General features: G+C 40.8%; 2 protein-coding genes across 2 annotated transcripts; both read left to right on the top strand.

Annotated features, from left to right (window-relative positions):
- Positions 1 to 42323: 42323 nt before the first annotated feature.
- Positions 42324 to 53336, top strand: LOC129842378 (zinc finger protein 436-like). The gene is made up of 2 exons (XM_055910921.1): positions 42324 to 43235; positions 50733 to 53336. Exons 1-2 carry the CDS (start codon positions 42920 to 42922, stop codon positions 51617 to 51619), a joined length of 1203 nt encoding a protein of 400 aa, XP_055766896.1. The 5' UTR covers positions 42324 to 42919; the 3' UTR covers positions 51620 to 53336.
- A 227-nt stretch (positions 53337 to 53563) lies between these two features.
- Positions 53564 to 66345, top strand: LOC129842365 (zinc finger protein 84-like). The gene is made up of 4 exons (XM_055910903.1): positions 53564 to 53625; positions 56675 to 56706; positions 56958 to 57209; positions 64302 to 66345. Exons 1-4 carry the CDS (start codon positions 53564 to 53566, stop codon positions 64766 to 64768), a joined length of 813 nt encoding a protein of 270 aa, XP_055766878.1. The 3' UTR covers positions 64769 to 66345.
- Positions 66346 to 72089: the final 5744 nt, after the last annotated feature.

The following is a 72089-nucleotide window of genomic DNA, read 5'->3' as shown; positions in this document are numbered from 1 at the left end:
GACTAGTCCTACTTCTATATGTCTAACCAGGTGGACTAGTCCTACCTCTATATGTGTTGTCGGGTAGACCAGTCCTACTTCTATATGTGTAACCAGGTAGACTAGTCCTACTTCTATATGTGTAACCAGGTAGACTAGTCCTACTTCTATATGTGTAACCAGGTAGACTAGTCCTACTTCTATATGTGTAACCAGGTAGACTAGTCCTACTTCTATATGTGAAACCAGGTAGACTAGTCCTACCTCTATGTCTAACCAGGTAGACTAGTCCTACCTCTATGTGTACCCAGGTAGACTAGTCCTACCTCTATATATGTAACCGGGTAGACTAGTCCTACTTCTATATGTGTAACCAGGTAGACTAGTCCTACTTCTATATGTGTAACCAGGTAGACTAGTCCTACTTCTATATGTGTAACCAGGTAGACTAGTCCTACTTCTATATGTGAAACCAGGTAGACTAGTCCTACCTCTATGTCTAACCAGGTAGACTAGTCCTACCTCTATGTGTACCCAGGTAGACTAGTCCTACCTCTATATATGTAACCGGGTAGACTAGTTCTACTTCTATATGTGTTGTCGGGTAGACTAGTTCTACTTCTATATGTGTAAGCAGGTAGACTAGTCTTACTTCTATATGTTTAAGCATGTAGACTAGTCCTACTTTTATATGTGTAACCAGGTAGACTAGTCCTACTTCTATATGTGTAACCAGGTAGACTAGTCCTACTTCTATATGTGTCACAAGGTAGACTAGTCCTACTTCTATATTTGTCACAAGGTAGACTAGTCCTACTTCTATATTTGTCACAAGGTAGACTAGTCCTACTTCTATATGTGTCACAAGGTAGACTAGTCCTACTTCTATATGTGTCACCAGGTAGACTAGTCCTACTTCAATATGTGTAACCAGGTAGACTAGTCCTACTTCTATATGTGTAACCAGGTAGACTAGTCCTACCTCTATGTCTAACCAGGTAGACTAGTAATACCTCTATGTCTAACCAGGTAGACTAGTCCTACCTCTATATATGTAACCGGGTAGACTAGTTCTACTTCTATATGTGTTGTCGGGTAGACTAGTTCTACTTCTATATGTGTAAGCAGGTAGACTAGTCCTACTTCTATATGTGTAACCAGGTAGACTAGCCCTACTTCTATATGTGTAACTAGGTAGACTAGTCCTACTTCTATATGTGTAACCAGGTAGACTAGTTCTATTTCTATATGTTTAACCAGGTAGACTAGTCCTACTTCTATATGTGTTGTCGGGTAGCCTAGTTCTACTTCTATATGTGTAACCAGGTAGAACAGTCCTACTTCTTAATGTGTAACCAGGTAGACCAGTCCTACTTCTTAATGTGTAACCAGGTAGACTAGTCCTACTTCTATATGTGTAACCAGGTAGACTAGTCCTACTTCTATATGTGTAACCAGGTAGACTAGTCCTACTTCTATATGTGTAACCAGGTAGACTAGTCCTACTTCTATATGTGTAACCAGGTAGACTAGTCCTACTTCTATATGTGTAACCAGGTAGACTAGTCCTACTTCTATATGTGTAACCAGGTAGACTAGTCCTACTTCTATATGTGTTGTCGGGTAGACTAGTTCTACTTCTATATGTGTTGTCGGGTAGACTAGTTCTACTTCTATATGTGTAAGCAGGTAGACTAGTCTTACTTCTATATGTGTAACCAGGTAGACTAGTCCTACTTCTATATGTGTAACTAGGTAGACTAGCCCTACTTCTATATGTGTGTAACCAGGTAGACTAGTCCTACTTCTATATGTGTAACCAGGTAGACTAGTCCTACTTCTATATGTGTAACCAGGTAGACTAGTCCTACCTCTATATGTGTTGTCGGGTAGACTAGTTCTACTTCTATATGTGTAACCAGGTAGACTAGTCCTACTTCTATATGTGTAACCAGGTAGACTAGTCCTACTTCTATATGTGTAGTCAGGTAGACTAGTCCTACCTCTATATGTGTAGTCAGGTAGACTAGTCCTACCTCTATATGTGTAGTCAGGTAGACTAGTCCTACCTCTATATGTGTAACCAGGTAGACTAGTCCTACTTCTATATGTGTAGTCAGGTAGACTAGTCCTACCTCTATATGTGTTTACGGGTAGACTAGTTCTACTTCTATATGTGTAACCAGGTAGACTAGTCCTACTTCTATATGTGTAACCAGGTAGACTAGTCCTACTTCTATATGTGTAACCAGGTAGACTAGTCCTACTTCTATATGTGTAGTCAGGTAGACTAGTCCTACCTCTATGTGTAGTCAGGTAGACTAGTCCTACCTCTATATGTGTAGTCAGGTAGACTAGTCCTACCTCTATATGTGTAACCAGGTAGACTAGTCCTACTTCTATATGTGTAGTCAGGTAGACTAGTCCTACCTCTATATGTGTTGTCGGGTAGACTAGTTCTACTTCTATATGTGTAACCAGGTAGACTAGTACTACTTCTATATGTGTAACCAGGTAGACTAGACCTACCTCTATATGTGTAACCAGGTAGACTAGTCCTACCTCTATATGTGTTGTCGGGTAGACTAGTTCTTCTTCTATATGTGTAACCAGGTAGACTAGTCCTACTTCTATATGTGTAACCAGGTAGACCAGTCCTACTTCTCTATGTGTAACCAGGTAGACTAGTCCTACTTCTCTATGTGTAACCAGGTAGACTAGTCCTACTTCTATATGTGTAACCAGGTAGACTAGTCCTACTTCTATATGTGTAACCAGGTAGACTAGTCCTACTTCTATATATGTAACCAGGTAGACTAGTCCTACTTCTATATTTTTTGTTATTTAGACTAGGTCTACTTCTATATGTGTGACCAGGTAGACTAGTCCTACTTCTATATGTCTAACCAGGTAGACTAGTCCTACCTCTATGTCTAACCAGGTAGACTGGTCCTACCTCTATGTGTAACCAGGTAGACTAGTCCTACCTCTATATGTGTAACCAGGTAGACTAGTCTTACTTCTATATGTGTAAGCATGTAGACTAGTCCTACTTCTATATGTGTAACCAGGTAGACTAGTCCTACTTCTATATGTGTTGTCGGGTAGCCTAGTTCTACTTCTATATGTGTAACCAGGTAGACCAGTCCTACTTCTTAATGTGTAACCAGGTAGACCAGTCCTACTTCTTAATGTGTAACCAGGTAGACCAGTTCTACTTCTTAATGTGTAACCAGGTAGACTAGTCCTACTTCTATATGTGTAATCAGGTAGACTAGTCCTACTTCTATATGTGTAATCAGGTAGACTAGTCCTACTTCTATATGTGTAATCAGGTAGACTAGTCCTACTTCTATATGTGTAACCAGGTAGACTAGTCCTACTTCTATATGTGTAACCAGGTAGACTAGTCCTACTTCTATATGTGTAACCAGGTAGACTAGTCCTACTTCTATATGTGTAACCAGGTAGACTAGTCCTACTTCTTAATGTGTAACCAGGTAGACTAGTCCTACTTCTATATGTGTAACCAGGTAGACTAGTCCTACATCTATATGTGTAACCAGGTAGACTAGTCCTACTTCTATATGTGTAACCAGGTAGACTAGTCCTACTTCTATATGTGTAACCAGGTAGACTAGTCCTACTTCTATATTTTTTGTTATTTAGACTAGTTCTACTTCTATATGTGTGACCAGGTAGACTAGTCCTACTTCTATATGTCTAACCAGGTAGACTAGTCCTACCTCTATGTCTAACCAGGTAGACTAGTCCTACCTCTATGTGTAACCAGGTAGACTAGTCCTACCTCTATATGTGTAACCAGGTAGACTAGTCTTACTTCTATATGTGTAAGCATGTAGACTAGTCCTACCTCTATATGTGTAACCAGGTAGACTAGCCCTACTTCTATATGTGTGTAACCAGGTAGACTAGTCCTACTTCTATATGTGTAACCAGGTAGACTAGTCCTACTTCTATATGTCTAACCAGGTGGACTAGTCCTACCTCTATATGTGTTGTCGGGTAGACCAGTCCTACTTCTATATGTGTAACCAGGTAGACTAGTCCTACTTCTATATGTGTAACCAGGTAGACTAGTCCTACTTCTATATGTGTAACCAGGTAGACTAGTCCTACTTCTATATGTGTAACCAGGTAGACTAGTCCTACTTCTATATGTGAAACCAGGTAGACTAGTCCTACCTCTATGTCTAACCAGGTAGACTAGTCCTACCTCTATGTCTAACCAGGTAGACTAGTCCTACCTCTATGTGTACCCAGGTAGACTAGTCCTACCTCTATATATGTAACCGGGTAGACTAGTTCTACTTCTATATGTGTTGTCGGGTAGACTAGTTCTACTTCTATATGTGTAAGCAGGTAGACTAGTCTTACTTCTATATGTTTAAGCATGTAGACTAGTCCTACTTCTATATGTGTAACCAGGTAGACTAGTCCTACTTCTATATGTGTAACCAGGTAGACTAGTCCTACTTCTATATGTGTCACAAGGTAGACTAGTCCTACTTCTATATTTGTCACAAGGTAGACTAGTCCTACTTCTATATTTGTCACAAGGTAGACTAGTCCTACTTCTATATTTGTCACAAGGTAGACTAGTCCTACTTCTATATGTGTCACCATGTAGACTAGTCCTACTTCAATATGTGTAACCAGATAGACTAGTCCTACTTCTATATGTGTAACCAGGTAGACTAGTCCTACCTCTATGTCTAACCAGGTAGACTAGTAATACCTCTATGTCTAACCAGGTAGACTAGTCCTACCTCTATGTGTACCCAGGTAGACTAGTCCTACCTCTATATATGTAACCGGGTAGACTAGTTCTACTTCTATATGTGTTGTCGGGTAGACTAGTTCTACTTCTATATGTGTAAGCAGGTAGACTAGTCCTACTTCTATATGTGTAACCAGGTAGACTAGCCCTACTTCTATATGTGTAACTAGGTAGACTAGTCCTACTTCTATATGTGTAACCAGGTAGACTAGTTCTATTTCTATATGTTTAACCAGGTAGACTAGTCCTACTTCTATATGTGTTGTTGGGTAGCCTAGTTCTACTTCTATATGTGTAACCAGGTAGACCAGTCCTACTTCTCAATGTGTAACCAGGTAGAACAGTCCTACTTCTATATGTGTAACTAGGTAGACTAGCCCTACTTCTATATGTGTGTAACCAGGTAGACTAGTCCTACTTCTATATGTGTAACCAGGTAGACTAGTCCTACTTCTATATGTGTAACCAGGTAGACTAGTCCTACCTCTATATGTGTTGTCGGGTAGACTAGTTCTACTTCTATATGTGTAACCAGGTAGACTAGTCCTACTTCTATATGTGTAACCAGGTAGACTAGTCCTACTTCTATATATGTAACCAGGTAGACTAGTCCTACTTCTATATTTTTGTTATTTAGACTAGTTCTACTTCTATATGTGTGACCAGGTAGACTAGTCCTACTTCTATATGTCTAACCAGGTAGACTAGTCCTACTTCTATATGTGTAACCAGGTAGACTAGTCCTACTTCTATATGTGTAACCAGGTAGACTAGTCCTACTTCTATATGTGTAACCAGGTAGACTAGTCCTACTTCTATATGTCTAACCAGGTAGACTAGTCCTACCTCTATGTGTAACCAGGTAGACTAGTCCTACCTCTATATGTGTAACCAGGTAGACTAGTCTTACCTCTATATGTGTAAGAATGTGACTAGCCCTACTTCTATATGTGTAACCAGGTAGACTAGTCCTACTTCTATATGTGTTGTCGGGTAGCCTAGTTCTACTTCTATATGTGTAACCAGGTAGACCAGTCCTACTTCTATATGTGTAACCAGGTAGACCAGTCCTACTTCTATATGTGTAACCAGGTAGACCAGTCCTACTTCTATATGTGTAACCAGGTAGACCAGTCCTACTTCTATATGTGTAACCAGGTAGACCAGTCCTACTTCTATATGTGTAACCAGGTAGACCAGTCCTACTTCTATATGTGTAACCAGGTAGACCAGTCCTACTTCTATATGTGTAACCAGGTAGACCAGTCATACTTCTTAATGTGTAACCAGGTAGACCAGTCCTACTTCTTAATGTGTAACCAGGTAGACCAGTCCTACTTCTTAATGTGTAACCAGGTAGACTAGTCCTACTTCTATATGTGTAACCAGGTAGACTAGTCCTACTTCTATATGTGTAACCAGGTAGACTAGTCCTACTTCTATATTTGTAACCAGGTAGACTAGTCCTACTTCTATATGTGTAACCAGGTAGACTAGTCCTACTTCTATATTTTTTGTTATTTAGACTAGTCCTACTTCTATATTTTTTGTTATTTAGACTAGTTCTACTTCTATATGTGTGACCAGGTAGACTAGTCCTACTTCTATATGTGTAACCAGGTAGACTAGTCCTACTTCTATATGTGTAACCAGGTAGACTAGTCCTACTTCTATATATGTAACCAGGTAGACTAGTCCTACTTCTATATTTTTTGTTATTTAGACTAGTTCTACTTCTATATGTGTGACCAGGTAGACTAGTCCTACTTCTATATGTCTAACCAGGTAGACTAGTCCTACCTCTATGTCTAACCAGGTAGACTAGTCCTACCTCTATGTGTAACCAGGTAGACTAGTCCTACCTCTATATGTGTAACCAGGTAGACTAGTCTTACTTCTATATGTGTAAGCATGTAGACTAGTCCTACCTCTATATGTGTAACCAGGTAGACTAGCCCTACTTCTATATGTGTGTAACCAGGTAGACTAGTCCTACTTCTATATGTGTAACCAGGTAGACTAGTCCTACTTCTATATGTGTAACCAGGTGGACTAGTCCTACCTCTATATGTGTTGTCGGGTAGACCAGTCCTACTTCTATATGTGTAACCAGGTAGACTAGTCCTACTTCTATATGTGTAACCAGGTAGACTAGTCCTACTTCTATATGTGTAACCAGGTAGACTAGTCCTACTTCTATATGTGTAACCAGGTAGACTAGTCCTACCTCTATGTCTAACCAGGTAGACTAGTCCTACCTCTATGTCTAACCAGGTAGACTAGTCCTACCTCTATGTGTACCCAGGTAGACTAGTCCTACCTCTATATATGTAACCGGGTAGACTAGTTCTACTTCTATATGTGTTGTCGGGTAGACTAGTTCTACTTCTATATGTGTAAGCGGGTAGACTAGTCTTACTTCTATATGTTTAAGCATGTAGACTAGTTCTACCTCTATATGTGTAACCAGGTAGACTAGTCCTACTTCTATATGTGTCACAAGGTAGACTAGTCCTACTTCTATATTTGTCACAAGGTAGACTAGTCCTACTTCTATATTTGTCACAAGGTAGACTAGTCCTACTTCTATATGTGTCACCAGGTAGACTAGTCCTACTTCAATATGTGTCACCAGGTAGACTAGTCCTACTTCTATATGTGTAACCAGGTAGACTAGTCCTACCTCTATGTCTAACCAGGTAGACTAGTCCTACTTCTATATGTGTAACCAGGTAGACTAGTCCTACTTCTATATGTCTAACCAGGTAGACTAGTCCTACTTCTATATGTGTAACCAGGTAGACTAGTCCTACTTCTATATGTGTAACCAGGTAGACTAGTCCTACTTCTATATATGTAACCAGGTAGACTAGTCCTACTTCTATGTTTTTTGTTATTTAGACTAGTTCTACTTCTATATGTGTGACCAGGTAGACTAGTCCTACTTCTATATGTGTAACCAGGTAGACTAGTCCTACTTCTATATGTGTAACCAGGTAGACTAGTCCTACTTCTATATGTGTAACCAGGTAGACTAGTCCTACCTCTATGTCTAACCAGGTAGACTAGTCCTACTTCTATATGTGTAACCAGGTAGACTAGTCCTACTTCTATATGTCTAACCAGGTAGACTAGTCCTACTTCTATATGTGTAACCAGGTAGACTAGTCCTACCTCTATATGTGTAACCAGGTAGACTAGTCTTACTTCTATATGTGTAAGCATGTAGACTAGTCCTACTTCTATATGTGTAACCAGGTAGACTAGTCCTACTTCTATATGTGTTGTCGGGTAGCCTAGTTCTACTTCTATATGTGTAACCAGGTAGACCAGTCCTACTTCTTAATGTGTAACCAGGTAGACCAGTCCTACTTCTTAATGTGTAACCAGGTAGACCAGTTCTACTTCTTAATGTGTAACCAGGTAGACTAGTCCTACTTCTATATGTGTAATCAGGTAGACTAGTCCTACTTCTATATGTGTAATCAGGTAGACTAGTCCTACTTCTATATGTGTAATCAGGTAGACTAGTCCTACTTCTATATGTGTAACCAGGTAGACTAGTCCTACTTCTATATGTGTAACCAGGTAGACTAGTCCTTCTTCTATAAGTGTAACCAGGTAGACTAGTCCTACTTCTTAATGTGTAACCAGGTAGACTAGCCCTACTTCTATATGTGTGTAACCAGGTAGACTAGTCCTACTTCTATATGTGTAACCAGGTAGACTAGTCCTACTTCTATATGTCTAACCAGGTGGACTAGTCCTACCTCTATATGTGTTGTCGGGTAGACCAGTCCTACTTCTATATGTGTAACCAGGTAGACTAGTCCTACTTCTATATGTGTAACCAGGTAGACTAGTCCTACTTCTATATGTGTAACCAGGTAGACTAGTCCTACTTCTATATGTGTAACCAGGTAGACTAGTCCTACTTCTATATGTGTAACCAGGTAGACTAGTCCTACTTCTATATGTGAAACCAGGTAGACTAGTCCTACCTCTATGTCTAACCAGGTAGACTAGTCCTACCTCTATGTGTACCCAGGTAGACTAGTCCTACCTCTATATATGTAACCGGGTAGACTAGTTCTACTTCTATATGTGTTGTCGGGTAGACTAGTTCTACTTCTATATGTGTAAGCAGGTAGACTAGTCTTACTTCTATATGTTTAAGCATGTAGACTAGTCCTACTTCTATATGTGTAACCAGGTAGACTAGTCCTACTTCTATATGTGTAACCAGGTAGACTAGTCCTACTTCTATATGTGTCACAAGGTAGACTAGTCCTACTTCTATATTTGTCACAAGGTAGACTAGTCCTACTTCTATATTTGTCACAAGGTAGACTAGTCCTACTTCTATATTTGTCACAAGGTAGACTAGTCCTACTTCTATATGTGTCACCAGGTAGACTAGTCCTACTTCAATATGTGTAACCAGGTAGCCTAGTCCTACTTCTATATGTGTAACCAGGTAGACTAGTCCTACCTCTATGTCTAACCAGGTAGACTAGTAATACCTCTATGTCTAACCAGGTAGACTAGTCCTACCTCTATGTGTACCCAGGTAGACTAGTCCTACCTCTATATATGTAACCGGGTAGACTAGTTCTACTTCTATATGTGTTGTCGGGTAGACTAGTTCTACTTCTATATGTGTAAGCAGGTAGACTAGTCCTACTTCTATATGTGTAACCAGGTAGACTAGCCCTACTTCTATATGTGTAACTAGGTAGACTAGTCCTACTTCAATATGTGTAACCAGGTAGACTAGTTCTATTTCTATATGTTTAACCAGGTAGACTAGTCCTACTTCTATATGTGTAACCAGGTAGACTAGTCCTACTTCTATATGTGTAACCAGGTAGACTAGTCCTACTTCTTAATGTGTAACCAGGTAGACTAGCCCTACTTCTATATGTGTGTAACCAGGTAGACTAGTCCTACTTCTATATGTGTAACCAGGTAGACTAGTCCTACTTCTATATGTCTAACCAGGTGGACTAGTCCTACCTCTATATGTGTTGTCGGGTAGACCAGTCCTACTTCTATATGTGTAACTAGGTAGACTAGTCCTACTTCAATATGTGTAACCAGGTAGACTAGTTCTATTTCTATATGTTTAACCAGGTAGACTAGTCCTACTTCTATATGTGTAACCAGGTAGACTAGTCCTACTTCTATATGTGTAACCAGGTAGACTAGTCCTACTTCTTAATGTGTAACCAGGTAGACTAGCCCTACTTCTATATGTGTGTAACCAGGTAGACTAGTCCTACTTCTATATGTGTAACCAGGTAGACTAGTCCTACTTCTATATGTCTAACCAGGTGGACTAGTCCTACCTCTATATGTGTTGTCGGGTAGACCAGTCCTACTTCTATATGTGTAACCAGGTAGACTAGTCCTACTTCTATATGTGTAACCAGGTAGACTAGTCCTACTTCTATATGTGTAACCAGGTAGACTAGTCCTACTTCTATATGTGTAACCAGGTAGACTAGTCCTACTTCTATATGTGAAACCAGGTAGACTAGTCCTACCTCTATGTCTAACCAGGTAGACTAGTCCTACCTCTATGTGTACCCAGGTAGACTAGTCCTACCTCTATATATGTAACCGGGTAGACTAGTCCTACTTCTATATGTGTAACCAGGTAGACTAGTCCTACTTCTATATGTGTAACCAGGTAGACTAGTCCTACTTCTATATGTGTAACCAGGTAGACTAGTCCTACTTCTATATGTGAAACCAGGTAGACTAGTCCTACCTCTATGTCTAACCAGGTAGACTAGTCCTACCTCTATGTGTACCCAGGTAGACTAGTCCTACCTCTATATATGTAACCGGGTAGACTAGTTCTACTTCTATATGTGTTGTCGGGTAGACTAGTTCTACTTCTATATGTGTAAGCAGGTAGACTAGTCTTACTTCTATATGTTTAAGCATGTAGACTAGTCCTACTTTTATATGTGTAACCAGGTAGACTAGTCCTACTTCTATATGTGTAACCAGGTAGACTAGTCCTACTTCTATATGTGTCACAAGGTAGACTAGTCCTACTTCTATATTTGTCACAAGGTAGACTAGTCCTACTTCTATATTTGTCACAAGGTAGACTAGTCCTACTTCTATATGTGTCACAAGGTAGACTAGTCCTACTTCTATATGTGTCACCAGGTAGACTAGTCCTACTTCAATATGTGTAACCAGGTAGACTAGTCCTACTTCTATATGTGTAACCAGGTAGACTAGTCCTACCTCTATGTCTAACCAGGTAGACTAGTAATACCTCTATGTCTAACCAGGTAGACTAGTCCTACCTCTATATATGTAACCGGGTAGACTAGTTCTACTTCTATATGTGTTGTCGGGTAGACTAGTTCTACTTCTATATGTGTAAGCAGGTAGACTAGTCCTACTTCTATATGTGTAACCAGGTAGACTAGCCCTACTTCTATATGTGTAACTAGGTAGACTAGTCCTACTTCTATATGTGTAACCAGGTAGACTAGTTCTATTTCTATATGTTTAACCAGGTAGACTAGTCCTACTTCTATATGTGTTGTCGGGTAGCCTAGTTCTACTTCTATATGTGTAACCAGGTAGAACAGTCCTACTTCTTAATGTGTAACCAGGTAGACCAGTCCTACTTCTTAATGTGTAACCAGGTAGACTAGTCCTACTTCTATATGTGTAACCAGGTAGACTAGTCCTACTTCTATATGTGTAAGCAGGTAGACTAGTCCTACTTCTATATGTGTAACCAGGTAGACTAGCCCTACTTCTATATGTGTAACTAGGTAGACTAGTCCTACTTCAATATGTGTAACCAGGTAGACTAGTTCTATTTCTATATGTTTAACCAGGTAGACTAGTCCTACTTCTATATGTGTAACCAGGTAGACTAGTCCTACTTCTATATGTGTAACCAGGTAGACTAGTCCTACTTCTTAATGTGTAACCAGGTAGACTAGCCCTACTTCTATATGTGTGTAACCAGGTAGACTAGTCCTACTTCTATATGTGTAACCAGGTAGACTAGTCCTACTTCTATATGTCTAACCAGGTGGACTAGTCCTACCTCTATATGTGTTGTCGGGTAGACCAGTCCTACTTCTATATGTGTAACTAGGTAGACTAGTCCTACTTCAATATGTGTAACCAGGTAGACTAGTTCTATTTCTATATGTTTAACCAGGTAGACTAGTCCTACTTCTATATGTGTAACCAGGTAGACTAGTCCTACTTCTATATGTGTAACCAGGTAGACTAGTCCTACTTCTTAATGTGTAACCAGGTAGACTAGCCCTACTTCTATATGTGTGTAACCAGGTAGACTAGTCCTACTTCTATATGTGTAACCAGGTAGACTAGTCCTACTTCTATATGTCTAACCAGGTGGACTAGTCCTACCTCTATATGTGTTGTCGGGTAGACCAGTCCTACTTCTATATGTGTAACCAGGTAGACTAGTCCTACTTCTATATGTGTAACCAGGTAGACTAGTCCTACTTCTATATGTGTAACCAGGTAGACTAGTCCTACTTCTATATGTGTAACCAGGTAGACTAGTCCTACTTCTATATGTGAAACCAGGTAGACTAGTCCTACCTCTATGTCTAACCAGGTAGACTAGTCCTACCTCTATGTGTACCCAGGTAGACTAGTCCTACCTCTATATATGTAACCGGGTAGACTAGTCCTACTTCTATATGTGTAACCAGGTAGACTAGTCCTACTTCTATATGTGTAACCAGGTAGACTAGTCCTACTTCTATATGTGTAACCAGGTAGACTAGTCCTACTTCTATATGTGAAACCAGGTAGACTAGTCCTACCTCTATGTCTAACCAGGTAGACTAGTCCTACCTCTATGTGTACCCAGGTAGACTAGTCCTACCTCTATATATGTAACCGGGTAGACTAGTTCTACTTCTATATGTGTTGTCGGGTAGACTAGTTCTACTTCTATATGTGTAAGCAGGTAGACTAGTCTTACTTCTATATGTTTAAGCATGTAGACTAGTCCTACTTTTATATGTGTAACCAGGTAGACTAGTCCTACTTCTATATGTGTAACCAGGTAGACTAGTCCTACTTCTATATGTGTCACAAGGTAGACTAGTCCTACTTCTATATTTGTCACAAGGTAGACTAGTCCTACTTCTATATTTGTCACAAGGTAGACTAGTCCTACTGCTATATGTGTCACAAGGTAGACTAGTCCTACTTCTATATGTGTCACCAGGTAGACTAGTCCTACTTCAATATGTGTAACCAGGTAGACTAGTCCTACTTCTATATGTGTAACCAGGTAGACTAGTCCTACCTCTATGTCTAACCAGGTAGACTAGTAATACCTCTATGTCTAACCAGGTAGACTAGTCCTACCTCTATATATGTAACCGGGTAGACTAGTTCTACTTCTATATGTGTTGTCGGGTAGACTAGTTCTACTTCTATATGTGTAAGCAGGTAGACTAGTCTTACTTCTATATGTTTAAGCATGTAGACTAGTCCTACTTTTATATGTGTAACCAGGTAGACTAGTCCTACTTCTATATGTGTAACCAGGTAGACTAGTCCTACTTCTATATGTGTCACAAGGTAGACTAGTCCTACTTCTATATTTGTCACAAGGTAGACTAGTCCTACTTCTATATTTGTCACAAGGTAGACTAGTCCTACTTCTATATGTGTCACAAGGTAGACTAGTCCTACTTCTATATGTGTCACCAGGTAGACTAGTCCTACTTCAATATGTGTAACCAGGTAGACTAGTCCTACTTCTATATGTGTAACCAGGTAGACTAGTCCTACCTCTATGTCTAACCAGGTAGACTAGTAATACCTCTATGTCTAACCAGGTAGACTAGTCCTACCTCTATATATGTAACCGGGTAGACTAGTTCTACTTCTATATGTGTTGTCGGGTAGACTAGTTCTACTTCTATATGTGTAAGCAGGTAGACTAGTCCTACTTCTATATGTGTAACCAGGTAGACTAGCCCTACTTCTATATGTGTAACTAGGTAGACTAGTCCTACTTCTATATGTGTAACCAGGTAGACTAGTTCTATTTCTATATGTTTAACCAGGTAGACTAGTCCTACTTCTATATGTGTTGTCGGGTAGCCTAGTTCTACTTCTATATGTGTAACCAGGTAGAACAGTCCTACTTCTTAATGTGTAACCAGGTAGACCAGTCCTACTTCTTAATGTGTAACCAGGTAGACTAGTCCTACTTCTATATGTGTAACCAGGTAGACTAGTCCTACTTCTATATGTGTAACCAGGTAGACTAGTCCTACTTCTATATGTGTAACCAGGTAGACTAGTCCTACTTCTATATGTGTAACCAGGTAGACTAGTCCTACTTCTATATGTGTAACCAGGTAGACTAGTCCTACTTCTATATGTGTAACCAGGTAGACTAGTCCTACTTCTATATGTGTTGTCGGGTAGACTAGTTCTACTTCTATATGTGTTGTCGGGTAGACTAGTTCTACTTCTATATGTGTAAGCAGGTAGACTAGTCTTACTTCTATATGTGTAACCAGGTAGACTAGTCCTACTTCTATATGTGTAACTAGGTAGACTAGCCCTACTTCTATATGTGTGTAACCAGGTAGACTAGTCCTACTTCTATATGTGTAACCAGGTAGACTAGTCCTACTTCTATATGTGTAACCAGGTAGACTAGTCCTACCTCTATATGTGTTGTCGGGTAGACTAGTTCTACTTCTATATGTGTAACCAGGTAGACTAGTCCTACTTCTATATGTGTAACCAGGTAGACTAGTCCTACTTCTATATGTGTAGTCAGGTAGACTAGTCCTACCTCTATATGTGTAGTCAGGTAGACTAGTCCTACCTCTATATGTGTAGTCAGGTAGACTAGTCCTACCTCTATATGTGTAACCAGGTAGACTAGTCCTACTTCTATATGTGTAGTCAGGTAGACTAGTCCTACCTCTATATGTGTTTACGGGTAGACTAGTTCTACTTCTATATGTGTAACCAGGTAGACTAGTCCTACTTCTATATGTGTAACCAGGTAGACTAGTCCTACTTCTATATGTGTAACCAGGTAGACTAGTCCTACTTCTATATGTGTAGTCAGGTAGACTAGTCCTACCTCTATGTGTAGTCAGGTAGACTAGTCCTACCTCTATATGTGTAGTCAGGTAGACTAGTCCTACCTCTATATGTGTAACCAGGTAGACTAGTCCTACTTCTATATGTGTAGTCAGGTAGACTAGTCCTACCTCTATATGTGTTGTCGGGTAGACTAGTTCTACTTCTATATGTGTAACCAGGTAGACTAGTACTACTTCTATATGTGTAACCAGGTAGACTAGACCTACCTCTATATGTGTAACCAGGTAGACTAGTCCTACCTCTATATGTGTTGTCGGGTAGACTAGTTCTTCTTCTATATGTGTAACCAGGTAGACTAGTCCTACTTCTATATGTGTAACCAGGTAGACCAGTCCTACTTCTCTATGTGTAACCAGGTAGACTAGTCCTACTTCTCTATGTGTAACCAGGTAGACTAGTCCTACTTCTATATGTGTAACCAGGTAGACTAGTCCTACTTCTATATGTGTAACCAGGTAGACTAGTCCTACTTCTATATATGTAACCAGGTAGACTAGTCCTACTTCTATATTTTTTGTTATTTAGACTAGGTCTACTTCTATATGTGTGACCAGGTAGACTAGTCCTACTTCTATATGTCTAACCAGGTAGACTAGTCCTACCTCTATGTCTAACCAGGTAGACTGGTCCTACCTCTATGTGTAACCAGGTAGACTAGTCCTACCTCTATATGTGTAACCAGGTAGACTAGTCTTACTTCTATATGTGTAAGCATGTAGACTAGTCCTACTTCTATATGTGTAACCAGGTAGACTAGTCCTACTTCTATATGTGTTGTCGGGTAGCCTAGTTCTACTTCTATATGTGTAACCAGGTAGACCAGTCCTACTTCTTAATGTGTAACCAGGTAGACCAGTCCTACTTCTTAATGTGTAACCAGGTAGACCAGTTCTACTTCTTAATGTGTAACCAGGTAGACTAGTCCTACTTCTATATGTGTAATCAGGTAGACTAGTCCTACTTCTATATGTGTAATCAGGTAGACTAGTCCTACTTCTATATGTGTAATCAGGTAGACTAGTCCTACTTCTATATGTGTAACCAGGTAGACTAGTCCTACTTCTATATGTGTAACCAGGTAGACTAGTCCTACTTCTATATGTGTAACCAGGTAGACTAGTCCTACTTCTATATGTGTAACCAGGTAGACTAGTCCTACTTCTTAATGTGTAACCAGGTAGACTAGTCCTACTTCTATATGTGTAACCAGGTAGACTAGTCCTACATCTATATGTGTAACCAGGTAGACTAGTCCTACTTCTATATGTGTAACCAGGTAGACTAGTCCTACTTCTATATGTGTAACCAGGTAGACTAGTCCTACTTCTATATTTTTTGTTATTTAGACTAGTTCTACTTCTATATGTGTGACCAGGTAGACTAGTCCTACTTCTATATGTCTAACCAGGTAGACTAGTCCTACCTCTATGTCTAACCAGGTAGACTAGTCCTACCTCTATGTGTAACCAGGTAGACTAGTCCTACCTCTATATGTGTAACCAGGTAGACTAGTCTTACTTCTATATGTGTAAGCATGTAGACTAGTCCTACCTCTATATGTGTAACCAGGTAGACTAGCCCTACTTCTATATGTGTGTAACCAGGTAGACTAGTCCTACTTCTATATGTGTAACCAGGTAGACTAGTCCTACTTCTATATGTCTAACCAGGTGGACTAGTCCTACCTCTATATGTGTTGTCGGGTAGACCAGTCCTACTTCTATATGTGTAACCAGGTAGACTAGTCCTACTTCTATATGTGTAACCAGGTAGACTAGTCCTACTTCTATATGTGTAACCAGGTAGACTAGTCCTACTTCTATATGTGTAACCAGGTAGACTAGTCCTACTTCTATATGTGAAACCAGGTAGACTAGTCCTACCTCTATGTCTAACCAGGTAGACTAGTCCTACCTCTATGTCTAACCAGGTAGACTAGTCCTACCTCTATGTGTACCCAGGTAGACTAGTCCTACCTCTATATATGTAACCGGGTAGACTAGTTCTACTTCTATATGTGTTGTCGGGTAGACTAGTTCTACTTCTATATGTGTAAGCAGGTAGACTAGTCTTACTTCTATATGTTTAAGCATGTAGACTAGTCCTACTTCTATATGTGTAACCAGGTAGACTAGTCCTACTTCTATATGTGTAACCAGGTAGACTAGTCCTACTTCTATATGTGTCACAAGGTAGACTAGTCCTACTTCTATATTTGTCACAAGGTAGACTAGTCCTACTTCTATATTTGTCACAAGGTAGACTAGTCCTACTTCTATATTTGTCACAAGGTAGACTAGTCCTACTTCTATATGTGTCACCATGTAGACTAGTCCTACTTCAATATGTGTAACCAGATAGACTAGTCCTACTTCTATATGTGTAACCAGGTAGACTAGTCCTACCTCTATGTCTAACCAGGTAGACTAGTAATACCTCTATGTCTAACCAGGTAGACTAGTCCTACCTCTATGTGTACCCAGGTAGACTAGTCCTACCTCTATATATGTAACCGGGTAGACTAGTTCTACTTCTATATGTGTTGTCGGGTAGACTAGTTCTACTTCTATATGTGTAAGCAGGTAGACTAGTCCTACTTCTATATGTGTAACCAGGTAGACTAGCCCTACTTCTATATGTGTAACTAGGTAGACTAGTCCTACTTCTATATGTGTAACCAGGTAGACTAGTTCTATTTCTATATGTTTAACCAGGTAGACTAGTCCTACTTCTATATGTGTTGTTGGGTAGCCTAGTTCTACTTCTATATGTGTAACCAGGTAGACCAGTCCTACTTCTCAATGTGTAACCAGGTAGAACAGTCCTACTTCTATATGTGTAACTAGGTAGACTAGCCCTACTTCTATATGTGTGTAACCAGGTAGACTAGTCCTACTTCTATATGTGTAACCAGGTAGACTAGTCCTACTTCTATATGTGTAACCAGGTAGACTAGTCCTACCTCTATATGTGTTGTCGGGTAGACTAGTTCTACTTCTATATGTGTAACCAGGTAGACTAGTCCTACTTCTATATGTGTAACCAGGTAGACTAGTCCTACTTCTATATGTGTAACCAGGTAGACTAGTCCTACTTCTATATGTGTAACCAGGTAGACTAGTCCTACTTCTATATGTGTAGTCAGTTAGACTAGTCCTACCTCTATATGTGTAACCAGGTAGACTAGTCCTACTTCTATATGTGTAGTCAGGTAGACTAGTCCTACCTCTATATGTGTTGTCGGGTAGACTAGTTCTACTTCTATATGTGTAACCAGGTAGACTAGTACTACTTCTATATGTGTAACCAGGTAGACTAGACCTACCTCTATATGTGTAACCAGGTAGACTAGTCCTACCTCTATATGTGTTGTCGGGTAGACTAGTTCTTCTTCTATATGTGTAACCAGGTAGACTAGTCCTACTTCTATATGTGTAACCAGGTAGACCAGTCCTACTTCTCTATGTGTAACCAGGTAGACTAGTCCTACTTCTATATGTGTAACCAGGTAGACTAGTCCTACTTCTATATGTGTAACCAGGTAGACTAGTCCTACTTATATATGTGTAACCAAGTAGACTAGTCCTACTTCTAAATGTGTAACCAGGTAGACTAGTCCTACTTCCATATGTGTAACCAGGTAGACTAGTCCTACTTCTATATGTGTAACCAGGTAGACTAGTCCTACCTCTATATATGTAACCAGGTAGACTAGTTCTACCTCTCTATGTGTTGTCGGGTAGACTAGTTCTACTTTTATATGTGTAAGCAGGTAGACTAGTCTTACTTCTATATGTGTAACCAGGTAGACTAGTCCTACTTCTATATGTGTAACTAGGTAGACTAGCCCTACTTCTATATGTGTGTAACCAGGTAGACTAGTCCTACTTCTATATGTGTAACCAGGTAGACTAGTCCTACTTCTATATGTGTAACCAGGTAGACTAGTCCTACCTCTATATGTGTTGTCGGGTAGACTAGTTCTACTTCTATATGTGTAACCAGGTAGACTAGTCCTACTTCTATATGTGTAACCAGGTAGACTAGTCCTACTTCTATATGTGTAACCAGGTAGACTAGTCCTACTTCTATATGTGTAGTCAGGTAGACTAGTCCTACCTCTATATGTGTAACCAGGTAGACTAGTCCTACCTCTATATGTGTAACCAGGTAGACTAGTCCTACTTCTATATGTGTAGTCAGGTAGACTAGTCCTACCTCTATATGTGTTGTCGGGTAGACTAGTTCTACTTCTATATGTGTAACCAGGTAGACTAGTACTACTTCTATATGTGTAACCAGGTAGACTAGACCTACCTCTATATGTGTAACCAGGTAGACTAGTCCTACCTCTATATGTGTTGTCGGGTAGACTAGTTCTTCTTCTATATGTGTAACCAGGTAGACTAGTCCTACTTCTATATGTGTAACCAGGTAGACTAGTCCTACTTCTCTATGTGTAGTCAGGTAGACTAGTCCTACTTCTATATGTGTAGTCAGGTAGACTAGTCCTACCTCTATATGTGTAACCAGGTAGACTAGTCCTACTTCTCTATGTGTAGTCAGGTAGACTAGTCCTACTTTTACAGTGGGGAGAACAAGTATTTGATACACTGCCGATTTTGCAGGTTATCCTACTTACAAAGCATGTAGAGGTCTGTAATTTTTATCATAGGTACACTTCAACTGTGAGAGACGGAATCAAAAACAAAAATCCATAAATCTCATTGTATGATTTTTAAGTAATTAATTTGCATTTTATTGCATGACATAAGTATTTGGTACATCAGAAAAGCAGAACTTAATTCTTGGTACAGAAACCTTTGTTTGCAATTACAGAGATCATGTGTTTCCTGTAGTTCTTGACCAGGTTTGCACACACTGCAGCAGGGATTTTGGCCCACTCCTCCATACAGACCGTCTCCAGATCCTTCAGGTTTCAGGGCTGTCGCTGGGCAATACGGACTTTCAGCTCCCTCCAAAGATTTTCTATTGGGTTCAGGTCTGGAGACTGGCTAGGCCACTCCAGGACCTTGAGATGCTTCTTACGGAGCCACTCCTTAGTTGCCCTGACTGTGTGTTTTGGGTCGTTGTCATGCTGGAAGACCCAGCCACGACCCATCTTCAATGCTCTTACTGAGGGAAGGAGGTTGTTGGCCAAGATCTCGCGATACGTGGCCCCATCCATCCTCCCCTCAATACGGTGCAGTCGTCCTGTCCCCTTTGCAGAAAAGCATCGCCAAAGAATGATGTTTCCAACTCCATGCTTCACGGTTGGGATGGTGTTCTTGGGGTTGTACTCATCCTTCTTCTTCCTCCAAACACGGCGAGGGAAGTTTAGACCAAAAAGCTTTATTTTTGTCTCATCAGACCACATGACCTTCTCCCATTCCTCCTCTGGATCATCCAGATGGTCATTGGCAAACTTCAGACAGGCCTGGACATGTGCTGGCTTGAGCAGGGGGACCTTGCGTGCGCTGCAGGATTTTAATCCATGACGGCGTAGTGTGTTACTAATGGTTTTCTTTGAGACTGTGGTCCCAGCTCTCTTCAGGTCATTGACCAGGTCCTGCCGTGTAGTTTTGGGCTGATACCTCACCTTCCTCATGATCATTGATGCCTCACGAGGTGAGATTTTGCATGGAGCCCCAGACCAAGGGTGATTGACCGTCATCTTGAACTTCTTCCATTTTCTAATAATTGCGCCAACAGTTGTTGCCTTCTCACCAAACTGCTTGCCTATTGTCCTGTAGCCCATCCCAGCCTTGTGCAGGTCTACAATTTTATCTCTGGTCTTGGCCATTGTGGAGAGGTTGGGGTCTGTTTGATTGAGTGTGTGGACAGGTGTCTTTTATACAGGTAACGAGTTCAAACAGGTGCAGTTAATACAGGTAATGAGTGGAGAACAGGAGGGCTTCTTAAAGAAAAACTAACAGGTCTGTGAGAGCTGGAATTCTTACTGGTTGGTAGGTGATCAAATACTTATGTCATGCAATAAAATGCCCTTTCCTGGGTTGGTGAAGAGCGGCATTACATTTTAAGGAATAAATCCAAGCCTCACTCGTCACCTGTGGACGGTGGTGCTTCCAGTGAGGCGTGGATTTAATAGTATGTTGTACCTAGTTTCCCTCCTTCAGGGAACAGTAGTTATAGTCATAACATTACGCTTGTCATATGATGAACTTGTAATCCAAGATGGCGTAGCATTAACCTGTCTAGGATGAGGGTGCCGCTAGCGGCACTCCCCCCCCCCCCCCCCACCCCCACTGAAAAGGCAGAGCCGCGAAATTCAAAAAAAATATTTTTTTAAAATATTTAACTTTCACACATTAAAGTCCAATACAGCTAATGAAAGACACAGATCTTGTGAATCCAGCCAACATGTCCGATTTTTAAAATGTTTTACAGGGAAGACACAATATGTAAAGATGTACATCTATTACCTAAAAACACATTAGCATAATCCACCATCTTTTATTTGTCCACCAACACCAGTAGCTATCACCAATTCGGCTAAACTAAGATATTTATAGCCCCTAACCAAGAAAAAAACTCATCAGATGACAGTCTGATAACATATTTATGGTATGGGATAGGTTTTGTTAGAAAAATGTGCATATTTCAGGTAGATGGCATAGGTTACAATTGCACCCACCGTCACAAATGGACTAGAATAACTACATAGAGCAACGTGTTTACCTACTTACTAATCATCAAACATTTCGTAAAAATACACAGCATACACTAATCGAAAGACACAGATCCTGTGAATACAGACAATATTTCAGATTTTCTAAGTGTCTTACAGCGAAAACACAATAAATCGTTATATCAGCATAGCACATAGCACATAGCAGCCCAGCATTGATTCTAGCCAAAGTGAGCGATAACGTCAACATCGCCAAAATATATTATTTTTTTCACTAACCTTCTCAGAATTCTTCAGATGACACCCCTGTAACATCACATTACAACATCCATATACAGTTTGTTCGTAAATGTGCATATTTAGCCACCAAAATCATGGTTAGACAATGTGAAATGTAGCCCAGCTGGTGAGAAAATGTCCGTGCGCCATATTAGACAGTGATCTACTCTTATACATAAATACTCATAAACGTGACTAAAAAATATAGGGTGGACAGGGATTGATAGACAATTTAATTCTTAATACAATCGCGGAATTACATTTTTTAAATTATCCTTACTTTTCAATACAGTTTGCGCCAAGCGAAGCTACGTCAAAAAACATGGCGTCCTAAGCCACTAACATTTTTCGACAGAAACACGATTTATCATAATAAATTGTTCCTACTTTGAGCTGTTCTTCCATCAGTATCTTGGGCAAAGGATCCTTTCTTGGGTCTAATCGTCTTTTGGTGGAAAGCTGTCCTCTTGCCATGTGGAAATGCCAACTGCGTTCGGGATGAACTGGAAGCGTGCCCAGCAATTCACAGCGTTTCAGAAATAAATGTCCCAAAATCGCACTAAACGGATATAAATTGCTATAAAACGCTTTAAATTAACTACCTTATGATGTTTTTAACTCCTATAACGAGTCTTAACATGACCGGAGAAAGATTACTCCCAACACTAATGCTTGGAACAGGTGCGGGTCGGTGTCCTCCACGCGCATGACGCACCAAGAAAAGACTTGCTAGCTACAGGGTTTTTTAATTTATAGTGCCTGTGAACGCGCAATCGACCCCATTCAAATCGTCATCACGTAAAGGCATCCAGGGGAAGACGTAAGCAGTGTCCGTATACTCATAGCAATAACAGTGCCCTTTTAACTGACTCCAGATCAGGGGCCAACATTTCTGAAATCTGACTCCATGTCAGGGAAATTGCTGTAGAATGGGTTCTGTTCCACTTAGAGACAACATTTAAACTCCTATAGAAACTATAGACTGTTTTCTATCCAATAATAATAATAATATGCATATTGTACGATCAAGAATTTTGTGGGAAGCCGTTTCAAAAATTACACGATTAGCATAAATAGTGACAACAGCGCCCCCAGCCTCAACAGGTTAAGACATGTTTGTTGTAAATATTATGTTTTTTTTGTTGTTGTATATATTGCAATATATTTCAATCTTTTTCCATGTTTAAATTAAATATACCTTCAGGCAACCCGCCTCACCCAATGTGATACTGATCTGCTATTTTTTAGACCTTATAGCTAGAACCTCCATCAGAACCTAGCCGTCAGAAGCTAACCAGCTAATTAGCTACTAGCTATTTAGTCATTTACCTTTTTAGCTCAGCTTATAAAAATTCATAAAACACACAGTGTTATACATTTGTTCATCCAACCACGGTGTCAGATTTCAAATAGGCTTTACGGCGAAAGCATACCGTGCGATTATCTGAGAACAGCGCCCAGCAGACGAATCATTACAAACAGTTACCAGCCAAGTAGAGTTACACAAGTCAGAAATAGCAATAAAATTAATTACTTACCTTTGATGATCTTCATATTGTTGCACTCACAAAACTCCCATTTACTCAATAAATGTTAGTTTTGTTCGATAAAGTCTCTCTTTATATCCAAAAACCTCAGTTTTGTTCAGTAATTCACAGGCTCAAAGGAAACCGGACAATAATAATAAACAATAATCGGTCGACCTCTACTCTGGACGGTTCTGACTTAGAATATGTGGACAACTACAAATACCTAGGTGTCTGGATAGACTGTAAACTCTCCTTCCAGACTTATATTAAGCATTTCCAATCCCAAATTAAATCTAGAATCGACTTCCTATTTCGCGTCAAAACCTCCTTCACTCACGCTGTCAAACATACCCTCATAAAACTGACTATCCTACCGATCCTTGACTTTAGCGATGTTATTTTTAAAATAGCCTCCAACACTCTACTCAGCAAACTGGATGCACCAAAGCCCCATATACCACCCACCACTAAGACCTGATTAATGGTTGGTTTCTCAAATGACTGCCTCACCTGGTTCACCAACTACTTCTCTGATAGAATTCAGTGTGTCAAATCGGAGGGCCTGTTGTCCGGACCTTTGGCAGTCTCTATGGGGGTGCCACAGGGTTCAATTCTCGGGCTATTCCGTATACATCTGACCCTTCTTTGGACACTGTGTTAACAAACCTCCAAACGAGCTTCAATGCCATATAACACTCCTTCTGTGGCCTCCAACTGCTCTTAAACGCAAGTTAAACTACCTTAGACTGCATTCAGTAAATCACAGTGCCATCCGTTTTGTCACCAAAGCCCCATATACCACCCACCACTGAGACCTGTATGCTCTAGTCGGCTGGCCCTCGCTACATATTCATCGCTAAACCCACTGGCTCCAGGTCATCTATAAGTCTTTGCTAGGCCGCCTTCACTCAGATCACTGGTCACCATAGCAACACCCACCCGTAGCACGCGCTCCAGCAGGTATATCTCACTGGTCATCCCCAAAGCCAACACCTCCTTTGGCTGCCTTTTCCTTCCAGTTCTCTGCTGCCAATGACTGGAACGAATTTCAAAAATCGCTGAAGTTGGAGACTTATATCTCCCTCACTAACTTTAAGCATCAGCTATCTGAGCAGCTTACCGATCGCTGCAGCTGTACACAGCCCATCTGTAAATAGCCCATCCAACTGCCTACCTCATCCCCATATTTTTATTTACTTTTTTTGCTCTTTTGCACACCAGTATTTCTACTTGCACATCATCTATCACTCCAGTGTTAATTTGCTAAATTGTAGTTAATGAATCTGTAGTTCATTCAAACATTATATTAAACAGGACATTCAAATTAGCCTTACAATTATAATCCAAAGTAGTGTGAAATGCACTAATAAGCACCTGTAAATGACATTGTTTTGGCATCCGGTTTGGGGCGAGCGGTCGCATTTGCATTCGCTCTGCAGGTAGCATAACTTTTATAACTTTTCATTACATTTCATTATAGTACAACGATTTAATTTGTCCAACCTTAGCAATTTCTTCTTAACTAGCTACATAGCCGTCTGTGTATCAAAGATAACTGCGTAATTATCGTATTTCGTCGTCTCGTTGTCCACTGCTATCTGCCAGCAGCTAGCAAACGTCCACCGTCTACCGAATAGTAGTATAACTTTTCATTACATTTCATTATAGTACAACGGTCTGATTTTCATTTTCATTACAGTACAACGGTTTGATTTGTTTGATCTTAGCTAGCTACATAGCCGTCTTTTATCAAACATAATTGCGTCGTTATTGAGGTTCGCTAGCGAGCTATTTTCGTTCGAAATTAACGCAACGTAGCCAACACTGCTAGCTAGCCAGCTTGCCACCGAAGAGCATTGTAGAAACGATTACAATACAACGGAACGACTTGTTTTGTGTAGTGTTAGCTAGCTACATAGTTTTCTTTGCTAGCTTTGTATCTAAGATAATTGTGTAACTTTGAGTAATTATCGGTTAGCTAGCCAGCTAGTTTCGCCTGCCGCGCTGCTGTCCTCCTACCTAGCCAACACTGCTAGCTAACACTGCTAGCTAGCCAACTTCTACCGAATAGCAGCACTGTAGAAACTTACATTACAACGGAACGACTTGATTAGCGTAGTGTTAGCTAGTTGTCTTTGCTGTCCTTGTATCCATGATAATTGTGTAGTTTAGAGAAATTTAGAGAAACTGTCGAGGTCACCTAGCCAGCTTCACTTTCAACAACGCAGCTACTGCTAGCCAGGCTACTTCACCAGCCAGCAGTACTATATCATTTTAGTCAATAAGATTTGTAATTTTATTGATTTTTTGCTACGTAAGCTTAACTTTCTGAACATTCGAGACGTGTAGCCCACTTGTCATTCTAATCTCCTTTGCTTTAGCGTAGCCTCTTCTGTAGCCTGTCAAATATGTGTCTGTCTATCCCTGTTCTCTCCTCTCTGCACAGACCATACAAACGCCTCACACCGCGTGGCCGCGCCCACCCTAACCTGGTGGTCCCAGCCCGCACGACCCACGTGGAGTTCCAGGTCTCCGGTAGCCTCTGGAACTGCCGATCCGCGGCCAACAAGGCAGAGCTCATCTCAGCCTATGCGTCCCTCCAGTCCCTCGACTTCTTGGCACTGACGGAAACATGGCTCACCACAGATAACACTGCTACTCCTACTGCTCTCTCTTCGTCTGCCCACGTGTTCTCGCACACCCCGAGAGCTTCTGGTCAGCGGGGTGGTGGCACCGGGATCCTCATCTCTCCCAAGTGGTCATTCTCTCTTTCTCCCCTTACCCATCTGTCTATCGCCTCCTTTGAATTCCATGCTGTCACAGTTACCAGCCCTTTCAAGCTTAACATCCTTATCATTTATCGCCCTCCAGGTTCCCTTGGAGAGTTCATCAATGAGCTTGATGCCTTGATAAGCTCCTTTCCTGAGGACGGCTCACCTCTCACAGTTCTGGGTGACTTTAACCTCCCCATGTCTACCTTTGACTCATTCCTCTCTGCCTCCTTCTTTCCACTCCTCTCCTCTTTTGACCTCACCCTCTCACCTTCCCCCCCTACTCACAAGGCAGGCAATACGCTTGACCTCATCTTTACTAGATGCTGTTCTTCCACTAACCTCATTGCAACTCCCCTCCAAGTCTCCGACCACTACCTTGTATCCTTTTCCCTCTCGCTCTCGTCCAACACTTCCCACACTGCCCCTACTCGGATGGTATCGCGCCGTCCCAACCTTCGCTCTCTCTCCCCCGCTACTCTCTCCTCTTCCATCCTATCATCTCTTCCCTCTGCCCAAACCTTCTCCAACCTATCTCCTGATTCTGCCTCCTCAACCCTCCTCTCCTCCCTTTCTGCATCCTTTGACTCTCTATGTCCCCTATCCTCCAGGCCGGCTCGGTCCTCCCCTCCCGCTCCGTGGCTCGACGACTCATTGCGAGCTCACAGAACAGGGCTCCGGGCAGCCGAGCGGAAATGGAGGAAAACTCGCCTCCCTGCGGACCTGGCATCCTTTCACTCCCTCCTCTCTACATTTTCCTCTTCTGTCTCTGCTGCTAAAGCCACTTTCTACCACTCTAAATTCCAAGCATCTGCCTCTAACCCTAGGAAGCTCTTTGCCACCTTCTCCTCCCTCCTGAATCCTCCTCCCCCTCCCCCCCCCTCCTCCCTCTCTGCAGACGACTTCGTCAACCATTTTGAAAAGAAGGTCGACGACATCCGATCCTCGTTTGCTAAGTCAAACGACACCGCTGGTTCTGCTCACACTGCCCTACCCTGTGCTTTGACCTCTTTCTCTCCCCTCTCTCCAGATGAAATCTCGCGTCTTGTGACGGCCGGCCGCCCAACAACCTGCCCGCTTGACCCTATCCCCTCCTCTCTTCTCCAGACCATTTCCGGAGACCTTCTCCCTTACCTCACCTCGCTCATCAACTCATCCCTGACCGCTGGCTACGTCCCTTCCGTCTTCAAGAGAGCGAGAGTTGCACCCCTTCTGAAAAAACCTACACTCGATCCCTCCGATGTCAACAACTACAGACCAGTATCCCTTCTTTCTTTTCTCTCCAAAACTCTTGAACGTGCCGTCCTTGGCCAGCTCTCCTGCTATCTCTCTCAGAATGACCTTCTTGATCCAAATCAGTCAGGTTTCAAGACTAGTCACTCAACTGAGACTGCTCTTCTCTGTATCACGGAGGCGCTCCGCACTGCTAAAGCTAACTCTCTTTCCTCTGCTCTCATCCTTCTAGACCTATCGGCTGCCTTCGATACTGTGAACCATCAGATCCTCCTCTCCACCCTCTCCGAGCTGGGCATCTCCGGCGCGGCCCACGCTTGGATTGCGTCCTACCTGACAGGTCGCTCCTACCAGGTGGCGTGGCGAGAATCTGTCTCCTCACCACGCGCTCTCACCACTGGTGTCCCCCAGGGCTCTGTTCTAGGCCCTCTCCTATTCTCGCTATACACCAAGTCACTTGGCTCTGTCATAACCTCACATGGTCTCTCCTATCATTGCTATGCAGACGACACACAACTAATCTTCTCCTTTCCCCCTTCTGATGACCAGGTGGCGAATCGCATCTCTGCATGTCTGGCAGACATATCAGTGTGGATGACGGATCACCACCTCAAGCTGAACCTCGGCAAGACGGAGCTGCTCTTCCTCCCGGGGAAGGACTGCCCGTTCCATGATCTCGCCATCACGGTTGACAACTCCATTGTGTCCTCCTCCCAGAGCGCTAAGAACCTTGGCGTGATCCTGGACAACACCCTGTCGTTCTCAACTAACATCAAGGCGGTGGCCCGTTCCTGTAGGTTCATGCTCTACAACATCCGCAGAGTACGACCCTGCCTCACACAGGAAGCGGCACAGGTCCTAATCCAGGCACTTGTCATCTCCCGTCTGGATTACTGCAACTCGCTGTTGGCTGGGCTCCCTGCCTGTGCCATCAAACCCCTACAACTCATCCAGAACGCCGCAGCCCGTCTGGTGTTCAACCTTCCCAAGTTCTCTCACGTCACCCCGCTCCTCCGCTCTCTCCACTGGCTTCCAGTTGAAGCTCGCATCCGCTACAAGACCATGGTGCTTGCCTACGGAGCTGTGAGGGGAACGGCACCTCAGTACCTTCAGGCTCTGATCAGGCCCTACACCCAAACAAGGGCACTGCGTTCATCCACCTCTGGCCTGCTCGCCTCCCTACCACTGAGGAAGTACAGTTCCCGCTCAGCCCAGTCAAAACTGTTCGCTGCTCTGGCACCCCAATGGTGGAACAAACTCCCTCACGACGCCAGGACAGCGGAGTCAATCACCACCTTCCGGAGACACCTGAAACCCCACCTCTTCAAGGAATACCTAGGATAGGATAAAGCAATCCTTCTGCCCCCCCCCCCCCCCCCCCCTTAAAAGATGTAGATGCACTATTGTAAAGTGGCTGTTCCACTGGATGTCATTAGGTGAATGCACCAATTTGTAAGTCGCTCTGGATAAGAGCGTCTGCTAAATGACTTAAATGTAAATGTAATGTAAATGTAACATTGTGAAAAACTAAAATCTTTGTTCACCATTTTTGCTCCAGGCAGATATACTACATCCATAACTAGTGGTTTCCTCATTACCAGATATACTAACTACATCCATAACTAGTGGTTTCCTCACTACCAGATATACTACATCCATAACTAGTGGTTTCCTTATTACCAGATATACTACATCCATAACTAGCGGTTTCCTCATTACCAGATATACTACATCCATAACTAGCAGTTTCCTCATTACCAGATATACTACATCCATAACTAGTGGTTTCCTCATTAGCAGATAGTTCTACATCCATAACTAGTGGTTTCCTCATTACCAGATATACTACATCCATAACTAGTGGTTTCCTCATTAGAAGATATACTACATCCATAACTAGTGGTTTCCTCATTACCAGATATACTACATCCATAGCTAGTGGTTTCCTCATTACAAGATATACTACATCCATAACTAGTGGTTTCCTCATTAGCAGGGAGGAGTTTCTACAATCAAGTTGTGTTGCATCGCCCTCGTGCCGCAATTTTATTAAACACAGAAAGGGGCCTATATTGGAGACCAAAAGTCGTCTGGCACACTGCTTAGAGTTTCAACAACTTGAATAACTTATTTCTAGCCTACAATCATTGATTTTACTACTAATGTGAAAACAAGACAAACTATGACTATTCTTGCTCATTTTAAGATTATTGTTAAATAATTGTAACATTCATTACAGACATCAATTGTTGTACAACATCATGGCTACTCTGTTGGCATCACCTTTTACAGTGGATTACCGCTGTTGTGGGCCTTTAATCATCTGACTTTGTTGTTCACACAGGAGAGATAAGGGACTATCGTGGATCCTCTGGGGAGCCTCAACAACCTCATGATGCTGACGAGGCAGAGAAAAATCTCTCCAGATCAGAACTCCTCAAGAAACACCTGCAGAGATCCACAGGGAAGATAACTCACTGCTGCTCTGACTGTGGGAAGAGATTCACCTCCTCAGGCATTAAATTTCATCAGAGAACACACACAGGAGAGAAACCTTATAGCTGTGGTCAATGTGGGAAGAGTTTTGGTAGATCTGACCAGCTGACATTACACCAGAGAACACACACAGGAGAGAAACCTTATAGCTGTGATCAATGTGGGAAGAGTTTTACTACATCTGGCCATCTGACTTTACACCAGAGAACACACACAGGAGAGAAATCTTATAGCTGTGATCAATGTGGGAAGAGTTTTGGTAGATCTGGCCAGCTGACATCACACAAGAGAACACACACAGGAGAGAAATCTTATTGCTGTAATCAATGTGGGAAGAGTTTTACTGAATCTAGCTCTCTGACTAAACACCAGAGAACACACACAGGAGAGAAATCTTATAGCTGTGATCAATGTGGGAAGAGTTTTACTGAATCTAGCTCTCTGACTAAACACCAGAGAACACACACAGGAGAGAAATCTTATAGCTGTGATCAATGTGGGAAGAGTTTTACTGAATCTAGCTCTCTGACTAAACACCAGAGAACACACACAGGAGAGAAATCTTTTAGCTGTGGTCAATGTGGGAAGAGATTTACTAGATCTAGCTCTCTGACTTCACACCAGAGAACACACACAGGAGAGAAATCTTGTAGCTGTGATCAATGTGGGAAGAGATTTACTACATCTAGCGCTTTTACTTCACACCAGAGAATACACACAGGAGAGAAACCTTATTGCTGTAATCAATGTGGGAAGAGTTTTACTGAATCTAGCTCTCTGTCTTCACACCAGAGAACACACACAGGAGAGAAACCTTTTAGCTGTGGTCAATGTGGGATGAGATTTACCAGATTTAGATATCTAACTATACACCAGAGAAAACACACAGGACAGAAACCTTATAGCAGTAATAAATGTGGGAAGATATAGCTGTGACCAGAGATAATCTGATAAAAGATCTCGGATTCAACATCAGAAAATACATGTTATATAATAAATTGGTCTATAATCAATTTTATGAACAATCCTACATCACTCCAGTATTTATTGAAAACATTCAAGTGCTAATTGTCTTTATTCCACTACTGAAGAAGCATGACTCAAATCACCTCATACTTCAAACATTCAGCCTGACAAAAGATACATGTTTTATTATTCCATGCCTCACCCTTAAGTGAAGTATTGCCAATATATATTAACAAAGGGGTGTACATTTGGTTTTGATTTTCATATTTACAATTTATGTAACATTTAGTCATAGTTATTTATGCAACCAGCTGACAATTTTTGGGTACTATTATATTGAAATTGTTATCCTGCTTTTAGAATATCAGGGATCATTCTCAGATGTACCAACCCACATGTACTAGAGCACAGGTGTCAAACTCATTCCACGGGGGCCGAGTGTCTGCGGGTTTTCGCTTCTCCCTTGTACTTGATTGATGAATTAACATCACTAATTAGTTAGGAACTCCCCACACCTGGTTGTCTAGGGCTTTATTGAAAGGAAAAACCAAAAACCTGCAGACACTAGGCCCTCCGTGGAATGACATGACATTGGGGACTGGGCCCCGATCCAACAACATGCCTATCGAGTGAACCCTGAAAAGAGAGAGAAGCTCGGGATATTGCAGGAGCTCTTGAAATCAGACATGACTAATACAATTTGATTTGAGTTTTGTCCAAGGTGATGAGAGTTTTAGAAGCTGGTGAGTTTTAGGATTCTATAGAAAGTAATTATATTTTTTTCATTTATGTTTTGAAGTTGGACTTTAGCACGTCCAGCTTGTCAGCACGTCCAGCTTGTCAGCACGTCTAGCTCGTTAGCACGTCTAGCTCGTTAGCAAGTATAGCTCGTTAGCACCAATCAATGCGCCCTACGTGCTATCTCGTTAGTCAGTATGTGTTACACCTGTGCTGGCTTGTCCATCTCGTTAGTGGGAAGGTGTTTCACCTGAGCTGGTCCAGGTTCTATTTAAGAGTGTCTGGCCCAGTGCTCCAGTTGTCTTGATAGATGTGGAGAGTCAACACCTTTAGTTGCTCCACTTTTTTGGTTTGCTTCCTGTCTTTAAGTTTGTTGTAGGTTTTTCTTTTGTTTGCTTCTTCTTGGACAGATTTAGTGGGTCTCATGGTTGGTGTCTTTTAGGTCCCAGTTGTTGTTACTAGTCAACTTTCAGTGGACACCCCCATAATGTCTTTGAGAACCCCTCCTAAAAAACAAGCTTATATTTTGGGTTGGATATTTCATCCAATTAGTGTTTTAATCAATGGCATTTCCTTAGAATGCTCATTGGTCTTTCAGTTTTTAAATTTCAGTTTTTTTTATCCTGTTATTTTTGTTTACTAAGTATTTCAGTTTATTTTCATTGTTTTCTCCTGTGAAGCCATTGTGTTGCATCCATGTCTGAAATGTGCTGTATAAATAAAGCTTGATTTGATGTCAACAAATGAACCCAATGACTGACCAATCAACAGACTGTTGGTCCATCTTAGTATGAAAATCAGTATCAATCCCACTTTTCCAGCCTGCTGAAGGCATGGTGGAGTGGTAAACACCACCCCCGGCTCTACCAGGGGCTCGAGGTGGTCTCCCACAGCTCTGCTGGTGGAGTGGTGAACACCACCCCCGGCTCTACCAGGGGCTTGAGGTGGTCTCCCACAGCTCTGCTGGTGGAGTGGTGAACACCACCCCCGGCTCTACCAGGGGCTTGAGGTGGTCTCCCACAGCTCTGCTGGTGGAGTGGTGAACACCACCCCCGGCTCTACCAGGGGCTTGAGGTGGTCTCCCACAGCTCTGCTGGTGGAGTGGTAAACACCACCCCCGGCTCTACCAGGGGATTGAGGTGGTCTCCCACAGCTCTGCTTGTGGAGTGGTAAACACCACCCCCGGCTCTACCAGGGGCTTGAGGTGGTCTCCCACAGCTCTGCTGGTGGAGTGGTAAACACCACCCCCGGCTCTACCAGGGGCTTGAGGTGGTCTCCCACAGCTCTGCTTATGTCATGTTCTTTGGCCTTGTCGTTCCATTTCTTGACTGCCCCTGCAACACAAAGAAACACATTTAGTCATATTATATAAAACACTCAAAGTAATGGATGTGGAGCATCTATGGCCTCAGTTACAGTGGGCACGTAAATGTGACTTCTGTCATCTGATCACTCCAAGCTGCATTCGGTTCAGATCTACCAGGATGGGCCTTTGACATAGTCTGGATGCAGTCAGGCCACTGAATATAAATAAGCAATGTGAAGAGATGGGGTGAATGAGTGGGGAAAAGTACATTTGACACAAATTACCTTCATAATATCAAAGAACAAATGTGTGTGCCTGAGGGGAAATTACCTTTCATACAGCCAAAAGGGGTGAGAAATTACACCAATATCAGTGGACAATTTGCACTAATGTAAATAAACATAGATGATGGAACATATTCCCTTTAGCTGACGTGATGAACCGCCAAGGGGACATAAACATTTACCATCTAAACCATGTATGACCTCTCACCTCTCTGGCTGTAGAAGTGTTCTTCCTAACCAGTCCCTCAACAGCTCTCTGACTGAGCTCCACCCTCACTGGGTCTTCAGAGGAGAGGAAGGCTGAGGAGGGATGGAAGGATGAATGGATAAGTCAGTCAATAAAGTGTAGAGCTGCTGTCTATGCTGTTTGACAAAATCACTATTTTGTAGTTCATTAAAGTAAATAAGGCTTTATGACTGCTGAATACCAACTATCAATCACTTAGATCATGTATTTTCAGGTAGAGATACATCCTTGGGACGTCCCTAGCCCGTTGAAGTTGACATTTAAAAGGGTTAAGGTAGGGGTTAAGGTTAGGGTTTAGGGTAGGGGTTATGGATAGGGTTTAGGTAGGGATGTTCCAAGGATCCCAGATAGCATTGACCATTGTGCATTCTTCTGTTTCTTTTACATAGCAGGTGATGGGTTCTGACTTCTGAACTTGAAAATATGAAAAATCCTTATTATGTGAAATTTAATTAAACATTTACATTTACATTTTAGTCATTTAGAAGACGCTCTTATCCAGAGCGACTTACAGTAGAGTGCATACATTATTTTATTTTTTTACATTTTACATACTGAGACAAGGATATTGTGCCAATTGTGCGTCGCCCCACGGACCTCCCGGTGACTCTGGTGACTCTGGTGGCGCAGAGACTCTGGTGGCGCAGCTAGCACTGCGATGCAGTGCCCTAGACCACTGCGCAAATATCCTTATTATGTGAAATTGAATGAAACAATAATGTATGTTGATGCTAATATGATGTACAATATTCCATGATGTTTCTATATGATAACAATAGAGTAATATATTTAATATGATGTACAATATTCCAATATGTTTCTATATGATAACAATACCGTAATATATTTAATATGCCATATAGTATTTTTTAACAGTTTCACTAATTAACTTATTCATTATGATTCAACGTCAGTTCACCGTCTCACCTCATACTGTATTGGAACAGCAGCAGCTGACTGCCCGGTTCAACATCAGTTCACCGTCTCACCTCATACTGTATTGGAGCAGCAGCAGCTGACTGCCCAGTTCAACATCAGTTCACCGTCTCACCTCATAATGTATTGGAGCAGCAGCAGCTGACTGCCCGGTTCAACGTCAGTTCACCGTCTCACCTCATACTGTATTGGAGCAGCAGCAGCTGACTGCCCGGTTCAACGTCAGTTCACCGTCTCACCTCATACTGTATTGGAGCAGCAGCAGCTGACTGCCCGGTTCAACGTCAGTTCACCGTCTCACCTCATACTGTATTGGAGCAGTAGCAGCTGACTGCCCGGTTCAACATCAGTTCACCGTCTCACCTCATACTGTATTGGAGCAGCTGACTGCCCGGTTCAACATCAGTTCACCGTCTCACCTCATACTGTATTGGAGCAGCAGCATCTGACTGCCCAGTTCAACGTCAGTTCACCGTCTCACCTCATAATGTATTGGAGCAGCAGCAGCTGACTGCCCAGTTCAACATCAGTTCACCGTCTCACCTCATACTGTATTGGAGCAGCAGCAAATGACTGCCCGGTTCAACGTCAGTTCACCGTCTCACCTCATACTGTATTGGAGCAGCAGAAGCTGACTGCCCAGTTCAACATCAGTTCACCGTCTCACCTCATACTGTATTGGAGAAGCAGCAGCTGACTGCCCAGTTCAACGTCAGTTCACTGTCTCACCTCATACTGTATTGGAACAGCAGCAGCTGACTGCCCAGTTCAACATCAGTTCACCGTCTCACCTCATACTGTATTGGAGCAGCAGCAGCTGACTGCCCTGTTCAACGTCAGTTCACCGTCTCACCTCATACTGTATTGGAGCAGCAGCAGCTGACTGCCCAGTTCAACGTCAGTCCGGTTCAACGTCAGTTCACCGTCTCAACTCATACTGTATTGGAGCAGCAGCAGCTGACTGCCCGGTTCAACGTCAGTTCACCGTCTCACTGCATTGGAACAGCAGCAGCTGACTGCCCGGTTGAACGTCAGTTCACCGTCTCACCTCATACTGTATTGGAGCAGCAGCAGCTGACTTGATCGTTGATGCAACAACAGATGTATAGAACGGGTCACAAGGTTAAGATTTGTATGAGAGATAGTTATAATTCTCAGCAGACAGTATCTGCTGTAAAAACAGTACTCTTTGTGTAGAGACCAGGGTCTGGCCCTGGGTTCATCTCTCCCTGGTACCATATAGAACAGAAACATTAACTCATGCTCTGGAATGCGGTCTCTTTAGGTTTTATCACCCAAAAGACATTGTAAATCTCCTGTCAATGTTTTCTCCCAGAGGCCTATCCTCAGTAGAACACAGACACAATTTTCTAAGAACCCTCTATTCTGTTGCATAAAACAACCATTTGATCCAATAAAAGTATTATAACATAATGTTGCAGTTTTGCTCTCAGTGTCCACTGAAAGTTGACTAGTAACAACAACTGGGACCTAAAAGACACCCACCATGAGACCCACTAAATCTGCCCAAGAAGAGGCAAGCAAAAGAAAAACCCACAACTAACTTAAAGACAGGACGCAAACCAAAAAGGTGGAGCAACTAAAGGTGTTGACTCTCCACATCTATCAAGACAACTGGAGCACTGGGCCAGACACTCTTAAATAGAACCTGGACCAGCTCAGGTGAAACCCCTTCCCACTAAGGAGATGGACAAGCCAAAGCCTGTAACACCTTCCCCCTTTAGACAACAAATACATCCTATATTTTTTTTTTGGACATGTTTGCTCACCCCCAACAGAAAACTTCCATTTCACATAATCAACTACAATGCTTCTACAATATAAACATGGTGTCTACTGGCTGTCAACAATAAACAAGAAAAAACACATATTTCTAAATAATAATATACCATAGTATTATTTTTTAATTATTCTTCTTTCAATAGAATCCTAAAACTCACTAGCTTCTAAAACTCTGGTCCCCTTGGAACGAGCCCCAAAAAGTTGTCTCCAATACGGAAAAACGTGCAGTCAAAATAAATTGTAATCCATGGCAACGCACTGGCTAAACGCAAAACTTGTTGACTGCCCACCCTTGAGACAATCAGCAACCAACTCCTGCAATATCCGTAGTAACTTTCCACCTTACTTCTCTCTCTCTTTTCAGGGTTCACTCGATAGGCATGTTGTTGGATCGGGGCCCAGTCCCCAATGTCATGCATTTGGTTTGGCACATCTGAGAATGAATCCTGATATTCTAAAAGCAGAGCAACATTGTCAATATAATTGTACCCCAAAAATGGTCAGCTGGTTGCATAAATAATTATTACATGAATTGTAAATATGAAATATAAAAACCAAATGTACACCCCTTTGTTAATATGTAGTGGCAATAATTAACTTAATGATGAGGCATGGAATAATAAAACGTGTATCTTTTGTCAGGCTGAATGTTTGAAATATGAGGTGATTTGAGTCGTGCTTCTTCAGTAGTGGAATAAAGACAATTAGCATTTGAATGTTGTCAAGAAATACTGGAGTGATGTCAGATTGTTAATGAAATTGATTATAGACCAATTTATTATTATTCATGTGTGTGTATACACAAACATCTGCAACAATTATCATATTACATGTATTTTTTTAAACAAGCAGCTTTTCAACTTGTAGAAAACAGCTAGCTACATTTTGAAGTGTTGCATTTTGATTAAAGTGGGTCACCAACACAGTAAGTGTAACACAACTCTTTTTTTGTTAGTCACTTTTTGTTAAATAATACTCTTTCAATTCAGAGCCTAGATTTCCCCTGAGGCTAATATCAATATCATGCTGCAATCAATTGAACAGGGCAAAGGATATGGTAGAACATCATTAAAATACTCCTACTACAATGTTAAAACATTCTACATTGTGACATTATTTCATTGATATCATGAAACAACTTCTTCATGTATGCATTTTCTGATGTTTGATCAGAGATCTTTTATCAGAGTATCTCTTCTCACATTGATTACAACTATAAGGCTTCTCTCCTGTGTGTGTTCGCTGGTGTACTATCAGGCTGCTTGGCTGAGTAAAACTCATCCCACATTGATCACAGCTAAAAGGTTTCTCTCCTGTGTGTGTTCTCTGGTGTATTTTAAGTTCTGATGAAGATGTGGAACCTTTCCCACAGTCAGAGCATTTCTTCCCTGTGGTTCTCTGCTGGTGTTTCGACGTGGAGAGACTCTTCTCTGCCTCGTCAGCATCATGAGGTTGTTGAGGCTCCCCAGAGGATCCGCGATGTTCACACAGGAGAGAGATGTGACTAACAAGTCAGACAGATGGTTTAAGGCCCATAACAGCAGAAATCCACTGTAAAAGGTGATGTGTAGCCATGATGTTGTACAAACAATGACTTCTGTAATGAATGTTCATTATTTGACATTTGTCTTAAGATTGTCAAGTGAACAACCATAGTCATATAACGTGTAAGGTAACTTATTTGAAAAGTCATTACTTTATTGCATTACTCAACATTTGTCATAATTATTTAAAGCAGTTCATTTGTATCCGCCCTCTCGTTGGACTTCAGCTGCATATTTTCCCCCATTTTCTTCAAATCTGAAAACGTTAAAGCCACAACCATTTCCTGAAGAATTGCATTATGGGACCTAAAGTACTGCGTGTTTACATCATATTTTGGCGAATTTAGTACGACATCCGGGAACTTTTGGCATACTAACTACATCATACTATGACCAATAAGCAGACTATATACTCTATTAACATCACAAATAGTGCAGTTAGTATGAGTATTCTAACACAGCTCAGGACTCCGGGCAGCCATTTTGTTTGTTTAAAAACTAGGTTGCCACTTTTAAAAAAGCCACTCAACAATCAATCAACCAATCTGCAGTTCAACCCATAACAAAGCTGTAATTCCACCACTGTTTTGGTAATAAGATGATAAGGCTGGAGAAATGTAACTAGTCTCAAATTCATAGACAGACTTATGGATGAAAGGACTGACAATCCATGATATCAACATTATAGTTTTAACCATGTTGAGGCTATACAGCACAGGTGTCAAACTCATTCCACGGGGGGCCGAGTGTCTGCGGGTTTTCGCTCCTCCCTTGTACTTGATTGATGAATTAACATCACTAATTAGTTAGGAACTCCCCACACCTGGTTGTCTAGGGCTTTATTGAAAGGAAAAACCAAAAACCTGCAGACACTAGGCCCTCCGTGGAATGAGTTTGACACCCCTGCTATACAGTGTTGATTTACATTGTTTCTAAACATTGGAGCAAAAAAAAGTTATGATAGGGCAAACTGTTGAACTAAGCTCATGAGGAATGTTTCATATTCTTCATGAATCAATGGCTTTAAAAATATATATATATATATATATATATATATATATATATATATATATATATAAATAATTTTAAAGTCAAAATATGGATGTAGCAATTGCAGATTTCCGCTTTAACACCAAGTACAACACACATCAGTTCAACTTCCAACCACAGAGTTTGTGCTTCTGTTAAGACAGTACTTACGTTCATCGTTAGTCTCCTCTTCTTTCACTGTAACGTATTTCTCTTCTTCTTTCACGGTAACAGCCTCACCTTCTACTTGTTTTTGTATTGTAACAGCCTCCTCTTCCTCCCCCTCTTTCACGAGAGCTTCTTTCTCCATCCAGCAGACCTTCTCTTCTTCAGCAGGAACGGGGTTAAGTTTGAGACTGGAGCTATGAGGCATGTACTGAAGTCGCTGAGCGGTATAATTCAAAGCAGTGTCGCTTTATCAGCAGCACGTGATCAATGACGTCTGAAGAATAATTTCGTGGAACACCTGATTGGTTTGGTATTGGGCTCGTTCGACATTGCAGCCGACATTGCAGGTGGCTGCTGACTGCTGACTGAATAATATATGACATAATGGCTACGCTGCTACGGCGTGTGACTTCATCTATAAAATGTGGCTGTTCTAAATTCTAAATTCTCAAAGCCTTGAGTAATGAACATATTTTTGACAAAATTGGCTGGAAAGAGCCAATGATTCAGGAAGCTTTGTTTCCCCATCACTACTTTTCAGCATGTTTTCTGTGAATTAGACTACGGGAGTTTTGTAACTTTTTCTCCGGTAGTTGGTCTCGCTGACCATAACCGTGCTGGTTGGCTACGCTGGTTAGGCTAATAGCTAGTTGGCCAAATAGCTAACGTTAGCTGGCTGGCTAACTGCATATAGATAACTGCATATAGCTAATGTTAGCTGCCTGGCTAATATTACTGCATATAGCTAATGTTAGCTGGCTGGCTAAGTTAACTGCATATAGCTAATGTTAGCTGGCTGGCTAAGATAACTGCATATAGCTAACATTAGCTGGCTGGCTAAGATAACTGCATATAGCTAACATTCTTTGATATTTGGTTAGATGGCATTATGTATTTACAGAACTGTGGTTTACTTTAATCACTCAAGTTATGAGTGCAAATAATTGGTTTAATTTAAAGTTATACATTTTAAGTTATTTCTCTTGTAGTATACATCATAGGGAATAGGCTGGTCGTCCATATTACTTCACACCTGACTTTGGCATTCTTCTAAATTCTGATTGGTTTAGTGTGATAACTCCAAAAATAGAACTGTGAGGTGTTACTTTGCATTGGAAATGCTGGAAATGGAAATGGAACATTGGAAATGTTTTAATATTTTATTTTATATTTTATAAACGATCCTACACATACAAACAACCTCATAGAAACATTAATTAACTACATCACACCTGTCCAGACCCACTAGAACACACCTCCATCTCCATTAACTACATCACACCTGCCCAGACCCACTAGAACACACCTCCATCTCCATTAACTACATCACACCTGCCCAGACCCACTAGAACACACCTCCATCTCCATTAACTACATCACACCTGTCCAGACCCACTAGAACACACCTCCATCTCCATTAACTACATCACACCTGCCCAGACCCACTAGAACACACCTCCATCTCCATTAACTACATCACACCTGTCCAGACCCACTAGAACACACCTCCATCTCCATTAACTACATCACACCTGTCCAGACCCACTAGAACACACCTCCATCTCCATTAACTACATCACACCTGCCCAGACCCACTAGAACACACCTCCATCTCCATTAACTACATCACACCTGCCCAGACCCACTAGAACACACCTCCATCTTCATTAACTACATCACACCTGTCCAGACCCACTAGAACACACCTCCATCTCCATTAACTACATCACACCTGCCCAGACCCACTGGAACACAGCCCTAACTCCTCTGCCAACTCACTTTCAACTTTTAGATAATAAAGCATTTGACCTTTCTATTGAATTAACAACAGAGGATTGGTTGATTTCCAGGTTTAATTAAGTATAATATTTCAGATGATTGATGAGAAAAGTATCGTCCAACTCTGGGGTATCTCACTGCACCCTCAAATGCCATGTCTTGAAATATACAGACAGACAGATTAAAAGTAATTTTACATTGTATAATTGTACTTCTGACAGCCAACTCTCTAACTCCTCCCATAACTTTATGACATCATAACATTCCCAGAAGGATTATTGAGTCATTGTTAGTTTTACACTGAAGACATGACTCTGCCGTTGTGCTGTAGAATTTGTGAATTTTGTCTCTTGTATAATTAAGGGACTATCATTTGTCCCAACATCACAGGCCACAGACTTTGATGCAGTTAAAGACTTCCAAAAGTGTTTCCGCAGTTTAAGATCAACTGAGTTTTTTTAATGGTGTTTCTCCCTGTGCACCTGCCAATGTAAATCCTTTGAACGAGACAAGTTACCAGACAGGACATATTGCTAATGTTCTTCCCATTAATAACCTCAATGACAATTAGCTTACATTTACATTTTACATTTAAGTCATTTAGCAGACGCTCTTATCCAGAGCGACTTACAAATTGGTGCATTCACCTTATGACATCCTTGTGGGCGATGGTGGTGATGACGTCCTATTCCTATGGATTGATCATCAGGAGTCAGATGTGAAGGAGGAGGTTGATCATCAGGAGTCAGATGTGAAGGAGGAGGTTGATCATCAGGAGTCAGATGTGAAGGAGGAGGTTGATCATCAGGAGTCAGATGTGAAAGAGGAGGTTGATCATCAGGAGTCAGATGTGAAGGAGGAGGTTGATCATCAGGAGTCAGATGTGAAAAGAGGAGGTTGATCATCAGGAGTCAGATGTGAAGGAGGAGGTTGATCATCAGGAGTCAGATGTGAAGGAGGAGGTTGATCATCAGGAGTCAGATGTGAAGGAGGGGGTTGATCATCAGGATTCAGATGTGAAGGAGGAGGTTGATCATCAGTGAACCTCTAGGATTGTGGCTGGGCTGGTGTTTCCACTTCCAGCTGGGTCATGTATTTTGATACATTGAATGTTGATACTGTGAAACTATGTTATATATTTGTACCTCCTGTTTCAGGAAGTGATGTCACTAAGTACTGCCCTATATATACAATGCATTCGGAAAGCATTCAGACCCCTTCACTTTTTCCACATTTTGTTACGTTACAGCCTTATTCTAAAATTGATTCAATCATTTTTTCCCTCATCAATCTACACAATACCCAATAATGACATCACAATACCCTATAAGACATCACATTGCCCCATAATGACATCACAATACCCCATAATGAAAAAGCAAAAACAGGTAAATAAATGAAAATGTTTGATTTTCTTTAAAAAACAAGGACATTTCTTAGTGACCCCAAACTTTTGAATGGTAGTGTACATCTACATGATGTGTTGTTACACCATGTAGGAGCAGTATAGACCTAGTCTGTTCATTATATACATCTACATGATGTATTGTTGCACCATGTTGGAGCAGTATAAACCTAGTCTGTTCATTATATACATCTACATGATGTATTGTTACACCATGTAGGAGCAGTATAGACCTAGTCTGTTCATTATATACATCTATATGATGTATTGTTACACCACGTAGGAGCAGTATGGACCTACAGTAGCTTGCTAATTATTTAGATTTAGTTTGACTTAATGAAACTGCCTTAAATATGCTGTGGTAAACATTTTTTATTCGCACTAATCAATCAACACATTCCTGTCTTTGTATGTCTCAATATAATGGTATTATTAATTAAATCCATTTACAATAATCTTTGTCTGAAAATAAAATATGATCCTCAACTGCGTTTCCCCTCCAGTCAGCAGACGGCGATGTGCGTCTTTCAGGTGACGCTGCCAGCGTGACGTATAATCTAGGGGACGGTTCTTCATAAACAGCTCGTTAACCACCTCGGTAGCTTGCTAGCCAACATAGCCGTAAGATTCAAGCTATTTAGACGCTTTCGGTGTATATTAACTACTGTGTTTTAGACACACTTAGGTCCTATCTAGTTGTTAACCTATTTAATAATACGTTATTTTGTATTAGTCAGCTACAGTAGCTGACTGGTTAAATTAGCACTAGCCTAGTCGCTAATGATAGCTAGCTAGCTAACATCCCTGAACATGAGCTCACTAAACATCTCCCCTCTTGTTAAAGAAGAGGCGGTCTGTTGGACGGAGGAAGAAGCTCTGGGGCAGAACATTGTCGCGAAAGAGGAGGAGGTCACAGTAAAAATAGAAGTAGAGGATGAGGCTGTTACAGTGAAAGAAGAAGAGAAAGACGTTACAGTGAAAGAAGAGGAAGAAGCGTTCAGAGTGAAAGAGGAGGAGGATGTTACAGTAAAAGAAGAGGGGGAAGTTTTTGGAGTGAAGAAGGAAGGGGAGATTACTGTCACATTGAAAGATGAAGTGGAGGAGATAGGAGATCTGATTAACACCAGTAAGTACCGCCTTAAATGTGTTTTTAACATTTTCGATATTCGGAGTTGGCTCGTCAATACCTCTTCAACGGAGGGCCCTGGGATGATGACTGATATGTCTAGAATCAGACGACTGGAGCGCAAGCTACCCCTTGTTTTCTCCGTTCCGTTTCCAAAAAGTGACTTAACATATATATTTGAGAAGGGTCTATCTGCTGACCGCAGACTGGGGGCATGGCATGTTGTGATTGTCATGTAGTGGCATGACCTAGAGAGTTAAAACCTACTGTAGCACTGTGGGTTATCTAGCTCCCGCCTATCCTTTCTTTGGATTAGTGGATTAATCTTTTTATTGTAATCTATTGTTTATATTCTATGAGGGTTGTTGTCGTCAACCGCCTGTATTCAATGGAGAGAGATGCTAAGCTACTAGCATGAATATGCACCGCCTGTATTCAATGGAGAGAGATGCTAAGCTACTAGCATGAATATGCACCGCCTGTATTCAATGGAGAGAGATGCTAAGCTACTAGCATGAATATGCACTGCCTGTATTCAATGGAGAGAGATGCTAAGCTACTAGCATGAATATGCACCGCCTGTATTCAATGGAGAGAGATGCTAATGTAGCGTGGTTCGTTCTGCGTTGTGTAATTCTTAATGAAGACGCTGCCACAACTGATGGTCTGCTCGTTGAAATCTTTTTATTTGCCCTGCACACGAAGAGACAACACACACGTTACCCTTGGTGCAGTCACAGCTCTCCGGCACCTTGCTAGCCGAGGGTCAGGCAAAAGAGCGCCAAAAGGAATTAACAGGTGCTGCGTGCACACTCGCTGCACAACAGCATATACAAGTAAAACTATACAGAACATAATTCTGACAAAATAAAAGACATACCTGCACACGAAGAGACAACACACACGTTACCCTTGGTGCAGTCACAGCTCTCCGGCACCTGCGCGAGCACATGTACACTCACTCAACCACTGTCACAAGTACTTAGAAGTTACAACAGATACCCCAGTCAGTGAGCTCTGTGAAACTTGTTAACATAAATTCCTACACTGTCCACACTATACCAAACGTATGGTTGCAAAACAGTACATTGTATAACCTTATGACGGTTCCATATTAAACAGTTTCGGAGCCAAGGACAACATACCTTGCTAGCCGAGGGTCAGGCAAAAGAGAACGATAAAGTGGTATGGGGATACAGATAACCCGCGATGGGCCAAACCAAAATATACAAAACTTTTACAATCACTTGTATGTACAATATTGGTATGAAAAAGTGTTTGTACACCAAATAAAAACATTAGCTATGCAGCTGTAATTAAATAAAAAAATACACTGAATTATTATTATTATTACCAGATTATTAACATCCCCTCTTGACCTGGCCTATTTGAATTGGTCCTTGTGTGCAATTTGGTGCGTAATCTAGGGGAACAACATCACACTGCTACACTAAGCTACTAGCATGAATATGCACCGCCTGTATTCAATGGAGAGAGATGCTAAGCTACTAGCATGAATATGCATAGCGATCTGCAGACAACTCCTATAGTGTTTTTTATCAAAGTTGTCGGTATGTCACGTGTCCACATAACAACTTAAGCACTACGAACCTTCTGTTGGATCAAGTAAACCTCACGTAGCAAATAAGCCATTCATTTTGTTGTTGACCAAATTCGACACTTCCCACATTGGGTTGATAATTGTTTCCACTTGGATACAACCTACTGTAGCCTACTGGCATGACCTAGAGAGATACAACCTACTGTAGTCTACTGGCATGACCTAGAGCGTTACAACCTACTGTAACCTACTGGCGTGACCAAGAGAGATACAACCTACTGTAACCTACTGGCATGACCTAGAGAGATACAACCTACTGTAACCTACTGGCTTGACCTAGAGAGCTAAAGTTGTAAAGTTCCTGGATTTTAAATGAATATTTTCCAGTAATAATGATAATTTGTATCATATCCACATGTGGGATCCCTCTCCTTTGTCGTTCACTCTCCTTTGTCGTCCACTCTACACCAATAACAGACAACTACTGTGGGACTCCCGATCCCTGCCGGATGTGATACAGCCTGGATTCGAACCAGGGACTGTAGTGACGCCTCTTGCACTGAGATGCAGTGGCTTAGACTGCTGAGTCCGTGTGTTAACTATTAGAGTGCTGTAGTAGAATGCCTAAAAGGCCTCTAGAGTTTTAAATATCGGTTATCGGTATCGTTTTTTTTGGGCAAGGAAAATATTGGATGTCGGTATTGGCCAAAAATGTAATATCGGTGCATCCCTTTATTCTAAAATGTTTCACAATACCCCATAATGACATCACAATACCCCATAATGCCAAAGCAAAAACAGGTTTCGATTTTTTGCAAATGTATTGAAACTATTCCCCAGGATAACTAGTCTGAGTAATGTAAGATCCCAGGATAACTAGTCTCAGAGTAATGTAAGATCCCAGGATAACTAGTCTCGGAGTAATGTAAGATCCCAGGATAACTAGTCTCAGAGTAATGTAAGATCCCAGGATAACTAGTCTCAGAGTAATGTAAGATCCCAGGATAACTAGTCTCAGAGTAATGTAAGATCCCAGGATAACTAGTCTCAGAGTAATGTAAGATCCCAGGATAACTAGTCTCAGAGTAATGTAAGATGCTTGGAAAAAGAAGCTGAAAAGAATAACAGAACGGCACCATTAGAACTAAAATGTGTCGCCTGGATGTCAGACCTCCAACCCTCCAAACTGTAAATAAATAATAAAATGTGTCTCCTGGATGTCAGACCCCCAACCCTCCAAACTGTAAATAAATAATAAAATGTGTCTCCTGGATGTCAGACCCCCGACCTTCCAAACTGTAAATAAATAATAAAATGTGTCTCCTGGATGTCAGACCCCCAACCCTCCAAACTGTAAATAAATAATAAAATGTGTCTCCTGGATGTCAGACCCCCAACCCTCCAAACTGTAAATAAATAATAAAATGTGTCTCCTTGGCAACAGTAGAACCTCAGCACGTTTACTGTATATGTCGAGACAAAGGAATGATGTAAACAAATGATCCAAAATATTTTTGTCAATGAGACAGTATATAAACAAAGGAATGACCGAACCCCCTTTGGTGACTGAATGCTTGTAAGGAAAACTACATGATCAAAACATTAGATCACATCAAATAAGCCTGAGTGGTTTCACCTCCTCCCAGACTATACTGGATACTACAGTTATAACTACATAGTTATACAGGATACTACATAGTTATACAGGATACTACAGTTATACAGGATACTACAGTTATAACTATACATAGTTATACAGGATACTACAGTTATACAGGATACTACAGTTATAACTATACATAGTTATACAGGATACTACAGTTATAACTATACATAGTTATACAGGATACTACAGTTATACAGGATACTACAGTTATAACTATACATAGTTATACAGGATACTACAGTTATAACTATACATAGTTATACAGGATACTACAGTTATAACTATACATAGTTATAGAGGATACTACAGTTATACATGATACTACAGTTATAACTATACATAGTTATACAGGATACTACAGTTATACAGGATACTACAGTTATAACTATACATAGTTATACAGGATACTACAGTTATACAGGATACTACAGTTATAACTATACATAGTTATACAGGATACTACAGTTATACAGGATACTACAGTTATACAGGATACTACAGTTATAACTATACATAGTTATACAGAATACTACAGTTATACAGGATACTACAGTTATACAGGATACTACAGTTATAACTATACAAAGTTATACAGGATACTACAGTTATAACTTAACATAGTTATACAGGATACTACAGTTATGACTTAACATAGTTATTCCAAAGGTGGGCTACTTACTATCCACTGTTTGCAAGCCACCGTTGCTGATCTATTTTATTTATTTATTTCACCTTTATTTAACCAGGTAGGCAAGATGAGAACAAGTTCTCATTTAGAACTGTGACCTGGCCAAGATAAAGCAAAGCAGTTCGACACTTACAAAAACACAGAGTTACACATGGAGTGTAACAAACATACAGTCAATAATACAGTAGAAAAATAAGTCCAAGATAAAGCACAGAGAACTGTTCCTTTATTCAGTACATTTAGAATGATAACGCATTACAGGTTATTGTCCTGTTAGGACAGTTTTTTGTATTCAGATCTCTGAAATGCACTCTAACTATGTAACATTTAGTGTCTCCTTATGTTACGCTGGGAAAACAGTTTTCATGGGCACAGAAATCCAAAATAATTTCAGAGTTTGCTTAATCAAATGGTTCTAACCTAGAGTCACCTTAACTTTATTGACAACACCCAAATGGATACTGTCATGAACGTGGTTCTTCAATAATTACACATCATTCTTAATACTGTAGCTGTTTAGTTAGTCACATGTTCAACTATCATCAGCTGATGCAGGAAATAATTTTCTGAATGCCAGTCACATGACAAACATCACGACATGCAACAACAACCAAAGTGCTTCTTCATTCATTACTCTGGTAAAGACAGTTATGCCGTGCTCCACGTTGGATCCAACATCCCTAACAAATTGGTGTTTATAATGTTATTGTCTGCTTGATTTACAGTAGGGTCTCGTTAGTCTGTTTGCACACAGAGATACTTAGCTCATAATGTGTAGAGAACTGTTCCTTGATGGATAGGCTATTGTACAACACACAGAGCTATTTTCCTATATTTGTTGTTAGGTGAAGTTATGGGACAATTTGGCAAACAGTGTACAAACCCTCATTGTTAGGCTGATGGAAAAGACAAAGAGCATTTTACTGGTTGAAGGGTTTTTTAAGTACAAAGCGGTTGATTTGCGATGATCAAACAAACATTATATTAAGCAGGACATTCAAACGAGCCTTACAATTATAATCCAAAGTAGTGTGAAATGCACTCATAAGCAACCTGGAAATGGAGGCTACTCCCCTGAGTTTTCACCCATTCACATTCAGAATACTTTGTGAAAAACTAAAATCTTTGCTATAACTATAATCCTCACTAGCGGGAAGGAGTTTCTACAACCAGATATACTACATCTATAACTAGTGGTTTACTCATTACCAGATATGCTACATCCATAACTAGCGCTATCCTCATTACCAGATATACTACATCCATAACTTGTGGTTTCCTCATTAGCAGATATGCTACATCCATAACTAGTGGTTTCCTCATTAGCAGATATGCTACATCCATAACTAGTGGTTTCCTCATTACCAGATATGCTACATCCATAACTAGTGGTTTCCTCATTACCAGATATACTACATCCATAACTATCGGTTTCCTCATTACCAGATATACTACATCCATAACTAGTGGTTTCCTCATTACCAGATATACTACATCCATAACTATTGGTTTCCTCATTACCAGATATACTACATCCATAACTATCGGTTTCCTCATTACCAGATATACTACATCCATAACTAGTGGTTTCATCATTACCAGATATGCTACATCCATAACTAGTGGTTTCCTCATTAGCAGATATGCTACATCCATAACTAGTGGTTTCCTCATTACCAGATATGCTACATCCATAACTAGTGGTTTCCTCATTAGCAGATATACTACATCCATAACTAGCGGTTTCCTCATTACCAGATATACTACATCCATAACTAGTGGTTTCCTCATTAGCAGGGAGGTGTTTCTACAATCAAATTGTATGTGCTTTGCCCTCGTGCCGCAATTTTATTAAACACAGAAAGGGGCCTATATTGGAGACCAAAAGTCGTCTGGCTCACTGCTTAGAGTTTCAACAACATGAATAACTTATTTCTAGCCTACAATCATCGATTCTACTACTAATGTGAAAACAATACAAAATATGATTATTGTTGCTCATTTTAACCTGTTAGGCTGGCTGGCCCGATATCGGTACACTTATGACAACATCCAGCTCAAGTGCAGGGCGCAAAATTCAAAAGCTATTTTTTAAAAATATTTAACTTTCACACATTAACAAGTCCAAGACACCAGATGAAAGATAAACTTCTTGTGAATCAAACCAACATGTCCGATTTTTAAAATGTTTTACAGGGAAGACAAAATATGTAAATCTATTAGCTAACCACGTTAGCAAATGACACCACTTTTATAACTCCATCAGTTTCTTACTCCATCAGGTGCTATCACAAATTCGACCAAATAAAGATATAAATAGCCACTAACCAAGAAACAAATTCATCAGATGACAGTCTGATAACATATTTATTGTATAGCATATTTTTTTTCAAAAAATTTGCATATTTCAGGTATAAATCATATTTTACATTTCAGCTACAATCAGAAAGTGCACCGAAAGCAGCCATAATATTTACAGACACCAACGTCAAATAGCTAATTACTCATCATAAAACATTTCCGAAAAATATATAGTTTGCAGCAATTGAAAGATAGGCAACTTGTGATTCCAAACAATATTTCCGATTTATTAAATGTTTTACAGCGAAAACAAAATGTATCGCTATATTAGCGTAGCCACAATAGAGAGACACATTTGGGCGCCCACGACCCGTTCACATGCACGACAGATATATGAAATAACATCATAAAATGAGTCTTACTTTGGCTGATCTTTCATCAGAATGTTGAAACATGTGTCCTCTGTCCAGATGAGTCGTTGTTTGGATTCAGAATGGCAAATATCCCTCTTCAATTAGCATTGAAAGTAGCCAAGTGGCACAAATCTCTCAGACGTAAACACAGTCATACGACGGAACACGGTAAAACTCCCGAAAAAATGTCAATAATCTGATTAAACTATATTGAAAAAACATACATTATGATGATTTGTTCACATGTATCAAAAAAAATCCGAGCCGGAGATCATATTCACCTATAACGACGGTTTTCCAGGAGGCAATTCCAGGTCAAACTTCAGGCTTCAAAAAAAACAATTATGGCGTACCTCTCACTCCAAGAGGTTGTATTCAATCCCAGAACGAGATATTCAAGTCCTTTCTGCTCTCACTTCCGCATGACACCCAAGGGAAGGTGTATGACGTGTTTCTATAGTCCCAAGTGACATGCCCTTTTATAGACAAGCTCTTGAAGAGAGACCTCGCTTTTGGAAATCTCACTTCCGGATAGGAAATGGGCTGCAGAAAGAGTTCTGGTTCACTTAGAGAAATAATTCCAACGGTTAAAGAAACTAGAGAGTGTTTTCTATCCAATAGTAACGATAATATGCATATTGTACGAGCAAGAATTGAGTAGGAGGCCGTTTGAAGTGGCCACCTCTTTCCAGGTTACTCAGTGCTGCCCCTTGCAGCCATAAGAAGACAATTGTCAAATAACTTTAACATTCATTACAGACGTCAGTTGTTGTACAACATCATGGCTACGCTTTTGGCATCACCTTTTACAATGGATTTCCGCTGTTGTGGGCCTTTAACCATCTGTCTGACTTTGTTGTTCACACAGGAGAGATACTTCACTATCGTGGATCCTCTGGGGAGCCTCAACAACCTCATGATGCTGAAGAGGCAGAGAAGAGTCTCTCCAGATCAGAACACCTCAATAAACACCTGCAGAGATCCACAGGGAAGAGAACTCACAGCAGCTCTGGGAAGAGATTCACCTCATCAGGCATTAAAATTCATCAGAGAACACACACAGGAGATAAACCATTTAGCTGTGTTCAATGTGGGAAGAGTTTTGGTCAATCTTGCCATCTGATTCGACACCAGACAATACACACAGGAGAGAAGCCTTACAGCTGTGATCAATGTGGGAAGAGTTTTGGTCATTCTGGCAATCTGACTCAACACCAGAGAACACACACAGGAGAGACACCTTATAGCTGTGGTCAATGTGGGAAGAGTTTTGGTGCATCTAGCACTCTGACTATACACCAGAGAACACACACAGGAGAGAAACCTTATAGTTGTGGTCAATGTGGGAAGAGTTTTACTAAATCTAGCAATCTGACTCTACACCAGAGAACACACACAGGAGAGACACCTTATAGTTGTGGTCAATGTGGGAAGAGTTTTACTACATCTAGCAATCTGACTATACACCAGAGAACACACACAGGAGAGAAACCTTACAGCTGTGGTCAATGTGGGAAGAGTTTTACTACATCTGGCCATCTGACTCTACACCAGAGAATACACACAGGAGAGAAACCTTATAGCTGTGGTCAATGTGGGAAGAGTTTTGGTGCATCTAGCACTCTGACTATACACCAGAGAACACACACAGGAGAGAAACCTTACAGCTGTGGTCAATGTGGGAAGAGTTTTACTACATCTGGCCATCTGACTCTACACCAGAGAATACACACAGGAGAGAAATCTTATAGCTGACAAGAGACAAAGATCTCTGATCAAAGGAGTTATTTCGTGATATCAATGAAATGATGTCACAATGTAGAATGTTTTAACATTGTAGTATGAGTATTTTAATGATGTCACAATGTAGAATGTTTTAAAATTGTAGAAGGAGTATTTTAATGATGTCACAATGTAGAACCCTAAACATTTGTCCCCTGTTCTATTGATTTCAACATGATATGGATATTAGCATCAGGGGGAAAATCCAGGCTCTGAAATGAAAGAGTACTATTTATGTGATTTAACAAAAAGTGACTAACACAAAAAGAGCTGTGTTACATTTACCGTGTTGGTGACCCACTTGAATCAAAATGCAACACCTCAAAATGTAGCTAGCCGTTTTCTACAAGTTGTCCTCTAACCAGGGATGTACACATTACTCCCAGATTCCGTGTGGTTTTTGAGCTATTAGTTTTAACAGGACGTGCAACCTCATCTCCATCCTGTCACACAGTTGATTTCAACATGATATCGATGAGTGATGACAAATAAGTGTTGCGTTCCTTTGTTTAGCGACCCCTAAATTTAAATGCATCACTCCAAAATGCAGGTTGTCCTCTAACCAGTGAGGTAAAATATATCTTCCATTTCCATGTGTTTTTTTTTAGTTCCATGTGTTCCAAGGGGACGAGAGTTCTAGAATCTAGTGAGTTTTAGGAAGACAAGAATTCTAGAAGCTAGTTTTGAAAAGCTAGAAAAATACGTTTTTTTCCTTGTTTTTAATTGTTGGTCAGTAGACACCATGTTTATATTGGTGAAGGTGAAGCATTGTAGTTGATTATAATGTGAAATGGAAGTTGTTTTCTGTTGGTGGTGAGCATTCTCTTAAGGGGGGAAGGTGTTACAGTCTTTGGTTTTTCATTTATGTTTTGAGGTTGGACTTTTCCACGTCTAGCTCGTTAGCACGTAGGGCGCACTGATTGGTGTCACCTCGTTAGTCAGTATGTGTTACACCTGTGCTGGCTTGTCCATCTCGTTAGTGGGAAGGTGTTTCACCTGTGCTGGTCCAGGTTCTATTTAAGAGTGTCTGGTCCAGTGCTCCAGTTGTCTTGATAGATGTGGAGAGTCAACACCTTTAGTTGCTCCACCTTTTTGGTTTGCTTCCTGTCTTTAAGTTTGGTGTGGGTTTTTTCTTTTGTTTGCGTCTTCTTGGGCAGATTTAGTGGGTCTCATGGTGGGTGTCTTTTAGGTCCCAGTTGTTGTTACTAGTCAACTTTCAGTGGACACTGAGAGCAAAACTGCAACATTATGTTATAATACTTTTATTGCATCAACTGGTTGTTTTATGCAACAGAATAGAGGGTTCTTAGAACTATTGTGTCTGTGTCTTCTACTGAGGATGGGCCTCTGGGAGAAAACACTGACAGGAGATTTACAATGTCTTTTGGGTGATTAAAACCTAAAGAGACCACATTCCAGGGCATGAGTTACTGTTTCTGTTCTATATGGTACCAGGGAGAGATGAACCCCTCCTAAAAAAAAAATACCTTGAACTTTGCATTGCATCCAATTAATATTTTAATCAATGGCATTTCCTTAGGCTGCTCATTAGTCTTTCAGTTGTTAGTCTTCTGTTTGTTGTGTACTAAATATTTCATTTTTTTATTTGTTTTTTCTTGTGAAGCCATTGTGTTGCATCCATGTCTGAAATGTGCTGCATAAATAAAGCTTGATTTGACTTCAACAAATGAACCCAATGACTGACCAATCAAAAGACTCTTGGTCCCTCTTAGTATTTGTTAATGAATAGAATACAGTATATACATATGAGATGAGTAATACATAGACTAAGATACAGTAGAATAGGATAGAATACAGTATATACATATGAGATGAGTAATACATAGACTAAGATACAGTAGAATAGGATAGAATACAGTATATACATATGAGATGAGTAATGCCAGATATGTAAACATGCAGGAGATCCACGAAGGAAAGACAGTGATGGTGCTCAGTGACGTTGTTGTAAATGGAGGGTAAAATGGTAAAACGTTTGAGTTCATTTTGTCCTGGTCACTTTGCCTACTGTTTATTGCCACGTTGGGATGCAACCTTTGTTTGTTGTCATTATTTAAGCATTTTTTATCATTTTACGCCCGTTTTTTCTCCCCAATGTGGATCTTGTCTCATCGCTGCAACTCCCCAATGGGCTCAGGAGGCGAAGGTCGAGTCATGCGTCCTCTGAAACATAACCCGTCAAACCGCGCTTCTTAACACCCTCCCGCTTAACCCGGAAGCCAGCTGCACCAATGTGTAGGAGGAAACACCGGGCGACGCTTGGCCAATTGTGTGCCGCCCTATGGAACTCCCGATCACGGCAGGTTGTGGTAAAGCCTGGGATCGAATCCGGGTGACGCCTCTAGTGACGCCTCTAGCACTGCCATGCAGTACCTTAGACCGCTGCACCACTCAGGTCTATAGTGACACCTCTAACACTGTGATCTAGTACCTTAGACCGCTGCACCACTCGGGTCTATAGTGACACCTCTAACACTGTGATCTAGTACCTTAGACTGCTGCACCACTCGGGTCTATAGTGACAACTCTAACACTGTGATCTAGTACCTTAGACTGCTGCACCAGGCATAACATTTTTTAACCAATTCTGATGGTTGTTAAAAGTGGAATTTTGACATTATTACCGTTATATCAACACACTTAACACTCCCAACTATAATTCTCTTTGGCACTGTAGACATCTAGTGACCACTTGATTCCATGTGACATTATTACCGTTATATCAACACACTCAACACTCACAACACTCCCAACTATAATTCTCTTTGACACCGTAGACATCTAGTGACCACTTGATTCCATGTGACATTATTACCGTTATATCAACACACTCAACACTCCCAACACTCCCAACTATAATTCTCTTTGGCACCGTAGACATCTAGTGACCACTTGATTCCATGTGACATTATTACCGTTATATCAACACACTGGACACTCCCAACACTCCCAACTATAATTCTCTTTGGCACCGTAGACATCTAGTGACCACTTGATTCCATGTGACATTATTATGGAAGTGGAACAGGTGGTTATGGAACCGCCACCTGTCCCAGACCTGTTGTTTTTCAACTCTTAATGATCAGCTATGAAAAGCCAACTGAAAATTATTCATGATTATTATTTGACCATGCTTGTCACTTATGAACATTTTTGAACATCTTGGCATAGTTCTGTTATAATCTCCACCCGGCACAGCCAGAAGAGGACTGGCCACCCCTCATAGCCTGGTTCCTCTCTAGGTTTCTTCCTAGGTTTTGGCCTTTCTAGGGAGTTTTTCCTAGCCACCGTGCTTCTACACCTGCATTCTAGCTGTTTGGGGTTTTAGGCTGGGTTTCTGTACAGCACTTCGAGATATTATCTGATGTACGAAGGGCTATATAAAATAAAATTGATTGATTGATTGATTGATTACCGTTATATCAACACACTCAACACTCCCAACACTCCCAACTATAATTCTCTTTGGCACCGTAGACATCTAGTGACCACTTGATTCCATGTGACATTATTACCGTTATATCAACACACTGGACACTCCCAACACTCCCAACTATAATTCTCTTTGGCACCGTAGACATCTAGTGACCACTTGACTCCATGTGACCAAACATTTCTGAGGCTGAGTCTCAAATAGTCGCCTGTTCCTTTTAATAGACGGGCAATAGCACACATAGCAAATACATTTTGGGTCTAAATTAAAGGAGCTACAATTATAGTTTAATTACATGTTTTAAATAAAATGTCCATAATATCTGCATTAATACGAACGAGCGACAAAAATCTCTGAAACTGGAAACACTTATCTCCCTCACTAGCTTTAAGCACCAGCTGTCAGAGCAGCTCACAGATTACTGCACCTGAACATAGCCCATCTATAATTTAGCCCAAACAACTACCTCTTTCCCTATTGTATTTATTTATTTATTTAGCTCCTTTGCACCCCATTATTTCTATCTCTACTTTGCACATTCTTCCACTGCAAATCTACCATTCCAGTGTTTTACTTGCTATATTGTATTTACTTCGCCACCATGGCCTTTTTTGCCTTCACCTCCCTTATCTCACCTCACTTGCTCACATTGTATATAGACATATTTTTCTACTGTATTATTGACTGTATGTTTGTTTTACTCCATGTGTAACTCTGTGTTGTTGTGTGTGTCAAACTGCTTTGTTTTATCTTGGCCAGGTCGCAGTTGTAAATGAGAACTTGTTCTCAACTGGCCGACCTGGTTAAATAAAGGAGAAATAAATAACACATAATAATACAAAAATGTAGGAGCAGTATAGACCTAGTCTGTTCATTATATACATCTACATGATGTATTGTTACACCATGTAGGAGCAGTATAGACCTAGTCTGTTCATTATATACATCTACATGATGTATTGTTACACCATGTAGGAGCAGTATAGACATAGTCTGTTCATTATTTACATCTACATGATGTGTTGTTACACCATGTAGGAGCAGTATAGACCTAGTCTGTTCATTATATACATCTACATGATGTATTGTTACACCACGTTGGAGCAGTATAGACCTAGTCTGTTCATTATATACATCTACATGATGTATTGTTACACCATGTAGGAGCAGTATAGACCTAGTCTGTTGATTATATACATCTACATGATGTATTGTTACACCATGTAAGAGCAGTATAGACTTAGTCTGGTCATTATATACATCTATATGATGTATTGTTACACCATGTAGGAGCAGTATAGACCTACAGTAGCTAGCTGCTAATTTAGATGTAGTATAACTTAATGAAACTGCCTTAAATATGCTGTGGTAAACATTTTTTATTCGCACTAATCAATCAACACATTCCTGTCTTTGTATGTCTCAATATAATGGTATTATTTAATTAAATCCATTTAAAATAATCTTTGTCTGAAAATAAAATATGATCCTCAACTGCGTTTCACCTCCAGTCAGCAGACGGTGATGTGCGTCTTTCAGGCGACGCTGCCAGCGTGACGTATAATCTAGTGGACGGTTCTTCATAAACAGCTCGTCAACCACCTCGGTAGCTTGCTAGCCAACATAGCCGAAAGATTCAAGCTATTTATACGCTTTCGGTGTATATTAGCTACTGTGTTTTAGCCACGCTTCTGTCGTATCTACTTGTTAACCTATTTAATTTAATATTACGTTATTTGTTATTAGTCAGCTATAGTAGCTGGCTGGTTAAGTTAGCACTAGCCTAGTCGCTAATGATAGCTAGCTAGCTAACATCCCCGAACATGAGCTCCCTAAACTTCTCCCCTCTTGTTATAGAAGAGGAGGTCTGCTGGACGGAGAAAGGAGGTCTGTGGCTGAACGTTGTGGTGAAAGAGGAGGAGGAAGAGGAGGCTGTTACAGTGAAAGAAGAGGTAGAGGATGAGGCTGTTACAGTGAAAGAAGAGGAAGACGCGTTCAGAGTGAAAGAGGAGGAGGAGGATGTTACAGTAAAAGAAGAGGAGGATCAGAAAGAGGAGGATGTAGTTTTTGGTGTGAAAGAAGAGGAGGTTGGAGATCCGTTTAACCCCAGTAAGTACCGTCTCTGCAGTCGTTGAACCAATATGTAGTAAAGGGGTTCTACACTTTAATGTTGTTCTGTAGGAATGGCTGGAGCTACACTGTAACGTGTAGAACATCAAGAGTGGACCATCAACAAAACGTTAACAATTGATCAAATGCATCCAATGACAATGCCTGAAATACTGTAGTCCTCAATATCTCCTATTAGATTAGCCCAATATGTAGTCTTAAAGGGGCAATCAGCAGTTGTTACATCCATTTTGGGACGTACACATTAATGATATGTACCCATTGTTTCTTGAAGAAATCACTTATAAATGCCTCATGAGCTTAGTTCAAGTATCGTACCCCATCAGAACCCAAAATATAAGCATTTTTTTACTCCAATGTTTATCAGTAAATATTAACAAACACTGTATATCCTCAAAACATGGTTATAACTAGAATGTTGATATCATGAATGGTTGCATTTCTCCAGCACCATTCCTCAGCTTTTTACTGAAACAGGCAGGGAGTACGCTTTGTTATTGTTTCTACTGCTGATTGCTGCCCCCGTTACTACTCAAGGTCCAAGGACTGTATGTTATTTTCAGAGGTAGACTGGCTCTGGCAGGTAAAATAGTCAAATATATTATAAATAATAAATAAATATTCCATAGTATAGACTGTTAGAAGTATAGACTGTTTTCTCTGCTACCGCACGGCAAGTGGTACCGCAGCGCCAAGTCTAGGACCAGAAGCCTCCTCAACAGCTTCTACCCCCAAGCCATAAGACTGCTGAACAATTCATAAAATCACCACCGGACAATTTACATTGCCCCCCCCACCCCCCTCCCTTTTGTGCACTGCTGCTACTCGCTGGTTGTTTGTTACCTATGCATAGTCACTACACTCCCCTACCTTCATTTACAGATTGCCTCAACTAGCCTGTAACCCCGCGCACTGACTCAGTACCGGTGCCCCCTGTATATAGTCTCCACACTGACTCGACACCGGTGCCCCCTGTATATAGCCTCCACACTGACTCGGTACCAGTGCCCCCTGTATATAGCCTCCACACTGACTCGGTACCGGTGCCCCCTGTATATAGCCTCCACACTGACTCGGTACCGGTGCCCCCTGTATATAACCTCCACACTGACTCTGTACCGGTGCCCCCTGTATATAACCTCCACATTGACTCTGTACCGGTGCCCCCTGTATTTAGCCTCCACACTGACTCAGTACCTGTGTCCCCTGTATATAGCCTCCACACTGACTCAGTACCTGTGTCCCCTGTATATAGCCTCCACACTGACTCGGTACCGGTGCCCCCTGTATATAACCTCCACACTGACTCGGTACCGGTGCCCCCTGTATATAACCTCCACACTGACTCGGTACCGGTACCCCCTGTATATAACCTCCACACTGACTCAGTACCGGTGCCCCCTGTATATAGCCTCCACACTGACTCAGTACCGGTGCCCCCTGTATATAGCCTCCACACTGACTCAGTACCGGTGCCCCCTGTATATAGCCTCCACGCTGACTCGGTACCGGTGCCCCCTGTATATAACCTCCACACTGACTCGGTACCGGTGCCCCCTGTATATAGCCTCCACACTGACTCGGTACCGGTGCCCCCTGTATATAGCCTCCACACTGACTCAGTACCGGTGCCCCCCTGTATATAGCCTCCACACTGACTCGGTACGTGTGAACCCCTGTATATTGCCTCGTTATTGTTATTCTCATTGTGTTACTTTTTATTATTACTTTTTATTTTAGTCTACTTGGTAAACGTTTTCTTCTTCTTGAACTGCACTGTTGGTTAAGGGCTTGTAAGTAAAGCATTTTACAGTAAAGTCTAAGTTGGTGTCTTGACGGATTTGTAAAAAATGGTTTGTCATAAAACACTATATATATATATATTTTTTAAATGTTGCTGACAACCCTCCCCAGAGGTGTCTCATTATTGGGATTCATTGCTGATTCCTACCTGTAGCTCACTATGTGATGTCTAGTGATACAGGTTAAGGGCCCTGTTGGAGATTGGTGGTTGGTAGCGGAGTCGAGGGAGCAAGCAGGGTTGGACAGGGCCATGTTATTATCCCACACACAGTCTCTGTGGTACATATGAACCCCATTCCTGGGAATTAGATTTGATTACAAATCGCTCCTGTCTGTTACCACAGAAGGGTTCCGTCTGTCCCATTCCCAGCTAGGTTACGAGGCGCTTTGTCACCAGTACCTATGACTGGTTGATAGGGGAAACCTCCATGCTTATTATAGAAAAAATAATTAGGGGAAAACTATTTAGTAAACTGAAATAAAATAACAAACCTGTTTGAAAAATTACAACTATTCCAAAACTATCTTTGACTCAAACTAAAATAGCCTAAAATAATAACCAGCGTGAATTATGTTCAGTTTGAATAATTTATATCTTAACTTTGGGCAAAAATATAATTTTTTTTATGTGGTTTTAAAGCTTCTGAACCTGGTGGCTGGTAAATGCTGCCATGGGATGGCAATGTTTCAAATAGACCTAGCTTGTGTATCACTATCACTTGCTATCACCAGAAATACTTTAAGAAATGAGGATATCGGAAACTCCTTTCGACTTGTATTAACAGCTTAAAGAAAATAACATTGGCATGAATTACCCTCCGTGAACAAGAAGCACAACATTATAAATATTTTCAGAGATGTGAGATAATTAACTTGTTCTCTGTAATATCGTATAGCTTTGCAATCGTGACGTTACGTACTTTCAAGGACAATAGGTTTCTCAACTCATACCCTGACTTTAAAAAGGGATTTCGTGAGAATTAGCTTAGGAACTGCGTGTCACAGCATGACAATGTGAACGCGATTGGTCGACAGTCTCTTGGACGGCGTTATATACGCTTTGACATTTTCTGGAATAGTTTTTATTTGAAAACGTTTTTGTTTACTTGCCTGCCTATTGAATTTGGAATGCACTGTACTGTTCATCTCTGAAACTCACTGAGATAATTCCTTTGATCCAGCAGTAGCAATACAGGGATATAACATCTACAGAAAAGACAGGAATGCTTATGGGGGAGCTGTTGCTATATACAGGGCATTCTGAAAGTATTCAGACCCCTTGACTTTTTCCATGTTTTGTTACGTTAAAGCCTTTTTCTAAAATTGATTAAAAAATTGTTTTTCCTCTTTCATTTAGCTAATTTATTTGGCACACCTGCATTTGGGGAGTTTTTCCCATCCTTCTCTGCAGATCCTCTCAAGCTCTGTCAGGTTGGATGGGGAACATCACTGCACAGCTATTTTCACGTCTCTCCAGAGATGTTAGATCGGGCTCAAGTCCGGGCTCTGGCTATGTCACTCAAGAACATTTAGAGACTTCTACAGAAGCCACTCCTGCGTTGTCTTGGCTGTGTGCTTAAGGTCGTTGTCCTATTGGATGGCGAACCTTTGCCCCAGTCTGAGGTCCTGAGCGCTCTGGAGCAGGTCTTTCATCAAGGATCTCTCTGCACTTTGCTCCGTTAATATTTCCCTCCATCCTGACTAGTCTCCCAGTCCCTGCTGCTGAAAAACATCCCACAGCATGATGTTGCCACCACTATGCTTCACCGTAGGGATGGTGCCAGGTTTCCTCCAGACGTGACTCTTGGCATTCAGGCCAAAGAGTTCCATCTTGGTTTTCATCAGACCAGAGAATCTTGTTTCTCATGGTCTGAGAGTCGTTAAGGTGCCTTTTGTCAAACTCCAAGTGGTCTGTCATGTGCCTTTTACTGAGGAGTGGTTTCCATCTGGCCACTATCCCAGAAATGTCTGATTGGTGGAGTGCTGCAGAGATGGTTGTCCTTCTGGAAAGTTCTCACATCTCCACAGAGGAACTTTGCAGCTCTGTCAATGACCATCAGGTTTTTGGTCACCTCCCTGACCAAGGCCCTTCTCCCCCAATCGCTCAGTTTGGCCGGGTGACGAGCTCTAGGAAGAGTATTCCATTTATGAATGATGGAGGCCACTGTATTCTTGGGAACCTTTCCCCAGATCTGTGCCTCGACACACTCCTGTCTTGGAGCTCTACGGACAATTCCTTCGACCTCATTGCTTGTTTTTTTCTCTGACATGCTCTGTCAACTCTGGGACCTTATATAGACAGGTGTGTGCCTTCCAAATCATATCCAATCAATTGAATTTACCACAGGTGGACTCTGAACAAGTTGTAGATACATCTCAAGGATGATTAATGGAAACAAGATGCACCTGAAAGCAATTTCGAGTCTCATAGCAAAGGGTCTGAATACTTACGTAAATAAGGTATTTCTGTTTATTATCTGTTATCATTATGGGCTATTGATGACACCCCTCTGAAACAAGATAGCCTAACCATCAGAAAAAAACTAAGTATATATATATTTTTTTAACCTGTTTTCACATTTGTGTTAATTATTGAGGATTCTATTGTGTGTAGATTATTGAGGATTCTATTGTGTGTAGATTATTGAGGATTCTATTGTGTGTAGATTATTGAGGATTCTATTGTGTGTAGATTAATGAGGATTCTATTGTGTGTAGATAAATGAGGATTCTATTGTGTGTAGACTAATGAGGATTCTATTGTGTGTAGATTATTGAGGATTCTATTGTGTGTAGATTATTGAGGATTCTATTGTGTGTAGATTATTGAGGATTCTATTGTGTGTAGATTAATGGTTGGTTTCTCAAATGACTGCCTCACCTGGTTCACCAACTACTTCTCTGATAGAGTTCAGTGTGTCAAATCGGAGGGCCTGTTGTCCGGACCTTTGGCAGTCTCTATGGGGGTGCCACAGGGTTCAATTCTCGGGCTATTCCGTATACATCTGACCCTTCTTTGGACACTGTGTTAACAAACCTCCAAATGAGCTTCAATGCCATATAACACTCCTTCTGTGGCCTCCAACTGCTCTTAAACGCAAGTAAAACTAACTTAGACTGCATTCAGTAAATCACAGTGCCATCCGTTTTGTCACCAAAGCCCCATATACCACCCACCACTGAGACCTGTATGCTCTAGTCGGCTGGCCCTCGCTACATATTCGTCGCCAAACCCACTGGCTCCAGGTCATCTATAAGTCTTTGCTAGGCCGCCTTCACTCAGCTCACTGGTCACCATAGCAACGCCCACCCATAGCACGCGCTCCAGGAGGTATATCTCACTGGTCATCCCCAAAGCCAACACCTCTTTGGCCACCTTTCCTTCCAGTTCTCTGCTGCCAATGACTGGAACGAATTGCAAAAATCGCTGAAGTTGGAGACTTCTATCTCCCTCACTAACTTTAAGCATCAGCTATCTGAGCAGCTCACCGATCGCTGCAGCTGTACACAGCCCATCTGTAAATAGCCCACCCAACTACCTACCTCATCCCCATGTTTTTATTTACTTTTTTTGCTCTTTTGCACCCCAGAATTTCTTCTTGCACATCTATCACTCCAGTGTTAATTTGTTAAATTGTAATTACTTCGCTACTATGGTCTATTTATTGCCTTACCTCCGTACTCCATTTGCACACAATGTATAAAGATTTTTCTATTGTGTTATTGACTGTACGTTTGTTTATCCCACGTGTAACTCTGTGTTGTTTTTGTCACACTGCTTTGCTTTATCTTGGCCAGGTCACAGTTGTAAATGAGAACTTGTTCTCAACTGGCCTACCTGGTTAAATAAAGCTGAAATAAATTAAATAATAATAATCGTAACTTTATTGACAACACCCAAATGGATACTGTCATTAACGTGGTTCTTCAATAATTACACATCATTCTTAATACTGTAGCTGTTTAGTTACAGTCACATGTTCAACTATCATCAGCTGATCCAGGAAATCATTTTCTGAATTCCAGTCACATGACAAACATCACGACATGCAACAACAACCAAAGTGCTTCTTCATTCATTACTCTGGTAAAGACAGTTATGCCGTGCTCCACGTTGGATCCAACATCCCTAACAAATTGATGTTTATAATGTTATTGTCTGCTTGATTTACCGTAGAGTCTCGTTAGTCTGTTTGGACACAGAGATACTTTGCTCATAATGTGTAGAGAACTGTTCCTTGATGGATAGGCTATTGTACAATACACAGAGCTATTTTCCTTTATTTGTAGTTTGGTAATGTTATGGGTCCTACAGTAGGTCTATGTTATTGTTAGGTAATGTTATGGGTCCTACAGTAGGTCTATGTTGTTATGGGTCCTAGAGTACACTATGTATGTCATGCAATAACAACCAAAGTGCTTCTTTGTTCATTACAGGTATATTTGTTGTTAGGTGAAGTTACGGGCCAATTTGACAAACTGCGTACAAAATCTCATTGTCAGGTTGATGGAAAAGCTAGACAAAGAGCATTTTACTGGTTGAAGTGTTTTTTAAATACAAAGCGGTTGATTTGTGATGATGACACAAACATTATATTAAGCAGGACATTCAAACAAGCCTTACAATTATAATCCAAAGTAGTGTGAAATGTACTCATAAGCAACCTGGAATTGGAGGCTACTCCCCTGAGTTTTCCCCCATTCACATTCAGAATACATTGTGAAAAACTAAAATCTTTGCTCACCATTTTTGCTCCAGGCAGATATACTACGTCCATAACTAGTGGTTTCCTCATTACCAGATATACTACATCCATAACTAGTGGTTTCCTCATTACCAGATATACTACATCTATAACTAGTGGTTTCCTCATTACCAGATATACTACATCCATAACTATCGGTTTCCTCATTAGCAGAAAGGAGTTTCTACAATCAAATTGTATGTGCTTTGCCCTCGTGCCGCAATTTTATTAAACACAGAAAGGGGCCTATATTGGAGACCAAAAGTCATCTGGCACACTGCTTAGAGTTTCAACAACATGAATAACTTATTTCTAGCCTACAATCATCGATGTTACTACTAATGTGAAAGCAAGACAAAATATAACTTGTTGCTCATTTTAAGACCAAATAACTTTAAGAGGCTCTCCTTTATTTTTAGGCTTTTTTTTTTATTTTATTTTTTTTTATAAAGTATCACCTTTTACAATGGATTTCCGCTGTTGTGGGCCTTTAATCATCTGTCTGACTTTGTTGTTCACACAGGAGAGATACTTCACTATTGTGGATCATCTGGGGAGCCTCAACAATTTCAAGATGCTGAAGAGGCAGAGAAGAGTCTCTCCAGATCAGTACACCTCAATAAACACCAGCAGAGATCCACAGGGAAGAGAACTCACTGCTGCTCTGACTGTGGGATGAGATTCACCTCATCAGGCATTAAAATTCACCAGAGAACACACACAGGAGAGAAATCTTATAGCTGTGATCAATGTGGGAAGAGTTTTGGTCGATCTAGCCATCTGACTCAACACCAGAGAACACACACAGGAGAGAAACCTTATAGCTGTGGTCAATGTGGGAAGAGTTTTGGTCATTCTGCCAATCTGGTATCACACCAGAGAACACACACAGGAGAGAAAGCTCATACCTGTGATCAATGTGACAAGAGATACTCTGTTAAAAGACATCTGATCAAACATCAGAAAATACATGAAGCAGTTGTTTCATGATATCAATGAATTAATGTCACAATGTAGAATGTTTTTAAAAATGTAGAAGGAGTATTTTAATATAGAACCCTAAACTTTTGCCCCATTCAATTGATTTCAGCCTTAGGAAAAATCCAGGCTCTTGAAAGAGTACTATTTATGTGATTTAACAAAAAAGTGACTAACACAAAAAGAGCTGTGTTACACTTACCATGTTGGTGAACCATTTGAATCAAAATGCAACACTTCAAAATGTGGCGAGCGATCTGTTTCCTACAAATTGTCCTCTATCCAGGGATGTACACATTACTCCCACATTCCGTGTGGTTTTTGAGCTGTTAGTTTTAACAGGATGTGCAACCTCATCTCCCTCCTGTCACACAATTGATTTCAACATGATATCGTTGAGTGATGACAAATAAGTGTTGCGTTCCTTTGTTTTGCAACCCCTACATTTAAATGCATCACTCTAAAATGTAGCTGACTGTCTTCTGCAGGTTGTCCTCTAACCAGTGAGGTAAAATATATCTCCCATTTCCATGTGTTTTTTTAGTTGTGTTAGTTTCAACAGCATCTAATTGAATTCATTGATTTATTGCTACTTGTCAAAACAACAGCGTTTCTGGTGCTTGTGCAGTTTATAAGGTGCTTGTTTAAGTAATATGATTATTGTGGCAGATGTTTGTGTATATAGTACATTTTACGTTTAGGTTTTCAATTTATCACAAACTGTTTCTGCATTTGGACTATTGATTTGACACGTTTAAACTGTGACATTGGGGATATCCCACCTAGCAAAATGTCGTTGAAAATAAGACTATGCCCGACGTACAATATAAGTTTGGTTTTAGTTGAAAAGAAAACTATTTAATTTCAACGTACGTGCAGCTTATACACATGGACGCAGTATAATAAATCGGTCTATAATCAACTAACAATCCGAATAAATTGAGTCATAAATGTAGGATATATTTGTTGTCTTAAGGGGGAAGGTGTTAGTCTTTGGTTTTTCCATTTATGCTTGGAAGTTAGCAAGTATAGCTCGTTAGCACGTCTAGCTCGTCAGCAATAAGGACGCACTGATTGGTGTCACCTCGTTAGTCAGTATGTGTTACACCTGTGCTGGCTTGTCCATCTCGTTAGTGGGAAGGTGTTTCACCTGAGCTGGTCCAGGTTCTATTTAAGAGTGTCTGGCCCAGTGCTCCAGTTGTCTTGATAGATGTGGAGAGTCAACACCTTTAGTTGCTCCACCTTTGTTTTGGTTTGGGTTTTTCTTTTGTTTCCCTCCTGGGCAGATTTAGTGGGTCTCATGGTGGGTGTCTTTTAGGTCCTAGTTGTTGTTAATAGTCAATTTTCATTGGATACCCCCATAGTGTCTTTCAGAACCCCTCCTAAAAAAACAAGCTAATATTTTAACATTTTAATCAATGGCATTTCTTTAGGATGCTCATTAGTCTTTAAGTTTAAAGTTTTTTTATCCTCTTATGTTTGTGTACTAAATATTTGTTCATTGATTTTTTATGTTTTTTCCTGTGAAGCCATTGTGTTGCATCCATGTATGAAATGTGCTGTATAAATAAAGCTTGATTTGATTTCATAAAAAATGAACCCAATGACTGACCAATCAACAGACTCTTGTTAGTATAAAAATCAGTATCAATCCCACTTTTCCAACCTGCTGAAGGCGTGGTGGAGTGGTAAACACCACCCCTGGCTCTACCAGGGGCTTGAGGTGGTCTCCCACAGCTCTGCTGGTGGAGTGGTAAACACCACCCCCGGCTATACCAGGGGCTTGAGGTGGTCTCCCACAGCTCTGCTGGTGGAGTGGTAAACACCACCCCCGACTCTACCAGGGGCTTGAGGTGGTCTCCCACAGCTCTGCTGGTGGAGTGGTAAACACCACCCCCGGCTCTACCAGGGGCTTGAGGTGGTCTCCCACTGCTGTGCTTATGTCATGTTCTGTGGCCTTGCTGTTCCATTTCTTGACTGCCCCTGTAACACAGAAACACATTTAGTCATATTATGTAATGGATCCAAGTAATGGATATGGAGCATCTATGGCCTCAGTTACACCTGGCACCTGAATGTGACTTCTGTCATCTGATCACTCCAAGCTGCATTAGGTTCACATCTACCCGGATGGGCCTTTGACATAGTCTGGAACCAGCCAAGCCACTGAATATGCAATGTCAAAAGATGAGTGGGGAAAAGTACATTTTACACAAGTGACCTTCATAATAAATCAGATGTTACTGCGGGTGTAGCGAAATGCTTGTGTTCCTAGCTCCAACAGTGCAAATCAAATCAAATGTTATTTGTCACATACACATGGTTAGCAGATGTTAATGTGAGTGTAGCGAAATGCTTGTGCTTCTAGTTCCGACAATGCAGTAATAACCAACAAGTAATCTAACCTAACAATTCCACAACTACTACCTTATACACACAAGTGTAAAGGGATAAAGAATATGTACATAGGGATATATGAATGAGTGATGGTACAGAACGGCATAGGCAAGATGCAGTAGATGGTATAGAGTACGGTATATACATATGAGATGAGTACTGTAGGGTATGTAAACATAAAGTGGCATAGTTTAAAGTGGCTAGTGATACATGTATTACATAAAGATGGCAAGATGTAGTAGATGATAGAGTACAGTATATACATATACATATGAGATGAGTAATGTAGGGTATGTAAACATTATATTAAGTGGCATTGTTTAAAGTGGCTAGTGGTACATTTTTACATAATTTCCATCAATTCCCATTATTAAAGGGGCTGTGGCAGTAATATCTAATATCTAACAATTTCACAACAAATACCTAATACACACAAATCTAAGTAATGGAATAAGAATATATAAATATATGGACGAGCGATCAGAGTGGCATAGGCTGATACAATAGTATAGGGTAGAATGCAGTATATACATATGAGATTAGTAATACATAGACTAGAATACAGTATATACATATGAGATGAGTAATACATAGACTAAGATACAGTAGAATAGGATAGAATACAGTATATACATATGCGATGAGTAATACATAGACTAAGAAACAGTAGAATAGGATAGAATACAGTATATACATATGAGATGAGTAATGCCAGATATGCGAACATTATTAAAGTGACTAGTATTCCATTCCTTAAAGTGGCCAATGATTTAAAGTCTATGTATGTAGGCAGCAGCCTCTCTGTGTTAGTGATGGCTATTTAACAGTCTGGTGGCCTTGAGATTGAAAAACCGCTTCTGTCTCTCGGTCCCAGCTTTGATGCACCTATACTGACCTTGCCTTCTGGATGATAGCGGGCTGAACAGTCAGTGGCCGGGTAATAACAAAGAACAAATGTGTGTGCCTGAGGGGAAATTCGCGTTTCATACAGCCAAAAGGGGTGAGAAATTACACCAATACCAGTGGACAATTTGCACTAATGTAAATAAACATAGATAATGGAACATATTCCCTTTTGCTTATGTGATGAACTGCTAAGGGGACATAAATATTTACCATCTAAACCATATGTGACCTCTCACCTCTCTGGCTGTAGAAGGGTTCTTCCTAACCAATCCCTCAACAGCTCTCTGACTGAGCTCCACCCTCACTGGGTCTTCAGAGGAGAGGAAGGCTGAGGAGGGATGGAAGGATGAATGGATCAGTCAGTCAATAAAGTGTAGAGCTGCTGTCTATGCTGTCTGACAAAATCACTATTTTAATCATTCATTCAAGTAAATAAGGCTTTATGACTGCTGAATACCAACTATCAATCAGTTAGATCATGTATTTTCAGGTAGAGATACAACCTTGGGACGTCCCTAGCCCGTTGAAGTTAACATTTAAATGGTTAAGGTAGGGTTTAGGGTAGGGATGTCCCAAGGATCCCAGATAGCATTGACCATTGTGCATTCTTCTGTCTCTTTTACATAGCAGGTGATGGGTTATGACTTCTGTACTTTAAAATATTAAAAATCTTAATTATGTGAAATTGAATGAAACAATAATGTATGTTGATGCTAATATGATGTACAATATTCCATGATGTTTCTATATGATAACAATAGAGTAATATATTTAATATGATGTACAATATTCCATGATGTTTCTATATGATAACAATAGAGTAATATATTTAATATGATGTACAATATTCCATGGTGTTTCTATATGATAACAATAGAGTAATATATTTAATTTGCCATATACTATTTTTTAACAGTTTCACTAATTCATTTTTATTAACTTAATCATTATGATTCAACGTCAGTTCACCATCTCACCTCATACTGTATTGGAGCAGCAGCAGCTGACTGCCCTGTTCAACGTCAGTTCACCGTCTCACCTCATACTGTATTGGAGCAGCAGCAGCTGACTGCCCAGTTCAACATCAGTTCACGTCTCACCTCATACTGTATTGGAGCAGCTGACTGCACGGTTCAACGTCAGTTCACCGTCTCACCTCATACTGTATTGGAGCAGTAGCAGCTGACTGCCCGGTTCAACATCAGTTCACCGTCTCACCTCATACTGTATTGGAGCAGCAGCAGCTGACTGCCCAGTTCAACATCAGTTCACCGTCTCACCTCATACTGTATTGGAGCAGCAGCAGCTGACTGCCCAGTTCAACATCAGTTCACCGTCTCACCTCATACTGTATTGGAGCAGCAGCAGCTTACTTGATCGTTGATGCTAGTCATCATGTTTTGAATCTGAGAGTAAATAGAGCAGACTACACTCTAAAAATGAAGGGTTCAACTGGAGTTGTTCTCAGATCCCCTGAGAACCGTAGGGTTCTTGGTCAATGAAAAACGGCCCCAAAAGGTTCTTCAAAGAACTTGTTAGAAGGTGGGTTCATCGAGGAACCTCCGTTGTTGCTGGACTTCTTCCGGGAACTTCGCAATTACAACTGAAAACGATGGCGACAAGTTTGGATGCGACAACAGTTAAAAAGGTTAAGTTGGGTTGATGTTTGGTTCTGAATATGTCTAGAAATAATTTATATAATAATATAACATACTAATAATGAATAACGAAGACAATCATGGTTTTCTGTGAATATCTTGTTCGTAACGTTACTATAGCTAATTACCGTAAATATTAGAAAGCCGGGTTTGACCGTCGGCGCTGTATGAGCTACAGTACAGTACCGTTATCTAGCAAGATAACGTTATGTCCTAACTAGGCACAACTAGGTTTGGATTATTTCCCTCAACTATATTCTTTCCCATATATTGTATATCGTTTCCATAAAGCCAACATGGTTTTACACTCATTAACGTAATTGTCCAATCTAGAGTAGTTCTCACTTCTGTGATAATGAACTAGCTAACGTTAACTAACTAACTAACTAACTAACTAACTAACTAACTAACTAACTAACTAACGGCGGTGACCTGTCCAGACGAGATGTTACAACGAACTGATTCGCCAATGGAGGTCTTCCTCTTTATATAGCCTGCTACAGCATGCAATACTATTAACTCACAAGGGGGCATAACGTTACATGTACAATACTATCCCATTGAGTTAATGTTACATGGGCAATACTATCTCATTTTGGAAACGTTACATGGACAATACTATCCCATTTTGGAGACGTTACCTGTACAATACTATCCCATTGAGTTAACGTTACATGGACAATACTGTCCCATTTTGGAAACGTTACCTGTACAATACTATCCCATTTTGGAAACGTTACATGTACAATACTATCCCATTTTGGAAACGTTACATGGACAATACTATCTCATTTTGGAGACTTTACCTGTACAATACTATCCCATTTTGGAAACGTTACATGGACAATACTATCCCATTTTGGAGACGTTACCTGTACAATACTATCCCATTTTGGAAACGTTACATGTACAATACTATCCCATTTTGGAAACGTTACATGTACAATACTATCCCATTTTGGAAACGTTACATGTATAATACTATCCCATTTTGGAAACGTTACATGTACGCCCCCTTGTTGAGGGAAATTAATATCTTAGATGGTAGCTGTAGATTGGATTCAAATGCATAATGGTATTAATACAGTGTCTAGACTAACTCTTTGGTATAAATGCACTTCAGAATCCAAACACAGTATTGCCATGCAGCAAAATGTTGCGTATAATCTTTCAAGTCAGCCTGATAAAATATTGAACAATTTGTGTATAAAGATATCTTGAAATGTGATATTAGGCCTGTATGGCAGTACTGTTACTGTATGGCAGTACTGTATTGGCTAGTGCTTTCTCCAATATATTCTTCTATTTTACATTACATTGTATGTCGATGCCATTTATCTTTATATATTTATTGAATATATATACACTGCTCAATAAATTAAAGGGAACACTTAAACAACACAATGTAACTCCAAGTCAATCACACTTCTGTTAAATCAAACTGTCCACTTAGGAAGCAACACTGATTGACAATAAATTTCACATGCTGTTGTGCAAATGGAATAGACAAAAGGTGGAAATTATAGGCAATTAGCAAGACACCCCCAATAAAGGAGTGATTCTGCAGGTGGTGGCCACAGACCACTTCTCAGTTGTTATGCTTCCTGGCTGATGTTTTGGTCACTTTTGAATGCTGGCGGTGCTCTCACTCTAGTGGTAGCATGAGATGGAGTCTACAACCCAAATGTACTAGAGAATGACATTGGGGACTGGGCCCCAATCCAACAACATGCCTATCGAGTGAACCCTGAAAAGAGAGAGAAGCTCCGCGATGAGGTGGAAAGTTACTATGGATATTGCAGGAGTTTCCTCTTGAAACCAGACATGTCTGTGGTAAGGACGACTTGGTTGCTGATTGTCTCAAGGGTGGGCATTCAAAAATATTTGTGTTTTACGTTAAGCCAGTGAGTTGCCATGGATCACAATTTATTTTGACTGCACGTTTTTCCCGTATTGGAGATGAGTTTTGTTTGGGCTCGTTCCAAGGGGACCAGAGTTCTAGAAGCTTGTGAGTTTTAGGAAGATGGGAGTTCTAGAAGCTAGTGAGTTTTAGGAAGATGGGAGTTCTAGAAGCTAGTGAGTTTTAGGAAGATGGGAGTTCTAGAAGCTAGTGAGTTTTAGGAAGACGAGAGTTCTAGAAGCTAGTGAGTTTTAGGAAGAAGAGAGTGGGGGGAAAAAATGTCTTTCTTGTTTTTAATTGTTGACAGCCAGTAGACACCATGTTTATATTGTAGGTGAAGCATTGTAGTTGATTATAATGTGAAATGGAAGTTGTTTTCTGTTGGTGGTGCGCAAACTTGTCCAACAAAAATATAGGATATATTTGTTGTCTTAAGGGGGAAGGTGTTACAGGCTTTGGTTTTTCCATTTAT

This window comes from Salvelinus fontinalis, unplaced genomic scaffold, assembly GCF_029448725.1.
Source record: "Salvelinus fontinalis isolate EN_2023a unplaced genomic scaffold, ASM2944872v1 scaffold_0036, whole genome shotgun sequence".
Lineage (NCBI taxonomy): Eukaryota > Metazoa > Chordata > Actinopteri > Salmoniformes > Salmonidae > Salvelinus > Salvelinus fontinalis.
The sequence above is the reverse complement of the archived record's forward strand: the minus strand, read 5'-3'. Positions and strand labels throughout refer to the sequence as shown.

What these genes read in the sequence shown, in the direction of transcription:
- LOC129842378 (XM_055910921.1), top strand. Translation starts at nt 42,920, where the DNA reads ATGAGCTCACTAAACATCTCCCCTCTTGTTAAAGAAGAGGCGGTCTGT. An exon ending in AGGAGATCTGATTAACACCA is followed by an intron (nt 43,236 to 50,732) that starts GTAAGTACCGCC and finishes TTGTTCACACAG; the next exon opens with GAGAGATACTTCACTATCGT.
- LOC129842365 (XM_055910903.1), top strand. Translation starts at nt 53,564, where the DNA reads ATGCAGGAGATCCACGAAGGAAAGACAGTGATGGTGCTCAGTGACGTT. An exon ending in GACGTTGTTGTAAATGGAGG is followed by an intron (nt 53,626 to 56,674) that starts GTAAAATGGTAA and finishes AATCTAGTGGAC; the next exon opens with GGTTCTTCATAAACAGCTCG. An exon ending in TGGAGATCCGTTTAACCCCA is followed by an intron (nt 57,210 to 64,301) that starts GTAAGTACCGTC and finishes TTGTTCACACAG; the next exon opens with GAGAGATACTTCACTATTGT.